General features: G+C 48.9%; 2 protein-coding genes across 2 annotated transcripts; both read right to left on the bottom strand.

The window, feature by feature from the left end:
* Nucleotides 1–46,228: 46,228 nt before the first annotated feature.
* Nucleotides 46,229–46,669, bottom strand: LOC121754603. The gene has a single exon (XM_042149954.1). The coding sequence runs from the start codon at nt 46,667–46,669 to the stop codon at nt 46,229–46,231; it is 441 nt and encodes a 146-aa protein (XP_042005888.1).
* A 14,320-nt stretch (nt 46,670–60,989) lies between these two features.
* Nucleotides 60,990–64,889, bottom strand: LOC121754533. The gene is made up of 3 exons (XM_042149894.1): nt 62,792–64,889; nt 61,785–62,659; nt 60,990–61,640 (listed from the first exon to the last, which is right to left on the bottom strand). Exons 1-3 carry the CDS (start codon nt 64,887–64,889, stop codon nt 60,990–60,992), a joined length of 3,624 nt encoding a protein of 1,207 aa, XP_042005828.1.
* Between the last annotated feature and the right edge of the window lie 7,200 nt (nt 64,890–72,089).

The raw sequence follows: 72,089 nt of genomic DNA, 5'->3' as shown, positions 1-72,089 counted from the left end.
AGCTGCGGGGGAGGAAAGCCCCACCAAAAAATTGCCTAACCGCTTCCACCACGTCTGGCCCCACAATGCCCCAACAAGCTTGGAAGAACAATGCCGAGAAGCCATCCGGGTCGGGCGCGCTATTGGCCGAGATATCAAGACAGCTCGTTTCACCTCATCCGCATCCGGGGGTTTGGGGAGGCCCGCCAACTGCTCCGAGGGAGGGAGTGGATGTAAGAGGCTGAGGTCCGGATCCACAAGCTCCGGGTAGCTTGGGGCTAGGAGGTTTTGAAAGAACTCAACCGCCGATTCTTTGATGGCCGTGTCATCCGTAAGTTCACGCCCATTAGCGTTAATCTTGTGGATACGTAGCCGAATCCTCTTCTGCTTCACCCAACTTTGGTAAAATCTAGTGTTTTTATCCCCTTCTTCCAACCAACGGAGGGCCGCCTTCTGACGCCAAAAATCTTCCTCCATCTTAAGGAGAAGGATGTACTCAGCAATTTGTTTGTTGACCCCTGTTCTATTCCGGGCCGAGGGGTCACCTTCAAACTCCGATTGAGCCAGCGCAATGTTCTCTTCACAAGTTTTGAGGCTGGCGTGTATATTCCCAAAAACCTCCTTGTTCCATCTTTTAAGCGTTTGTTTGATCCTAGCCAGCTTGATCTTCAAATTGAGGAGGCCCACAGCCTCCGTGGGAGCCATCCAATCATCTTGCACCAACTCACCAAAACCCTCATGCCGGACCCACATGTTTTGGAACCGGAAGGCTCTACCACCCCCGTGGGCATTAGGTAGCCTGCATCTGACGAGGAGAGGCCCGTGGTCCGAAGCAATACGGGGTAGGTTAGTGACTCTTATTGCATCAAACAATTGGGGCGTCATCTCACTAATCAACACCCTATCCAGCCTTTCCATGAGGCCGTTCTTTGCCCATGTGAATTCAGCCCCATCATAGCCTGGGTCCATTAGTCTGCAATCCTCAATGGCCTCGGCGAAATCCACCATTTCGGCCTGACGATTTGTGTCGCTTCCCGTCCTATCTCGAAACTTGGGCAATATCTCTCATCTTTTCCCAAAGGGCATGCCGCTCTCCTCTCGTGCATTTAGCATACACGGCCGAGATCATAATAGGGGTTGAGATCCGAGGACAAGTGAGCCTCCCATGTAGCAGCTGGTCCGTGTCATCCATCACAACAAAATCCATCCCTTCCTCCACAAAAATCCAAATTTTCCCATTGGTGTTCGTCCCCTTGTAGGACAGCCCCAACACTTTCGAGAATTTGTCCGGATTAGGGGAGGTAAGCGGCTCCATTATTGCAAGAAAACAAATATTATGAGATTTAATTAGTCTTTTTAGGACGTTTTGGGTTGACGCATTCGCGATTCCCCTAACGTTCCAAAATAGAAAATTTAACGACATGATTAACAAGAGGAGTTCGTACCCGGCGGGATTGACCCCCCTCCTTGGAATTCAATGATTTGAAGGTCCTTCTCCCCATGAGATGCCGCGGCCTCCAAAAAGGCGGGATTGGCGCCCTCATCGATTTCATTATGGGAGATGGTATCATCCCAATTTTCCTCGTCTTCCATATCATTCTCCACGAAGTTCTCTTGAGCCATGAGGGTGAAATATCGGTTAGTACTCAAGTGACTTGATGGCCCTTGTGCCTCGGTTTTCTCTAGGTCGAAGGGTTTAAAGAAGCCTTTCGGTTGCACAAGGGCCCCCGAAGTCGGGTTCACTTCTCGCCGCGCCGTATCCGCTCCTCTTGGCGTACCCCCGCGCCCATTTCCAAAAGAGGGGAATTTAGCGAGCACCCCTTTAGGTGAAGAGGTGGTATGCTCATCATGGATGATGATCATGTCCTTACTCCCGGCACCTTGCATATCACCCAAAAAGTCCGGCCCCGACCACTCCGCCCCCGAGTACATATTGGCTCTCGGGTTCATCCGGATGTTGCCTTCCTTTCCCTTGTGTTTCCCTTGTTGTTTCCATTCCATGTTATTATCGGTGTGCCTCGGATCAGTATTGTTCTTCTTAGCTCCTATTCCTCCGTGTTGTGGTTGTTTTGGTGTTGCTAAGTTGTAATTTCGTTTTGGAGGTCGATCCGCCTTCCCGGAAGCGTAACAAACTTCACTCTTGTGACCGACATGTTTGCATTCTCCACAGTAGGACGGGATCTTATCCCACTTTACTTGCTGCACCAAAGGACGCCCACAAATGTCAAGGATGATCTCGTCGGGTGGCGGCTTTGTAATGTCAATCTCAATGCATAGCCGCGCAAAGGAGAGTCTTGATTTGTTGGCCGTCGCTCTATCTACTTGGATCGGGTTACCAAGGAGTTTCCCAATGGCATAGAGGGCCGATTGATCAAATAGGTGGATCGGGAGTCCAATTAGGTTGCACCATATAGCCGCAATTGGAGATTCACAATAGGCGTCAAATTCCGGAGACCATTTGAAAACTCTCATCGGATGCCGATCAATGAACCACACCAGTGTCCCTTTGGGTCCACTTAGGAGCCGAGCATAGTCCGTCATGTCCTCAAATTGAACAAGAATATGTTTGGCGTTAATATATTTCCAAGTATAGCCACGGCAAAACTTAATGTTGTCTAGAGCCTTTTGGATTTGATAGGAAGCCGGGATTGAGTGCGAGAACTTACCTACAATAGCATGGCCGAGGGACGAGGCCAACCTTTGGATTTCTGACCCGGAGAAGTAAATGGATGGCACTCCGTTTGACGTGGAAGCAAAGCCGATATTTTGGATGTTCTCCGGGACAAAGACTTGCGGAATTTCAACCGCCGATGGCCCCCGCACCATGTCAGCCATGGATTTTGGCTTGGTGGGGTTCCTCACGCCCGGCTCGGTATTGCCTCCTAAAGGGTTGTTTGTCGGCTTATCTTTTGATTTAGCCACACCGTTTGGGTCGGTTCGCGGATCATCACACGAGTCCCTCTCGACCCTGGGTGCGTAAGGAGGCCGCGGCATTTCTATGTCCATCTCGGTCGGCGTCGGGTCCATCGCATGCGTGTCCGAGGCCGAAGGCGCGGACGTGTCTCGAGGGGGGTTACGGATTGCATTGGTCCTCGGCCATCCCGTACTCACTAACGCCGAGCCGGCTTCGAATGATGCTCGGATTTTCCGGGTCCTTCCCTTTTCGAGAGGTGGGAAATCTTCAAGGGAAGGGCCATGCTCAATGAGAGGCGCGCATGGTTCAATATCTTTGTCTCTCCGGTCTGGGAGAAGGGTGACCTTCGCCGTGTAGTCCGTGGCCGGTGAGGGTTCGGCGAGGAGGGGCTGCGCCGCCGCCGCATCAAGCATCTCCGCCGCGGCCAGGTGAATGATTTGGAGGATATCACTCTTTTTTGTATTCATTTGCTGCATTGGTAGGGGTGAGCAAGGCTCCACATGTGACTTCCGGTTTTGGTAAGGGGCAAAAGCACTTTCCGAAAGGTGATTTGTTCCCATGCCCAATTCGGGCAAGTTGACTATCTCACTCCCCAATGTACTTTTTGGCACACATGCTACGGTCAAATCCTCTTGGGATACGTTTAGGGGTCCGACATCATCCCCTCCAACGGTCATCTCGCTCATGACGGGTCCATGGTCGAAGGGTGGCTCCACCTCCGCCGCCGGTGCATCTCCGTGAACCACCACTTCCATTTGGACCCCATCCTCGGATGTGGAGGCTTTAGGAAGGGCTCCTAGGCCAAGTGCTTCCTTGCTATCAATGGAGCAAGCCGGAAAAAGATTTACCTTGGATTTAAGGCTATCAAGGTCGGGGCTCGGGACGGATGACTCGGGCTCGGAGGTCTCCTCTTCTCCAAAGTCGAGCTTCTTCCTAAGTTGTTTGTCCTCCGGGAGTGGAGAAGGTACGAACCTTTTCCGGCCATGACCTTTTGTGAGAGGTGCCGGCGTGCTCTTCCTAGCCATCATCCTATTCTTCTTGCTTTGCATTTTCAAATCTTTGGCCGAGACCTTTGGTGTTGGGTCATCGCATGAGTGAAAAATCATAAATTGGTCCGGGATGGACCTAGCCTCCTCGGGGTCTGGTGGGGCCGGGGTTGGGTTCGTGGGGGGGTCCGGCATGGCCAGCCGAGGGTGTGACCGCAGCGCCGAACCAAGGTGGGGAGACGGTGGAGTTGAGGAGGGATGGTGACACGACCGGCGTGGAAAAGGTCTCGGCGGGTTGTGGGGGGGTGAGGTGTGGTGGTCGGCGTGAGGGAGTCGCGGCGGGTCGTGGGTGTGAGTGGGTGGACGGCGAAAAGGATCAAGGTGGGGGAATTGCTAGAGAGAAGGGGGAGCGTCTCTCTCTAGAAAAGGATTTTCTTTACCTCCTTCAGGCCTTTTATCCAAACACCTTCATGGTGGAGGGTTCGTGGGTCCCTCATCCCTATATTTCAAAAAGTGACGATTACAATACGTGGCCACACCCAAAAGTGGTGTGTCCTCACATACTTAGGAGTAGTATGCGGTCCCAAGCCATAAACCCGGACCTCCGGGAGAAAATTGCTAGAAGGGTCTCGGGGTGGGCACATCGACATCTTTCCTTTGGTGGGAGGCTCACCCTTATCCCATATCTTCCAGGCAATTGAACCTACGGGCGAGGCACTAAAGCAATTGAACCTACGGGCGAGGCACTAAAGCACCCTAGAGGCGGTTCCTCTTCATATCTTCCAGGCAATTGAACCTACGGGCGAGGCACTAAAGCAATTGGACCAGCAACTTGCCCGATTCTTTTGGGGGGCATCGAATGATAAAAGGAAGACTCATTGGATCAGCTGGGATCAGATTTGCCTTCCCTTCGCCGAAGGCGGCCTTGGCATCCGGAAAACAAAAGAATTGTTACGCGCGTTTAATATCAAACTATGGTGGCGATTCCACGAGCAAAACTCTCTATGGGCTAAGTACTTGATGGCTAAGTATTGCTATAATGCCTCTCCCATTACAGCTAGACCCTCTGGGAGGAATAGTCAAATTTGGAAAAGGCTCCTAAAAGCCCGGCCCCAGGCGCAACCACATATACGTTGGATGGTGGGGCAAGGGAGAGTATATTTCTGGGATGATGTCTGGATCAAGGATTCCCCCCTTCGGGACCATTGCATTGATGATAGGGGGGACCCCAAAGCACTTGTTGCGGATTTCATTAGGGATGGGGCTTGGGACGTTTCTAGACTGCAGATGCTCCAAGATCAGGCTGGGTTATCTCAGCAGGTTATTAATCATATCCTTGGCATTCCGATCATGATGGGGGTAGAAGATGTTCCGAGATGGTCCCTCTCGTAACTGGGAGACTTCTCCCTCTCCACAACATGGGAAACCATCCGGTCGCATAGACCGATCGTCCAAGGCATGGACAATATTTGGAAGGCCGGCCTCACTAACTCTATTGCCATTTTCAACTGGCGCCTCTTATCGAACCGAATCCCAGTTGACTCAAAGCTCCAATGGCGGAGAATTAAGATAGCGTCCAAGTGCCAATGCTATCCACATCGTCCGAACACGGAGTCACTTCAACATCTCTTCATCCAAGGAAGTGGGGCGGTTAGTGTGTGGAGGGAGTTCGATGGCTGGTTCGAGGATGCATCCCCATCCCTCCGGATCAACGATACAATCCCGGAGAGGCTTGTGGTGTGGTCCCGGCGGACACAACAACAAAACAAAAGACATTTGTGCTATGCCATTCCATATCTCATCCTCTGGTTCCTGTGGTCCGAGAGAAATAGAAGCCGACACCAACAGGTACAATTCAAACCTTACAATGTAGTGTGGCAAGTCCAAACGTATATCCGGAATAGCATGACAAACGGGTGCCTAAAACCGAAGCATTGGAACAGTGTTCGGGTCACTTTTGAAATCCCTAACCGATCCGACGCAAGAAGGGAGAGGCCGCTAGCCATGGCGATCAAGTGGAACCCACCGGACCGATCGTGGATCAAAGTTAACACGGATGGGGCTTTTAATGTTGAAACAGGTAAGGCCGGGGGGGCGGGGTGGTACGGGATGCCGAGGGCAAGCTGCTTGTGGCCTTTGCAACACCCCTCGAAGCTCACTCGCCCTCGAGGCTGAACTCATGGCCCTACAACTTGGATTGGAACTCGCTAAGGAGTTTAAGCGACCTATCTGGATTGAATCGGATGCAGAACAGGCAATCAATCTTCTGAAAGGCTCGAAATGGGGCCCGGCTCACTCTTGCCGAGCCATGGCGCGCCTTACGATCACCAAGAGACAAATCACTTTCCGGGCCACTTTCGTCCACCGAGAGGGTAATAAGCCGGCGGATCTCCTAGCCAAAATGGGGTTGTCGTTGGAGAACATTAGCCGCTTGACGAGACACACAGCCCCAAGATTACTTACTGCCATGATCATAATGGACGAGATGGGAATCCCTAATGTTCGGATTCGGGAGGAAGAATAGCCGCTTTTTGAGGGTTGTGTTGTATGAGGCAAAAGTTTTTGTTTTGTAGTATCCATTTTGATCACTTTTGTAAGGAGTAGGGTAAGGTCCGACACACTTGGAATCGGACCACATACTACTCTTGATTGGTGTAGGCACACCACTTTTGGGTGTGGCCTTGTTTTGTAACCTTTTAAATGAAATATAGGGATGAGGGACCCACGAATCCTCCACCATGAGGGTGTTTTTAAAAAAAAAAAAAAAAGACGTCCACAGCTTGATCGACTGAGGGAACTTGCTAGATTAGGTCGAGGTCCGGTTCATCTAGAGCCGGGTTTCTAGGCGCAAGAAGTTGTTGGTAGAAATCCACTGCTGACTTTTTTATGTCAGCTTCCTCGGTTAGCTCTTGTCCATTGGCATGGATCGAGTGAATGCTAAGGCGGACCCTTTTATGTTTTACCCAGCTTTGGTAGAACCGGGTGTTCTTGTCACCCTCGGCTAACCATCTCAGAGCTGCCTATTGCAGCCAAAAGTCCTCTTCCATTTTCAACAAAAGGATGTACTCGGCAATGTGTTTGTTGATCGCTGTCCTATTCACGGGTGTAGGCATTACCTCGAAATTGGATTAGGCCAAGGCAATAGCTTCCTCCTTGTTAGAGAGATTAGAGTGGATGTTCCCGAAAACCTCTTTGTTCCACTTCTTTAAAGCTCTTTTAACTCTAGAGTGTTTGATTTGGATGTTTAGGAGACCGCCCACCCCCGTGGGCTACTCCCATGCATTTTGTACTACAGCCATAAAGCCCTTATGTCGGATCCACATGTTCTGGAACCTGAATGTCTTGCCCCCGTTGGCGGTGTTCGGCATCTTGCATCGTGCTAGAACTGGGCCGTGGTCCGAGGCGATCCGTGGGAGGTTCGTTACCTGAGTAGCCTCCAAGACCCTAGTCCAAGCCTTATTAACTAGCACTCTATCCAACCTTTCAAAGAGGCCGTTTTTGGCCCAAGTAAATTCCGCCCCATCGAACCCCCCAAGGAGCCGACCGTCTTCAATTGCCTCCGCGAAGTCGACCATCTCGGCCTGCCGGTTGGTGTCGCTCCCAATTCTGTCCCGGTGTGGTGTTAAAGTCACGACCGATAATCCATGGTGTTCCTTCGACGGGCCCAACAATCTCTCTCATCCTATCCCACAGAAGGCATCTCAGAAGGCATCTCTCAGATCTTGTGCATTTAGCATACACGGCCGAGATGGCTAGAGGGCTAGCGATGCGATGGGACTTGAGCCGCCCATGTAGGATTTGTTCCGAATCACAATCAATATCAAAAGTAGCTCCCTCTTCCACAAACAACCAGATCTTGCCCGTCGTGTTCGATCCAATGAAGGACAGCCCCAAGGCCTTGGAGAACCGGTCCGGGTTAGGGGTTGTGAGCGGTTCCATTATTGCAAGGAATAAAACATTATGGCATTTAATCAGTCTTTTCATAACGTGTTGGGTTGACGCATTAGTGATTCCCCTCACTTTCCAAAACATGATATTGTAAGACATCATTAACAAGTGGGAGACTTACCCGAAGGGGATGAATGCCCTCCTTGATATTGAATGATTTGTTGCTCTTTGTACTTTGTGTGATCCTCGACATCACCTAGTGGAAGGTGGCCTCCACCCGTCTCGTTCCCCACTTGCACGTCCATAGCCGAGCCTACCGCATCCCCACAATTTTCCACATCAAATTCTTCATTCGCCATGAGGGGGTAGTATTAGTTGGTGCTCATGTGATTCTTCACCGAGAAAGAGCCACGCCCCCTCGTCGTTGCATGACGCGCACCCCCTCTCGAACTCCCACGTGAAGGCAGAGAAGTCTAGCGTCTCACAATGGGGCATCCCCACCCAGCATCCGAATCTCCGTGTATTGGCGTTGGTGGCTCGGTGGCCGGATGTGTTGGTTTCCTTCGATCCCCATTCCCGAGCTTAAATCCCACACTATGTGTTCCGGGGCGCATTCCACACCCCTCTTGAGTTTCGCCCATAATGTCCGGTCCCTCCCAAATTGTTTCGTCGGCATCCTCTCCATTTGAATTGTTGCTCGTTCGATCGGCCGCCTTTCCTTTTTTCTTTCCTTGGCGTTTCCATTCATTAGAGGTGGGGACGTTTTTCACCGTGTCTTGCTTTCCTTTCGATCCTTGGTCCGCGGGGTGTGGCTGTTTTGGTGGGCGGTGTTGTAGCTTCTCTTTGGTGGCCTTTCCTTCTTACCTGTCGCGTAGCACACATCGCTCGCGTGGCCAACATGCTTACATTCTCGGCAATAAGATGGTATCTTGTCCCACCGGACTTGCTGCACCGTTTCGCGTCCACAAATATCAAGAATTATTTCTTCGGGGGCGGTTTTGTGATGTCTATCTCAACGCAAATCCAAGCAAAAGAGAGTCTAGACTTGTTGGCCGTGGCTCGATCAACTTGAATGGGGGTACCAAGTAGCTTGCCGATGGCGAATAAGGTGGATTGGTCGAAAAGGTGGATTGGAAGCCCAATTAGGTTACACCAAATTGCTGCAATCGGGGACTCACAATATGCGTCGAAGTCCGGGGACCAATGTGAACACCCTCATTGGATGGCGATCAATGAACCATACGGGTGTACCCTTTGGTCCTCCAAGAAGCCGTGCATAGTCCGCCAAATCCTCGCATTGGATAAGGATATGAGTTAGCGTTAATGTATTTCCAATTGAAACCACACCGGAATTTAAGGTTATCAAGGGCTTTTTGAATTTGGAGGCCAGTTGGGATAGAGTGAGAAAACTTACCCACGATGGCGTGCCTCATGCTTTCGGCAAGTTTTTGTGTGTCGGCCCTGGCGAAGTAGATGGTCGGGATCCCATTGGACACGGAGGCAAAGCCAATGTTGAGGAGCTTTTTCGGCTCGAAGGCTTGAGGCCCATTGGGGTCGGGAGAGCCTTTAAGAAGGTCCGCCATCGATTTCGGCTTATCGGGGTGACCCGAGGATGTCACACCCCCCCCCCCCTTGTTGGGTGCCAATAGTCGGACCCCGTGGTACAGCTGTTCGTGTTGGGTTAACGGAGGGACGTCGCTTGTGTTGGCGCTTTGTTGCGGTCAGTCTCCCCACATCGGCCATGCCCCGGGTCGGTAATCCCTCGGTTGTGGCTTTCTGGTTTCAAAGGTATCTCGGATTTTAAGTGTTCTCTACCTTTTCCAAGAGGGGGAAAGTCCTCGTAAGATTTTTTTTTCCAAACACCATCATGGTGGACGGTTCGTGGGTCCCTCATCCCTATATTTCAAATCAAAATAAGTACAGTTCGAGGCCACACCCACATGTGCCGACCTCATCATACTCCAACAAGAACAAAAACACGATCACCTGTTCTAGGGAGGCTCTTCCCCTCGGATCATGGCCTTCAAGAGCCGTGGAGCCGTGGATGTGGTCATGCGTTGGAATTCATCAATCTCGGATCTCATTTTAGCAAGGAAATCGGCCGCCTTATTTCCTTCGCGGTGTATGAAGGTAGTGCGGAGGGTAAGGCACCGCTTGTGTAGGGTGATATGTACATGGCCTGTCGGATATTTGCGTGCCCCCAACCTTTTCCTTCCACCAATTGAATTGCTTGCTCGGAATCCGCTTTGAGCCATATAGGTTTCGCAAATTCCTTAGCCATTGTCAAGCCATGGTGCATGGCTAATAACTCGGCCTCAAGAGCTGAGTGTGCGGTGAGCGGGAACGCAAAGGCTACTAGCAACCTTCCCGAGTGGTCCCGGATGAGGCCTCCGCCCTCGGCTTTCCCGGTTGCTTCGCAAAACGCACCATCCGTGTTAAGTTTCAGCCACGGTTGGTCCGGGGGGTTCCATTTGACCATCATGGCTAGTGGCTGCGGACTTCTTGGGGCGGCGTGACTCGAGATGTTGACTCCAAGCCGAACGCCCTTCCAATGCTTCAGCTTGAGGCTGCCGTTCGCCATGCTATTCCGGATGAAAGTGAGAGTCTGCCAAACCACATTGTTCGCCTTGAATTGGACTTCTTGGTGCTTGCTTCTATTCCTTTCTGCCCAGACAAACCAGAATATAAGGTAAGGCATGAGGCGACTGAGATGTTTCCTACCCGGTTGCTGTAATCTTGTCCCCCAGACTTCGAGCCTAGTTGGTATGGTATCGTTGATCCGAAGTGGAGGGGAGGAGCCTTCAAACCACCCATCAAATTCCCTCCACACCTTCGAAGCGCCCACTCCTTGGATGAAGAGGTGTTGTAGGGTCTCGGTGTGTGGTCTATGGGGGCAGCATTGACACTTGGACGCCAGCTTGATCTTCCGCCATTGGAGCTTCGAGTCGACTGGAATACGGTTAGACAAGAGTCTCCAAATAAAGATGGCAATGGTTGTAGTGAGGCCTGCCTTCCAAATATCTTCGAGTCCTTGGATGATGGGCCTTGTCACCCGGAGTGCTTCCCAGGTTGAGGCTAGCGAAAACTCACCACGCCGGGATAAGGTCCATCTCGGTACGTTCGGCTTCCCGGAGAGAATCGGGGTGTTGAGGATATCGGTAACAATCTGTTGTGGGAGGCCAGCCTGGTCATGGAGTAACTGCAATTTAGGTTCATCCCAAGTGATGGAGGTACACCCAAGCTGATCAACAAGGACAAGAAGATGGATCCATTAATCATTCAAAGTGGACCAATTACAAGAGCTAGAGCTAAGAAGATAAAGGAGTCCATGATGCTTTTAGTTGATGAAATAAAAGCCCAATTCCAAGACCATTCAACATTGGGCCAAATGGTGAATATTATTCAAGTTAGTGGACAGCCCAATGCATGAAGTTTTGAGTCAATATATATCACATTTTGGAGGCCCAAATTGAAGATAAATGATGCATTTTCGTCCAAGTTGGAGCAGCAAAAATGAAGAGTCATTTTTAAGTTACTTTTTGAGTTAAATAAGTGACTTTAGATGTCCTAAAGTCACACCAATAGTTAGGAGTTACTTTTCACTTATTATGAGTCATTCTAAAGGTCTTAAGTTGTACTAATGATATGAGACTTTCAAGAGTCCATTCTAGCCTATAAATAGGCTTGTAAGCATGTCATTTGAGGACATCATTGATCAAATACGAAAATAGAGTTTGTCTTGTGAGTTGAATTCTCTTTGTAGAGTTTTTCACTTGTTTGGAACTTATCAAGATACTTTGAGCAAGTTCTTGTGGCGTTCAACCATACCGAGGTTCTTGGCTGATTACATAGCCAACGGGTCGAGGTTTTCCAAGCTCTAGAAGTGGATCAAACCAGATTATCAATCAAGGAAATCCGCTGCCAATCATTATACGTGGGGTTCTTGGATCAATATATCCAACGGGTCCTTCGTCGTATCCCAATCCATATCATTTGGTATCACGAGCCAACTGGTATTGATCTATCCATAGCTTTATCTTACATTGTTTATCTTTCATATCCTTGAAAAAAAAATCCAAAAAAAAAAAAATCCAAAAAAAAATCCGAAAAAAAAATCAGAAAAAAAATTCGAAAAAAAAAATCCAAAAAAAAAAATCCGAAAAAAAAAACCCCAATACGTATTTCACCTCATATTTTCTTGACCATTTCCTTTCATCCTTCATTCAAGGGCTGAAGTTTGGTTGGTCGTTGATGGGATACGAACTAAACAACTAAACAATAATTGCGAGCTCAATAGCAGTGACTGCCCATCAGCCCAAAACCCAAGAAAGAGTATCAGTTCGGCACAACCAAAGAGTTCGGTCACAGCCTATAGCTCGGTAAAAGCCGACCAATCGAGCTCAACTCTCAGATCGGCACAACCAAAGAGTTCGGTCACAGCCCATAGCTCGGTAAAAGCCGACCAATCGAGCTCAACTCTCAGATCGGCAAAAGCTGATCGGCAAAGTTCAGCAGTTCGGTCTCAGTATTCGACCGAACAAGGAGATAGTGGACCCATGCAGGATCTCCACGACCTCCACTACACCCACGATCTATTTAGTGGTATTAAGCAGTTATCAACCCCACTACCAGGGCTGCAAACCACGATCTTAGTTCGAATGTATAAATAGAACATAGATCAGATAGACGAGGGTTAAGCTCTCTAGATCCTGAATCTTATAGCGAATCAGTATTGTAATCTGTAAGCGAGACCAAGCAATACAAATTTGCCCTCTCTTCTTCCCGTGGACGTAGATTTACCTCAGTAAATCGAACCACGTAATTTCCCGTGTTGTGATCATTAATTACTTGCATTTATTCCCATAAAAAATTCGCCACATCATCACTGGCGCCGTCTGTGGGAAACAGAGAACCAAAACTGTGATAAAAGCGAGTTTTTGATCCTTTTCTACCAAAAAAAAAAAAAAATGCGTACCAGATCACATAATACCCATACTTCCGTCCGTGATGAAGGTGAGGAAGCTAGTCCAGCCCATAGGTCTGGAAAACAGCCTCAGGAGAAATCTGCCTCCAGTTCTCACGGTGAAGGAACAAACCACTCAAAAAGTCATCGCACCGAGCCTCCCCAGCAGCTCGCTTTGAATGAGGCTGTCAAGTTGTTCTTGGCTGAGAAGCATGATGAGTTCTTAACATTCCTGCAAAAGAGCCAGGAGCCGGAGAAGAAAACGGCGGATTCTCCCTCCCCCTCCAGACATGAAAGTCACTACCGCAGTAGTGTCGCACCTTCCAGGAGAAAGAATCCTCACCACCGACATGTTCCTGTTCCTCCTCGGTACCGAAATCACAGGAGAACTCCATCTCCACCATACCGAAGAGATGTCGGACTCGCCATGTATGGAGCGCTGAAGACTCCATTTTCGGATGATATCACCCGAACTCCATTGCCACAGAATTACCGAACTCCGTCAATGACTTATGACGGGTTAGTGGATCCTCATGATTTCCTGGGACGCTATCAGTATAATATGGCGAACCGAGGTCTCAATGAGGTTCACATGTATAAGCTGTTTCCCGAGCTGCTTATCGGGAACGCAAGAAGGTGGTTTGACAGCCTCCCTCAAGGGAGCATTAGATCTTACAGAGATCTAATGGATGCTTTTCACAGGAGATTCTTCCAGAAAGCGGAAGCCCGAATCACTTCGGCTCAGCTGCTTTCTATACGTCAAGGTCGCGATGAAAAAATTAGCGACTTCATGACGAGATTCCACAAGGAATGCCTACAAGTAGATGATCTCAATGATCTACTTGTCATTTCGGCATTCCAAAATGGAATTCTGCCCGGAGCTCTCTACAGAAAGCTCGTTGAGTGCAGTCCGCAAACAGCTCAAGAGATGTGGGACATTGCGGACCAGTTTTCTCGTGCCGATGAGGCAGACCGTCGAAAACGGTCTTTAGACAGCTCATCCAGAGGAGACAAAAAGAAGCCCGATCATAGCGATCAGGGGCTTCCTCGCCGAACTCCTTTTGAAAGAATTCAAAGGGCACCGGTACAAGGCAGATTGGGACCACGTCTCGATCTTGAGAAACCGCCTGCTCAGTTCGTACCATTGAACAAGTCGAGAGCGGAAATTTTCGAACTGCATTCTGATATGTTCGAAAAACCAAAGCGGATGACGAAATCAGCCACGCGCCGAAGTCAGGATACGTACTGCTCCTACCATCAAGACCACGGTCACGATACCGAGGAGTGCCGAAATTTGGCAGCAGGTATTGATGTTCTTGTGAAAGCAGGAACGTTAAAAAAATACCAAAGCAAGCTGCCGAAGAAGAATAAGAAACAGAGAGGTGCGAACTGCGCTCCTCAGGATCCTAAAAGGCAACAGGATCCCGAAGACGATGACGAGCCGCAATATGACGGAGTAATCCAGACTATTGACGCTCTCCCAGCCGGGAAGACTAAGTCGTCTCTAAAAGCAGAACGCAGAGGCGTCGATCGAGAGGAGCCTATGCATAAAAGGCTGAAGAAGGAAGAAGTAATCACGTTTTCAGATGCAGATCCCGTCCCGGCCATTTCTCCTCATCAAGACGCGATTGTCATTCAAGCCGGAGTGGCAAACAAACTGATCCACAGAGTGTTTGTGGATACAGGAGCGTCGGTTAGCATTCTTTTTAAAGAATGTTTTGATAAACTGGAAGTGGATCCAGCTCGGCTCAGTCCGGCCCCACTTCCTCTGAAAAGTTTCACCCAGGAAGACACCCGCCCTGAAGGTACTATCAGCCTTCCGATTACGGTGGGAAGAGCGCCTACTAGCTCCAGTACGATGATCGAGTTTTTTGTGGTAAAAGCTCGGTCCTCGTATAACATCATCCTGGGAAGAGACTGGCTCAACACAGTTCGGGCCATTTGCTCTACTTATCACCTCACAATCAAGATCCCCACTAAAGGAGGGATTGCAGTCATCCGAGGTGATCAAAAGAGAGCAAAAGAATGTTTGCAGATTGCGCTTAAAAGTGCCGAGCAATCAGATCGGCACCATCAAGCATAGCAATCACAGCAGCCGGAGTCAGAGGCAGGCGAAATGACCGAAGTCACACCGGAGCCGAACTCGATGACAGTTCAGTTATACGAAGATGATCCATCCAGAACGGTCAAGATCGGTTTCGCGGGAACACCTCTGCTCCGGGAAAAGACCATCCAGCTCCTCAAAGAGTACAAAGATGTCTTTGCGTGGTCTCCGTTGCACATGACCGGAGTGTCTTCCGAGGTAATTACACATCGGTTAAATATTGATCCTTCAGTCCGGCCTATAAAACAGAAGCAAAGACTCTTTGCGGCAGAAAGAAATCAAGTCATCCATGACGAAGTCCGCCAATTACTGAAAGAGGATGTATTATTCGAAGTAAAATATCCTTCTTGGGTGGCCAATCCTGTGATGATCAAGAAAAAAGAAGGAGGATGGCGGATGTGCATAGATTTTACCGATCTAAATAAGCACTGTCCTAAAGATTGCTACCCCCTTCCGAACATAGATAAAAAAGTAGAAGCTTTGATAGGCTTCGAAATTTCTGTTTTCTTGATTTGTATAAAGGATACCACCAAGTTTTAATGGATGAGAATGATGCTTCAAAAACGGCTTTCATTACTGACTTCGGCATTTTTGCTTATAAAAAGATGCCATTCGGTTTAAAGAATGCCGGAGCCACATATCAAAGGATGGTAGACAAGCTATTTCGGCACCTGATCGGAAAAGAGGTTGAAGTCTATGTTGACGACATAGTTGTTAAAAGTAGAAGCACTTCGGATTACGAAGACAATCTCAAATCAACTCTCGACGTGCTCAAAAAAGCCAACCTCAAACTCAATCCCCAAAAATGTACCTTTTTGGTAGATTCGGGAAAGTTTCTGGGTTGTTGGGTTTCAAAGGACGGACTCAAGGCAAATCCCCTAAAGGTTCAAGTTGTTCAGAACATGGCAATGCCGAAGTCCATACATGATGTGCAAAGGCTAACTGGATGTCTAGCCGCACTGAATAGATTCCTTTCCCAAGCAGCCGAAAAGCAACTGCCGTTCTTCAATGTTTTGAAGAAGGCACCAAAGTTTGAGTGGGGAGCCGAACAGAAAAAGGCTTTTGACGAACTCAAAAGTTATTTAGCCGAACTCCCTATTCTCTCTGCTCCAACAGATGCCGAAGTGATATTCTTATATTTAGCGGCATCAGATCAAACCATTAGCGCGGTACTTGTACGAGAAGAAGGCCTAAAGCAGCGTCCTATCTACTTTACAAGCCGAGCATTAAGAGGTCCCGAAACAAGGTATCAACCTCTGGAAAAAATTGCTCTGGCATTAGTAAATGCAGCAAGGAGACTGCGGCCATATTTCCATGCTCACAAGGTATGCGTCTTAACCGATCTTCCACTTCGGCAAGTTTTGACTAAGCCTGAAGCATCAGGCAGAATTGCCAAGTGGGCCATAGAGTTGGGAGAACATTCAATAGAATATCTACCTCGGAAAGCCATCAAGGGACAAGCCTTGGCAGATTTTCTGGTAGAGGCAAAGTTCGATCAAGCAATCCCTATTATTGCCGAACAGAAAAGCCCTACCAATGATGAACCAACACAGCCCCAGGAACCCGAAGTAGAGCCGCCGGACTGTTGGATTGGATTCGTAGATGGAGCTTCGAATAAGACGGGAAGTGGAGCTGGTATTCTACTTATCGCTCCCGACGGACACGAGGTAACTTATTCACTTCGGTTCTTATTCCCAACCACTAATAACGAAGCCGAATACGAAGCCCTTCTTGCCGGACTTCGGTTAGCGCAAAGTCTATTTATCAAATCTCTCAAAATCCATTGTGATTCACAAGTCATAGTGAATCACATGTTGGGTACAAGTGAAGCCCGAGATGAAAGGATGAAAAAATACTTGGACAAAGCGCAAAGCATTAGCCGAAGTTTCTCTTATTTTCGGATAATCCGCATTCCCAGAGCGGAAAATGGCCGAGCAGATACTTTAAGCAAGTTGGCCTCATATCCGAGCTCAAAAGTGGAGGAATTACCGCACAGAAGCATTGATGATGCTGAGGTACTTTCAGTAACCAGCTCGCCGAACTGGACGACGCCAATATCAAAGTATCTAGATCAAGGTCAACTGCCCGAGGATAAGAGAAAAGCTCGGAAAATCACATGCCGAGCACTTCGGTATGAACTTCATGAAGGAGTCCTATATAGAAAGTCCTACCTTCAACCGTTATTGCGATGTGTAGGACCAGAAGAGACGGACTACATCCTTAGAGAAGTTCATGAAGGATCGTGCGGCAGCCACATCGGAGCTAGAGCTTTAGCTAAAAAAGTTCTGAGATGGGGATATTATTGGCCAACTATGGTACAAGAAGCAGTACAGCTCGTTAAGAAATGTACGAAGTGCCAAATCCATGCAAATATCCCAAGGAGGCCGCAGACCGATCTATGTGCTATGCAAAGCCCTTGGCCTTTTATGCAATGGGGCATAGACATAGTAGGACCACTACCACAAGCCCCTCGGCAAATGAAATTCTTGATCGTTGCCGTGGACTACTTCACAAAGTGGGTGGAGGCTGAACCATTAGCTACGATAACGAGCTCGAAGGCATTGGATTTTGTTTGGAAGAACATAGTTTGCCGATTTGGCATACCCCATATCCTCATTTCGGATAATGGGACTCAGTTCACCGACAAGACATTCAAGAATTGGTGCCAAGAGTTGAATATTCAACAGCGGTTCACTTCGGTCTCTCACCCACAAGCAAACGGACAAACGGAAGTAACAAACCGTATTTCGGTGAAAGGATTAAAAGCTCGGTTAGAACAAGCCAAAGGACAATGGGTAGAAAATCTTCCTCAAGTCCTATGGTCTTACCGAACTACACCAAAAACCTCCAACGGTGAAACTCCGTACAGTCTAGTGTACGGCACTGAAGCCGTAATTCCGGTTGAGGTCGGCATACCCAGCCCCCGAACACTCAATTTCTCAACAGAACTGAATGATGACGGACTGAGAGCCGAACTAGATCTTGCCGAAGAAAGAAGAGAACTGGCCTGCATAAAAGCAGCCAAGTACAAGGAGCAAGTAACCCGGTATTATAACCAAAGGGTGAAAAAGCTGCAGTTTCAAGTGGGAGATCTCGTATTGAGAAACAATGAAGTAAGCCGAGCAGAAAAGCTGGGCAAACTTGAACCCACATGGGAAGGTCCGTATCGGGTGTCAGAAGTCCTGGGAAAAGGGTCTTATAAATTGACTCACATGTCAGGAGAACAAGTACCCCGAACATGGCATATTTCCAACCTCAAGAAGTTCCATTTGTAAGAGACAAGGTCCGGTCAGTCTTGTATCTAGTTCGGTCGTAGGGATATGTGCTTTCATGTTTCTATTTGTCCTTTATGCTGGTCGTTTTATAAAAGTTTAAAATCTTTTTCGTCTTTTTTATTTGTCTTTATGTGCGTTTAGTCTCTATGTGCGTTTTGTCTCTTACAAATATTACTGAGGTATATTGATCTTTAAAGGCTGATCCCCTTTTTAGATCATGTATCAAAGACAATTGTGAGTCCAAGCTTCTAAGGAAGATACAAGACCACAATTCAGCTTAAGAAACAAGCAGTTCGTCTGAAACGGACTGCAATAAGCCGAAAACCACTTCGGTCAACCAGGGAAAGTCCAATCCAAGCGATAAAACTCGCCAAATTAGGACACAAAGGGAAAGTCCAATCCAAGCGATAAAACTCGCCAAATTAGGACACAAAGGGAAAGTCCAATCCAAGCGATAAAACTCGCCAAATTAGGACACAAAGGGAAAGTCCAATCCAAGCGATAAAACTCGCCAAATTAGGACACAAAGGGAAAGTCCAATCCAAGCGATAAAACTCGCCAAATTAGGACACAAAAGGAAAGTCCAATCCAAGCGATAAAACTCGCCAAATTAGGACACAAAGGGAAAGTCCAATCCAAGCGATAAAACTCGCCAAATAAGGACACAAACTAAGTCCGGTCAAAGAAGAGTTTACTTCATAAGACCAAGGACGAGTCCGGTCAAAGAAGAGTTTACTTCATAAGACCAAGGACGAGTCCGGTCAAAGAAGAATTTACTTCATAAGACCGAAGACGAGTCCGGTCAAAGAAGAGTTTTCTTCATAAGACCGAAGACGAGTCCGGTCAAAGAAGAGTTTTCTTCATAAGACTGAGGACGAGTCCGGCCAAAGAAGAGTTTTCTTCATAAGACCGCGGACGAGTACAATAAATGAAATAAAAAATCGCTGAACTGTAAATACGCAGTGATAGAAGCGAAATGAAAAAATTTCATTTATTAAGTCTTGTTCGGCATACAATTTTGCTGCCCTACGAGAAGGCGTTACACCATTACAAAGGACTATTCTACTGTCCACGGTTGCTAAAGTTGAGCCACCTATCCAAAAAATCCTCATGATGCTGAGTTCGGGTGTTCCGAACAGTTGAAGAATAAGTAGGTCGACGAGATGCTCTGATCGACCTACCGCCCCTTCCCTGAGTCCGGGAAGTTCTAGCACCTCGGCGGCGAAGAGTCTCTTCACGAAGCATCCGCTGATCTTGCTCACTCATAATCACAACTCCTCTACGAACTTCAGGGCGTTCTCGTCTTGACATTTCCGGTTGCTCCGGAGTCCGTTGCTAACTTGGAGTACGTTCTCGTCTTGACGTTTCCGGTTCATCCTGAGTCCGTTGTTGGTTTGGAGTAGAATCTTGAGCAAGTGGATTAGATGTTTGAGTTGGAGTGTGAGCATCTGTTGGCGGGAAACGCCTAAGGAATCTCTCGATTGAGGGACGCCGGGAAAGAATGATGTCGTACCGAGAAGCCAAGCGCCGCAATGACTTCACAACTTGTTGGCAAGCCGAGCTCTCCAGCGCATTGTTCTTCCGGAGTACATGAAGCTCCTCCCACAGTTCATCAACTTGATTCTGAACTTCAGATATGGTCATTCCCCCGCGCCCGCAGATGAAAACACCCACCCATCCCTCACGTCGCCACCCGCCCCTCCACCCTCACCACCCTGTCGGCCACCTCCCAATCCCACTCCGCCTGTCACCCCCGGCCCATCCCCGACGAAAGCCACTTCAACGTCGGACTTGGCTCGCGGCTCCCGTCAACCTCTACTCCACGTCTTGGCTATACCTTGCCGAAGCCCGCCCGGCTGGCCGAAACAATGGGGCAACCGCCGGACCCCGACGAAAAGAGAGACACTCCGGCCCTAAATCCGGATCATTTGCCTGACATTGTTCCCGGGGATGAGGAAGCTCGGGTCCTCTCCGATCAGCAAATGGTCTTCCGAGCTGGTGAGGCCGCTTCCCTTCAACGTCCGACCAAATCCATGGAACTAAAAAAGGCTAAAGCAAAGCTCAAAGCCCGGAAAAGTACGCCGGCGCCTCCTACCAAAGGCAATGGTCGTAAGAGATTTGTCCCGTCTCCGATGCCCGAGGACAAGCAACTAAGGAAGAAGATAGACTTCGGTGAGGAGGAAGGACCTTCGGCCGGTAGTTCCAAATGCAAAGGATCCCTGTTCCCGGCGACTCCGTCCCTCGACTTGGGGGTCTCTCTCAGGTTGGAGGACCCCGACTTGCCTCATAAGAAGGAAGAGGAAGTGGAGCATTGGAATGAATGTGAAGAAGAGTTCGATGCCCCCAACGGTAGAACCGTGCCGGAAGGAGGCGGCTCGCCGGAAACTGCTACTCCCGCCGTCGAGCTTATGACCGTTTCCGGCGAAGTCCCCTCCCTCCACAATCCCCAGCCAAGACTTGCTAGGTCACGTGAAGCACAAGCTGCCCCATGTGCTGTCCTTGCCCCAATGGAAAGTGGAAAAGCAAACCTACCTAATCTGGAGGCTGGGACAAAAGTTGACTTTGAAAGCACTAATCCACCTTTCCTACCTAAGCCATCAGGTACAAAAGCAAACTTGCCTAAAATGATAGCAAGTACAAAAGCCCCCCTTGAAAGTGCCCCCCCCCCCTTTCCCCCCTAACATGGCACGAGTTGCATCGTTTGGATCCCCACCAAGGAACCCAAAACTAGATGAGATCCTTCATCTTGCAGCGTTGGACTCGGTGGAAACGCTCGATGCAGCGGCGGCGCAGCCTCTCCGTGCCGGAAACCTACCGACGGCCAGTCACAAACCACCGGAGTTCCCCCAAAACTCTTCGGGATGCATGCAAAGTGTCACACACACACCTTGGAATGGGAGTGGGGCATCTCTTGAGGACTTTCCCCCTCTCGAACGAGGACGAACTAGCAAGATCCGAGCTACGTTTGAGGCCAGCCCGGAACATTATTGTGTGGAGCTCGGCCAGCCGCGACCTAAGGCGAACCCTAACGCCAACCGAGAAAAGCTTATTATCGAGACAACGAACAAGGCCACGCCTAGTGCCGAGATGGGCGTATTGACAAGAGAAACACCAACACCCAACGATACGCTAATGGATGATGCCGAGAAGATCCACACCGAGAATGAAGAGGCCGAGAAGGTCCACACCGAGAAAGGAAAAGCCGAACTGCCGAGAATGGAAAAGCCGAGAAGGGTACACAACGACAACGATGGTGCCGAGAAGATCCACACCGAGAATGGAAAAGCCGAACACAACAACCCGAAGAGAAAAGGAAATACACCTAAGCCCTCGGCGAATGCCGCAACACAAGGGCCAAATGAAGTTACTCAACATGGGGGGGTAGAAGCTACCCCGGGGACCTCGGCGTGGCCGAAATCGATGGCGGACTTGCTTAAGGGTACTCCGTCGGGCTCGGCGAGTAACACGCTACATGGCGGGGGTGATGGCTCCTCATGCCACCCCGGCCGGCCGAAAACGATGGCGGACATGCTTAAAGGCTCGACTGACCTTAACGGCCCTCAAGCCTTTGAGCCGGATAAGCTTCAGAACATTGGATTCGCCTCAGTGTCCGACGGCATCCCGTCCATCTACTTCTCCGGAGCGGAAACTCAAAAGCTTGCTGAGAGCATGGGACACGCCATTGTGGGTAAGTTTTCTCACTCTATCCCTACCGGACTGCAAATCCAAAAGACGCTCGATAATATTAAACTCCGGTGTGGATTCAGTTGGAAGTACATTAATGCTAAACATATTCTCATTCAATGCGAGGACTTGGCGGACTATGCCCGAATCCTTGGAGGCCCAAGGGGTACGCCCGTATGGCTCATTGACCGTCACCCGATGAGGGTCTTCAAATGGTCCCCGGACTTTGATGCATACTGCGAGTCCCCCATTGCGGCAATTTGGTGCAACCTAATTGGCCTCCCCATTCATCTTTTCGACCAATCCGCCTTATTCGCCATCGGCAAGCTTCTCGGCACACCAATACAGATTGATCGAGCCACGGCAAACAAGACTCGGCTTTCATTTGCCCGAATTTGCGTCGAGATAGACATCACAAAACCGCCTACCGAAGAGATAATCCTTGACCTTGGTGGGCGAGAAACAGTGCAGCGGGTCCGATGGGACAAGATACCATCATATTGTCAAGAATGTAAACACGTCGGCCATGCAAGTGAGGTGTGCTATGCGACGGGCAAGAAGGAACGGCCGCCAAAGAGAAACTACCATAACGGGCCGCCTAAACAGTCACAACCCGAGAGACAAACCGAGAAGGGGAAGCAAGATACGGGGAAGAATGCCCCCAGCTCCAATGAATGGAAACGTTATGGGAAGAAGCAAGGCAAGGCCGGTGATCGACCAAACAATTACAAAACAAATGGGGAGGATATCGGTGGTACTTCCTGGGAGGGACCGAACTCGAAAATGCCGGGCTCAAGACCGGACTCTAGAATGCCGGACTCTGCTTTGGGGAGCGGACCGAGCTCCGGAACTCAAAATGCCGGGCTCAAGGCCGGGACCGAGGTTGGGATGTCCCCACCGAACCGGGGGAACCCACTGCATCCCACCTCCGAACCACCATCACCACGTGGGAACATGGACGTGGAGTGGGGCTCCCCTAATGCGAGACGCTCGGTCTCACCAGCTCGGCGAGGGAATCCGAGAGGAGGCGCGCGCCATGCCATGACAAGGGGGCGTGGGTTCTTCTCGGCAAAGAACCACATGAGTACTAACCGATATTACTCTCTCATGGCGAACGGAGAATTTGATGTTGAGAATTGTGGGGATGCGGACGAAGACCCCATGGAGTTGCACATGGGGGTCGAGAGGTTAGGAGGCAACAGTTCGGCCGACGATGCCGAGGAGGTCGCCCCGAACAAAGAGCAACACCGCACTGACTACCAAGGAGGGCCTTCAGCCTCTTTGGGTACGCACCCTTCCTGTTAATGATGTCGTACAATTTCATGTTTTGGAACGTGAGGGGGATTGCGAATGCGCCCACTCAAAACGTTCTAAAAAGACTTATTGATTGTCATAATGTTTTATTTCTTGCAATAATGGAACCGCTCACACACCCGGACCCGGACCGATTCTCTAAGGCCTTGGGGCTGCCCTTCATTGGTTCGAACACGAACGGGAAGATTTGGATGTTCGCGGAAGAGGGGTCCACTTTTGATATTGAGAATGACTCGGAACAAATCCTTCACGGTTACCTCAAGTCCCACCGCCTTGCTAGGCCGGTGGCCATTTCAGCCGTGTACGCCAAATGCACAAGGGCTGAACGACATCAATTATGGGACAAGATGAGAGAGATTGCCGGGCCTCTCGAGGGAACACCTTGGATCATCGGTGGCGACTTCAACACCATCCTATCACACCAAGACAGAGTCGGAAGTGATACTAACCGGCAAGCCGAGATGGTTGATTTTGCGGAGGCAACGGAAGACTGTAGGCTGCTTGATCCTGGTTTTGATGGAGCGGCATTCACTTGGGCCAAGAATGGCCTCTTTGAAAGGTTGGATAGAGTGCTTGTCAGTGAGGATTGGACTAAGACCTTCGAGGCTACTCGGGTTACGAATCTCCCCCGGGTTGCCTCGGACCATGGACCAATTCTTGTCAGGTGCACGAAGATGAACACATCCGCTGGAGCCAAGGCATTCAGGTTCCAGAACATGTGGATCCGACATGAAGGATTCATGGCCGTAGTGCAAAAAGCATGGGAGGAACCCACGGGGGCGGGTGGAATCCTAAACATTCAAATCAAGCAGGCCAGAGTTAAAAAGGCCCTTAAGGAATGGAACAAAGAGGTCTTTGGGAACATCCATGCTAATCTAAAGGAAAAGGAGGAAGAAATTGCTCTGGCCCAATCTAGTTTCGAGGCAAGGCCGACTCCGGAGCACAGGACAGCGATCAACAAACACATTGCCGAGTACATCCTTTTGCTGAGAATGGAAGAAGATTTTTGGCGACAGAAGGCAGCTTTGAGGTGGCTTGCCGAGGGAGACAAAAATACCCGGTTCTATCAAAGCTGGGTGAAACAAAAGAGGGTCCGTCTCCGCATCCATTCAATTCGTGTCAATGGGCAGGAGCTCACCGAGGAAGCCGAGATTAAAAAGTCCGCAGTGGAGTTCTTCCAACAACTCCTTGCCCCCAACAATCCGACACTTGAAGATCCAGACCTCGACCTAATCCAGCAGGTCCACTCAGCCGAGCAGTTCGTTGACATCGCAGATGCTCCAAGTGCGGACGAGGTCAGGAGTGCCGCCTTTTGCATTTCCGGAGATAGTGCACCCGGACCTGATGGCTTCTCGGCCACCTTCTATCAAGCCTGCTGGTCCATTGTGGGGCCGGAGGTAGTGGAAGCAATCAGACAGTTCTTCAGAGGGGCCTTCCTGCCAAGGAGCATCACGGCCACAAGCATTGTCCTTATCCCAAAGAAGGCATCGCCGGAGTCATGGACCGACTACCGACCCATCAGTCTCTGCAATGTTTTAAACAAGATCATTACCAAGGTACTCACCTCTCGACTCTCTCCTTTCCTCCCACAGGTCATCTCCCCAAACCAAAGTGGTTTTGTCAAAGGTCGGCTCCTTAACGACAACGCACTTCTGGCTCAAGAAATGTTCCATGAGCTTGCTAGATGCTCCCCAGCGCCTAATGTGGCAGTAAAGATTGACATGGCTAAAGCCTATGATAGGGTCCAATGGCCCTTCCTCTTCAAAGTTCTACGCCGTATGGGATTCCCGGATTCATGGATTTCACTTATGGAGAGGTGTATTGGGTATTGCTGGTTCTCGGTCCTTGTTAACGGGGCACCCGCGGGCTTCTTTAGATCAACTCGTGGACTTCGGCAAGGAGATCCGATCTCCCCCGCTCTGTTCGTGCTCGCTGCGGAATACCTGTCCCGAGCATTAGATAAGCTCATCCTCGGCCAAAAGGACATGACGTACAAAGCCTCCCGGAGATGCATGGAGATCAGCCATCTAGCCTATGCGGACGACATTATCATCTTCACCCAAGCGGCGGCAAATCCTATGCGCCGGCTAAGAGCTTGTCTTGAAAAGTATGAAAGAGTCTCCGGCCAACAAGTCAGCCTTGCTAAGAGTAATTTCTATATTGCCGAGGCCCATGAGCATTGGGCAAACTCGATCCAGGCGGAAGGGGGCTTCACTAGAGGGGTTTTCCCCTTCCTCTACCTCGGAGTACCTATCTATCGTGGTGTCAAACGCACGGACATGTTCCTCTTTTTACGAGAAAAGATTGCAAGAAGGATCTCAGGATGGGCACACCGTCACCTATCCTTTGGAGGAAGGCTTACGTTGATTAAGAGCACCCTGGAAGCGATCCCCTTACACATCTTCCAAGCCGTCGAGCCCACGGCCGGTACCCTTAAGCAACTTGATCAACAAATGGCCCGATTCTTTTGGGGGTCTACGAATGAGAAGAAGCGGACCCATTGGATTGGCTGGGAACAAATGTGTCGGCCCACTGATGAAGGAGGCCTTGGGATCCGGAAAACTATGGAGGTCCTCCGCGCCTTCAATATCAAACTTTGGTGGCGCTTTCGGGAGCAAAACTCCCTTTGGGCAAGATACATGATGGCAAAATATTGCACCAACTCCACACCGCTCACCTTGAGACTGCCGAGCAGGAGTAGCCCTACGTGGAGAAGGCTCTCAAGAGCATGGCCCCTCGCACAACCGCACATGAGATGGCTAGTGGGACAAGGGGACATCTACTTCTGGGATGACATTTGGCTTGGCAATAGCCCTCTGAGGGAATTTAGTCTTGATGATAGGGGAAGACCAACCACCCGGGTTTCGGAGTTCATTACTAATGGGGGTTGGGATGTGCCCAAGCTTCAGCTTCTTCACAATCAGGCCGGCCTCCCTCAGCATGTTATCGATGGCATCATTAATACACCGATCCTCCATGATGAACAGGATATCCTGAGGTGGAACCTCTCTAAACATGGGGAATTCACGGTGGCTTCGACATGGGACACACTTCGAGGGCGATACCCGATCATCCAAGGTTTGGGGGACGTTTGGAAGGCAGGCCTCACCAACTCAATAGCCATCTTTATCTGGAGGCTTCTCTCCAATCGGGTGCCGGTTGACACGAAGCTTCAGTGGCGGGAGATTGAGCTAGCCTCTAAGTGCCAATGCTGCCCCCACCGACCGAATACCGAGTCCCTCCAACACCTCTTCATCCAGGGACATGGAGCTCGCAGAGTATGGAGTGAGTTTGACGGTTGGTTCACAGGCCCGTTCCCCCGCATCCATATCAATGATACAATCCCTACGAGAATCGAAGTGTGGGCGCGAAGGTACCAACAGCCGAACATGAAACATCTTAGCCGAGCCACTCCATACCTCATTCTGTGGTTTATCTGGTCGGAGAGAAACAGGAGTCGCCACCAAGGCACACAGTTTAAACCACAAAACGTGGTATGGCAGGTCCACATGTTCATTCGGAATGCTATGTCCAATGGAAGTCTGAAGCCGAAACATTGGAAGGGAGTTAAACTTGGAATCAACATTCCTCAAGCGGCGGCAATCAGGGCGCTACCCCTAGCCATGGCAATCAAATGGAACCCCCCGGACCAGCCGTGGATAAAGCTCAACACAGATGGCTCCTACAATGAAGCGAACGGTAGAACAGGGGCCGGAGGGATTATTCGAGACCACTTGGGTAAGATGCTCGTCGCCTTCAGCACACCCCTAGAAGCACACTCGGCGTTAGAGGCGGAGCTGTTGGCCATGCTCCACGGGCTAAATATAGCCAAAGAACTCGCCCTACCAATCTGGATTGAGTCCGATGCAGAGCAAGCAATCAAATTGGTCAATGGGACAGGATGGGGCCCGGCACTCGCCCGGCATGCGGTGGCGCAACTAACCCTTCATAAACGCCAACTCAAATTCCGAGCCACCTTCATACACAGGGAGGGGAACAAAGCGGCGGATTTCCTTGCGAAAATGGGGCTAGTCCAAGACAGTGGTCTACGAATGCACTACAATTCAGCTCCGAGAGAACTGTTGGACTTGGTTAGATTGGACGAGATGGGAGTGTCGCACATCCGATACCTTGACGGGAACGGGCATTAAAGTTGATAATGAGACGATGGGAGACAATAGTGACTAGCTTTTTGGTTAATTGTATTTTGGAAAAGAGTATGATGAGGTCCGAACCTTGTGGGATTGGACCGCATACTACTCTTGATTTGTTACGGCACACCACTTTTGGGTGTGGCCACGCCTTGTAATTACCGCCTTTGGAATTATAGGGATGAGGGACCCACGAACCCTCCACCGTAGAGGTGTTTGATAAAAAAAAAAAAAAAAAAAAAAAAAAAAAAAAAAAAAAGCGATGACAGTGTTCAGCTCGGCCTCCAGATCTTTCTTTATGGACTTTAAGTCCTTATTGTTGGACTCCAGCTCCACTAACCGAGCCAAGAGTTCGTCATACTTCACCTGGTCATCTATGGCTTTTTTCTCAGCTTCGTTTAAAGCCGAAGAGTATAGCCGCTTCCAGTGAAGTACCTCCAGCTCCTTAGAGTTAAGAATACAAAGCAGCTATGTCAGTTCGGCATTTCAGTTTACCGAGCAGGCAGTAAACCACAACAGGAGTAAAAGAGATTATGAAAAGCTATAAAGAAGACACGAGTGTAGAAAGAAGAATTTTTTCATTCGCAAGAAAAATTTTTTACACAAGGAGGGCTTCAAGGCCATTTTACAAGGAGAGAAAGAAACTAAACTAAGAGAAGGGAGACGAAATCATACTCCGCCAGTTTCGTCTCCGGCTCCTCTGTGGGTTTCAGCCTCCTTCTCCTTGTCTACTTCGGCTTCAGCCTCGGCCTCCCTACTCCCTCCAGCCTGCTCGGTGCCCCCATCGCCGATCTGCTGCACCTCCTGCTCGGCATGCCCGTCGCCGGCCTGCTGATCCGTCTGCTCGGTCTCCTTGCCGGCCTCGTTTTCCTGCCCACCCTCTTCGTTAAAGATTGGAGCGGGTGAAACAGGTCCCAAGGAGGCAAAGATGGCCTCCATGTTCTCGTCCCGGTCAGCGCGGCAGTTACAGACTCTTTCAGCAGAGAGCAGGACCGAGGAAGAAGCAAGCTCCTCAAGGAGCGGCAGACTCTGGAGACGAGCTGAAATCTCTCGGCCATACAGCGGCAGGACGACTTCGGGTCCCTGCTCAGCGTTATCGGTCATCAATTTCAGCAGATCACCGATAAAGGCCGAAAATTGATTGCTCAAAAAGAGTTTCTCCGCGAAAACACGGAGAGCCTCCCCCTGAGCAACCACGGCGGCAGCCTCCCTCTGTTTAGATTGCTCTCTCTGGATGATGAGCTGGTTTTTGGCACGCTGAGCTTCATCCTGAGCCGAGATCCTAGCGGCCCTTGCCTTCTCAAAGTCTGCCCGAGCCTGTTCGGCCTGGTGACGAGCAGCATTCAACTCCCTCTGCATCTCAGCATAATCGTTGGACGCTTTGGAGAGTTCAACGGCGACGAGCTTGGAGAGCATATTGTTCCTCTGAAAATGGAAAAAGGAAAAAGTCAACAGAGGGGCCACAAAAAATATAGGAAAAAAGCAAGGCCAGAAAATCAAGAAGAGAATTCACCTCTACAAAGTCCGTTGGCCATGCAAAAGGCTCACAGACATGTTCCGAAGGGGCCGCCAAGACAATGTCTTTCTCCGGCGCTCTTGGGGGCTTCTGAATCTTCCCCTTCCCCTTTGCCGAAGTCGACTCCGGCTTTTTTGGATCCGAAGAAGAGGTCTTCTGCCTTTTCGGATTCTTCTCGGCATCAGACGCCGAGCCGGTGGCTTTCTGTCTCTCCGGCTCATTAGATTCGGAGGATTTGCGACCGAGCTTGTTTAGCATGTTCACTGCCAAAAAGCAAGAAAACAAGGTTAGTCTTCGTCGTTAAAGCAGTAAAGCATAAAAAAGAAATCCTCACCCTCAGTCTCTTCGTCCGAAGACGAGATATCGAACACGAAGTCACCCTTGACGAGCTCGGATTCCGAGTACTGTTTCCTAATCATAGGAATCTTATTGAGCTCGCCCTCGAGCTCGTTCAACGGTTCTAACCGAGGATGAGGAATTACGGACTTCGGCCCTCTCCAGGGAAAGCCCGGAGCCGCTGTCCTATTGTAAAAAAAGAAACGATTTTGCCATTTCGGCCATTTGGTTTTACAAAAGGCTCTAAAGGGCTGTAAAGGGATCAAGTAAAACCAGGATCCCTTCCTCTTAAACTGAAAGAAATTAAGGATTGCCCTCAGAGACAGATCCTTGCCTAATCTACGCAGTTCGGCAGCAAAGGCCGATAAGTGCCTCCAAGAATTCGGAGTCACTTGACCTAAAGGGAGTTGAAAAAAATCAAGCAGCTCTACAAAGGCAGGGGGAAGAGGGAAACGAAGCCCGCATTCTAAGCAGGCTTCGTAAACGGTGGCATAACCCTCCGGCGGCGAGTTAGCCCTATGAATGTCGTCGGGAATCACCAATAACCCCCCAGGAAGAAAATATTTTCCGTGTAAGGATATCACAGTATCCTTACTCAAAATGCTGTGAAAATATTCTACCGTCTTCTCCCCGGACCTTTTCCGGCCAGAAGACCCCTCACCCCCCTTCCTACCACTACCTGATTCAGAAACAGATTCAGAAGAAGAAGACATGATTCTTACTCTTTGATGGTCGAAAGTCTGAAGAAATTCTTGAAGAAGCGGAAGAAAATTTTACGAAAAAGAGAGAGAATACAGAAGAAATAATCGCAAAAGTATTCCAATGATGAAGAGAGGAAATATTTATCAGACTCGCAAAGGCATTTCAAATTCGTCGCACCGTTTCAAATCCCACTTTTTCTGGATTCTCTGGCCGGATTTGCTGTCACATTTAATGCAGACACGTGCGAAGCACGTCCCCTGACGTCAGCCTCCCCCTTACACTTATCCGAAATGCCGAAGTGATTCACTTCGCTTTTCGGGGGGGGGTGGTGATGGGATACGAACTAAACAACTAAACAATAATTGCGAGCCCAATAGCAGTGACGGCCCATCAGCCCAAAACCCAAGAAAGAGTATCAGTTCGGCACAACCAAAGAGTTCGGTCACAGCCTATAGCTCGGTAAAAGCCGACCAATCGAGCTCAACTCTCAGATCGGCACAACCAAAGAGTTCGGTCACAGCCTATAGCTCGGTAAAAGCCGACCAATCGAGCTCAACTCTCAGATCGGCAAAAGCTGATCGGCAAAGTTCAGCAGTTCGGTCTCAGTATTCGACCGAACAAGGAGATAGTTGACCCATGCAGGATCTCCACGACCTCCACTACACCCACGATCTATTTAGTGGTATTAAGCAGTTATCAACCCCACTACCAGGGCTGCAAACCACGATCTTAGTTCGAATGTATAAATAGAACATAGATCAGATAGACGAGGGTTAAGCTCTCTAGATCCTGAATCTTATAGCGAATCAGTATTGTAATCTGTAAGCGAGACCAAGCAATACAAATTTGCCCTCTCTTCTTCCCGTGGACGTAGATTTACCTCAGTAAATCGAACCACGTAATTTCCCGTGTTGTGATCATTTATTACTTGCATTTATTCCCATAAAAAATTCGCCACATCATCAGTCGTTATTAGTTCTTGTTTTGTTTTTGATTTGTTTTTTTACTTGTGTTATCTTTGCAAAAGAGAAAGAGTGGTAAAAGGCTTGAGTGGTGAGGTTATTTGAGGGGAGGTAAAAGCCAACGAGTGATATACACGAGTGTTTTGTGAGGTTTAATTTTGTGTGATACACGAGTGAACTGTGAGGATGGATTCTACTGACGATCATATTCCAGTTGATCCTACGTTGAAAGCCATGCAACAACAATTTGCAAGGTTTGCACGGATTCTGAAAAGTGTTTCAGGGGCGGTTGGAGAGGCTAGAAGTTCAGGCAACAAATGAAAATAATAACGAGGAGGAAGAGAGTGGAGGAGAAGATGATGCTTCATATAGGCATCGAAATGAGAGACGTGGAAACGGTAGAAGAGGGCGTACAAATGAAGTGGATGGTGATTTGAGAAGCATCAAACTGAAGATCCCAATATTCCAAGGAAGGAGTGACTCCGAAGCTTATTTGGAGTGGGAGAGAAAGGTGGATCTCATCTTTGAATGTCACAACTATTCCGAGGAGAAAAAGGTTAGACTTGCTGCTATTGAATTCACTGACTATGCTATAGTTTGGTGGGATCAATTGACAACCAGTACAAGGCGATACGGAGGAAGACCAGTTTCGACTTGGGAAGAAATGAAAAGCATAATGCGTAAGAGATTTGTACCTTCTCATTATTTTCGTGAATTGTATCAAAAATTACAATCTATGAAACAAGGTACTAAATCTGTTGATGAGTACTACAAAGACATGGAGATTGCCATGATTAGGGCAAATGTTGAAGAAGATAGAGAAGCAACTATGGCTCGATTCACCTTTGTATCTAGAGAGAGACGCTCCCCCTTCTCTCTAGGAATTCCCCCACCTTGATCCTTTTCGCCGTCCACCCACTCACACCCACGACCCGCCGCGACTCCCTCACGCCGACCACCACACCTCACCCCCTCACAACCCGCCGAGACCTTTTCCACGCCGGTCGTGTCACCATCCCTCCTCAACTCCACCGTCTCCCCACCTTGGTTCGGCGCTGCGGTCACACCCTCGGCTGGCCATGCCGGACCCCCCCACGAACCCAACCCCGGCCCCACCAGACCCCGAGGAGGCTAGGTCTATCCCGGACCAATTTATGGTTTTTCACTCATGCGATGACCCAACACCAAAGGTCTCGGCCAAAGATTTGAAAATGCAAAGCAAGAAGAATAGGATGATGGCTAGGAAGAGCACGCCGGCACCTCTCACAAAAGGTCATGGCCGGAAAAGGTTCGTACCTTCTCCACTCTCGGAGGACAAACAACTTAGGAAGAAGCTCGACTTTGGAGAAGAGGAGACCTCCGAGCCCGAGTCATCCGTCCCGAGCCCCGACCTTGATAGCCTTAAATCCAAGGTAAATCTTTTTCCGGCTTGCTCCATTGATAGCAAGGAAGCACTTGGCCTAGGAGCCCTTCCTAAAGCCCCCACATCCGAGGATGGGGTCCAAATGGAAGTGGTGGTTCACGGAGATGCACCGGCGGCGGAGGTGGCGCCACCCTTCGACCATGGACCCGTCATGAGCAAGATGACCGTTGGAGGGGATGATGTCGGACCCCTAAACGTATCCCAAGAGGATTTGACCGTAGCATGTGTGCCAAAAAGTACATTGGGGAGTGAAATAGTCAACTTGCCCGAATTGGGCATGGGAACAAATCACCTTTCGGAAAGTGCTTTTGCCCCTTACCAAAACCGGAAGTCACATGTGGAGCCTTGCTCACCCCTACCAATGCAGCAAATGAATACAAAAAAGAGTGATATCCTCCAAATCATTCACCTGGCCGCGGCGGAGATGCTTGATGCGGCGGCGGCGCAGCCCCTCCTCGCCGAACCCTCACCGGCCACGGACTACACGGCGAAGGTCACCCTTCTCCCAGATCGGAGAGACAAAGATATTGAACCATGCGCGCCTCTCATTGAGCATGGCCCTTCCCTTGAAGATTTCCCACCTCTCGAAAAGGGAAGGACCCGGAAAATCCGAGCATCATTCGAAGCCGGCTCGGCGTTAGTGAGTACGGGATGGCCGAGGACCAATGCAATCCGCAACACCCCTCGAGACACGTCTGCGCCTTCGGCCTCGGACACGCATGCGATGGACCCGACACCGACCGAGATGGACATAGAAATGCCGCGGCCTCCTTACGCACCCAGGGTCGAGAGGGACTCGTGTGATGAACCGCGAACCGACCCAAACGGTGTGGCTAAATCAAAAGATAAGCCGACAAACAACCCTTTAGGAGGCAATACCGAGCCGGGCGTGAGGAACCCCACCAAGCCAAAATCCATGGCCGACATGGTGCGGGGGCCATCGGCGGTTGAAGGCCCGCAAGTCTTTGTCCCGGAGAACATCCAAAATATCGGCTTTGCTTCCACGTCAAATGGAGTGCCATCCATTTACTTCTCCGGGTCAGAAATCCAAAGGTTGGCCTCGTCCCTCGGCCATGCTATTGTAGGTAAGTTCTCGCACTCAATCCCGGCTTCCTATCAAATCCAAAAGGCTCTAGACAACATTAAGTTTTGCCGTGGCTATACTTGGAAATATATTAACGCCAAACATATTCTTGTTCAATTTGAGGACATGACGGATTATGCTCGGCTCCTAAGTGGACCCAAAGGGACACCGGTGTGGTTCATTGATCGGCATCCGATGAGAGTTTTCAAATGGTCTCCGGAATTTGACGCCTATTGTGAATCTCCAATTGCGGCTATATGGTGCAACCTAATTGGACTCCCGATCCACCTATTTGATCAATCGGCCCTCTATGCCATTGGGAAACTCCTTGGTAACCCGATCCAAGTAGATAGAGCGACGGCCAACAAATCAAGACTCTCCTTTGCGCGGCTATGCATTGAGATCGACATTACAAAGCCGCCACCCGACGAGATCATCCTTGACATTTGTGGGCGTCCTTTGGTGCAGCAAGTAAAGTGGGATAAGATCCCGTCCTACTGTGGAGAATGCAAACATGTCGGTCACAAGAGTGAAGTTTGTTACGCTTCCGGGAAGGCGGATCGACCTCCAAAACGAAATTACAACTTAGCAACACCAAAACAACCACAACACGGAGGAATAGGAGCTAAGAAGAACAATACTGATCCGAGGCACACCGATAATAACATGGAATGGAAACAACAAGGGAAACACAAGGGAAAGGAAGGCAACATCCGGATGAACCCGAGAGCCAATATGTACTCGGGGGCGGAGTGGTCGGGGCCGGACTTTTTGGGTGATATGCAAGGTGCCGGGAGTAAGGACATGATCATCATCCATGATGAGCATACCACCACTTCACCTAAAGGGGTGCTCGCTAAATTCCCCTCTTTTGGAAATGGGCGCGGGGGTACGCCAAGAGGAGCGGATATGGCGCGGCGAGAAGTGAACCCGACTTCGGGGGCCCTTGTGCACCCGAAAGGCTTCTTTAAACCCTTCGACCTAGAGAAAACAGAGGCACAAGGGCCATCAAGTCACTTGAGTACTAACCGATATTTCACCCTCATGGCTCAAGAGAACTTCGTGGAGAATGATATGGAAGACGAGGAAAATTGGGATGATACCATCTCCCATAATGAAATCGATGAGGGCGCTAATCCCGCCTTTTTGGAGGCCGCGGCATCTCATGGGGAGAAGGACCTTCAAATCATTGAATTCCAAGGAGGGGGGTCAATCCCGCCGGGTACGAACTCCTCTTGTTAATCATGTCGTTAAATTTTCTATTTTGGAACGTTAGGGGAATCGCGAATGCGTCAACCCAAAACGTCCTAAAAAGACTAATTAAATCTCATAATATTTGTTTTCTTGCAATAATGGAGCCGCTTACCTCCCCTAATCCGGACAAATTCTCGAAAGTGTTGGGGCTGTCCTACAAGGGGACGAACACCAATGGGAAAATTTGGATTTTTGTGGAGGAAGGGATGGATTTTGTTGTGATGGATGACACGGACCAGCTGCTACATGGGAGGCTCACTTGTCCTCGGATTTCAACCCCTATTATGATCTCGGCCGTGTATGCTAAATGCACGAGAGGAGAGCGGCATGCCCTTTGGGAAAAGATGAGAGATATTGCCCAAGTTTCGGAGGGAATATCGTGGTTCATTGGAGGGGACTTCAACACAATCCTCTCCACTCGAGATAGGACGGGAAGCGACACAAATCGTCAGGCCGAAATGGTGGATTTCGCCGAGGCCATTGAGGATTGCAGACTAATGGACCCAGGCTATGATGGGGCTGAATTCACCTGGGCAAAGAACGGCCTCATGGAAAGGCTGGATAGGGTGTTGATTAGTGAGATGACGCCCCAATTGTTTGATGCAATAAGAGTCACTAACCTACCCCGTATTGCTTCGGACCACGGGCCTCTCCTCGTCAGATGCAGGCTACCTAATGCCCACGGGGGTGGTAGAGCCTTCCGGTTCCAAAACATGTGGGTCCGGCATGAGGGTTTTGGTGAGTTGGTGCAAGAAGATTGGATGGCCCCCACGGAGGCTGTGGGCCTCCTCAATTTGAAGATCAAGCTGGCTAGGATCAAACAAACGCTTAAAAGATGGAACAAGGAGGTTTTTGGGAATATACACGCCAGCCTCAAAACTTGTGAAGAGAACATTGCGCTGGCTCAATCGGAGTTTGAAGGTCACCCCTCGGCCCGGAATAGAACAGGGGTCAACAAACAAATTGCTGAGTACATCCTTCTCCTTAAGATGGAGGAAGATTTTTGGCGTCAGAAGGCGGCCCTCCGTTGGTTGGAAGAAGGGGATAAAAACACTAGATTTTACCAAAGTTGGGTGAAGCAGAAGAGGATTCGGCTACGTATCCACAAGATTAACGCTAATGGGCGTGAACTTACGGATGACACGGCCATCAAAGAATCGGCGGTTGAGTTCTTTCAAAACCTCCTAGCCCCAAGCTTCCCGGAGCTTGTGGATCCGGACCTCAGCCTCTTACATCCACTCCCTCCCTCGGAGCAGTTGGCGGGCCTTCCCAAACCCCCGGATGCGGATGAGGTGAAACGAGCTGTCTTCGATATCTCGGCCAATAGCGCGCCCGGCCCGGATGGCTTCTCGGCATTGTTCTTCCAAGCTTGTTGGGGCATTGTGGGGCCAGACGTGGTGGAAGCGGTTAGGCAATTTTTTGGTGGGGCTTTCCTCCCCCGCAGCTTCACGGCCACAAGTATCGTACTCATCCCCAAGAAGCCTTTACCCGAGACTTGGGGAGACTATAGGCCCATTAGCTTGTGTAACGTGATCAACAAGGTGATTACTAAAGTCCTCACGAGGCGCCTTGCCCCATTCCTTCCAAGTGTTGTTGCACCGAATCAAAGCGGGTTTGTCAAAGGGATTCTCCTCAATGACAATGTACTCCTTGCACAGGAGATGTTCCATGAGCTCCATAGAAGTACACCAGCCCCTAATGTTGCTATCAAGATTGACATGGCTAAGGCCTATGATAGGGTTCAATGGCCGTTCCTCCTAAAAGTCCTCAAGCAAATGGGCTTCCCCGAACCTTGGGTGGCGCTCATAGAAAGGTGCATCGGGACATGCTGGTTCTCGATCCTTATCAACGGGGCCCCGACGGGCTTTTTCAAATCCACTCGTGGCCTTAGACAAGGGGACCCCATTTCCCCCGCCCTCTTCGTCCTTGCTGCGGACTATCTCTCGAGATCACTCGATAAACTTATCCTCGGAGACAAAGAGATGACATACAAAGCAACCCGAGGCAGCATGGAGATCAGCCACCTCGCCTATGCGGACGACATCATCATCTTCACGCAAGCGGCCGTAAACCCCCTCCGGAGGCTACGTGCATGTCTTGAGCATTATGCCGAGGTGTCCGGACAACAAATCAACCTCGGCAAGAGCAATTTCTACATCTCCGAGGCGCATGAAGGCTGGTCAAACATAATTCAAAGTGAAGGAGGTTTCTCACGAGGTACGTTCCCCTTCCTTTACCTTGGTGTCCCTATTTACCGGGGGGTGAAGCGCACGGATATGTTCATGTTTCTTCGAGAGAAAATCTCGGCTAGGATATCTGGATGGGCTCACCGACACCTTTCCTTTGGGGGGAGACTAACCTTGATAAAAAGCACACTTGAGGCGATTCCCTTACATATTTTTCAAGCGATCGAGCCAACCGGCGGAGCCCTCAAGCAATTAGATCAACAAGTGGCTCGCTTCTTTTGGGGGTCGAGTAATGAGAAGAAAAGGACGCACTGGATAGGATGGGATCAGGTTTGCCTACCCACGGCCGAAGGGGGCTTGGGCATTCGGAAGATCAAGGAGGTCTTACGTGCCTTTAATATTAAATTATGGTGGAGATTCCGGGAACAAAACTCCCTTTGGGCTACGTACATGATGACTAAATATTGCCTTAAGGCGTCCCCACTCACAGCTAGAGCCTCGGGGAGGTGTAGCCCTACTTGGAAGAGGCTTTTGAAGGCTCGGGCACAGGCGCAACCGTACATTCGTTGGGTGGTGCGAGAAGGTAAGATATCATTTTGGGATGACCTATGGCTAGGAGAGGTTCCTTTGAGGGAACTTTGTCTTGATGATAGGGGAGGCCCTCTTGTCCATGTTGCTGATTACATTATCAATGGATCTTGGAATGAAGCCAAGTTGCGGATTCTACAAGCGCAAGCCGGCCTTACACAACACATCGTCCGGAAGATCCTTGACACGCCAATCATCCCGGAGGGGCCGGATGTGCCGAGATGGAGGCTTTCACACAATGGGGAGTTCTCACTAGCATCAACTTGGGAGACCATCCGAACTCAAAGACCTATCATCCAAGGCCTTGATGACTTATGGAAAGCAGGCCTCACGTCTTCTATTGCTATCTTCATTTGGAGACTCCTTTCCAACCGAATACCGGTGGATACGAAGCTACAGTGGAGAAGAATGGAAATGGCATCTAAGTGCCAATGCTGCCCTCATAGACCGGGCATCGAATCACTGCAGCATCTCTTCATCCAAGGGGCTGGCGCCCGAGGTGTGTGGAGGGAGTTTGACTCCTGGTTCGAGGGATCTTCACCACCTCTCCGGATCAATGACACCATCCCAGAGAGGCTCGAAGTTTGGGCACGGAGAGTCCAACAACCCGGTAAGAAACACCTCAGCCGGGCGATGCCGTACCTTATTCTTTGGTTCATCTGGGCTGAGCGAAACAGGAGTCGTCATCAATCGCTGCAATTTAAGCCTTTCAATGTGGTATGGCAAGTGCAAATGTTCCTTAGAAATAGCATGGCCAATGGATCCTACAAACCGAAGCATTGGAAAGGAGTCCGCCTCAAGATCAACGTCCCGAGTCAGGCCGAGCAACGAAGGACCAGGCCCCTCGCGATGGTGGTCAAATGGAACCCGCCGGATGAACCGTGGATCAAACTCAACACTGACGGAGCATACATGGAGGCAACGGATAAAGCCGGGGGGGGGAGGACTTGTTCGTGACCACGAGGGAAACATGCTTGCAGCCTTTACCTCCCCACTCGAGGCTCACTCAGCCCTCGAAGCGGAGCTTCTGGCCATCCAACTCGGGTTGACGCTCGCCGCAGAATTCAGAAGGCCTATATGGGTTGAGTCGGATGCACAACAAGCGGTTAAGCTCCTAAATGGCACGCACTGGGGACCGGCCCATATTAGTCGGGTGATGGCGCGACTAGCAATCCTCAAGCGCCAACAAGACACCCGTATCACCTTCATCCACCGGGAAGGGAATAGAGCAGGAGATCTCCTCGCCAAAATGGGATTAGAAAGAAATGACTACTGGCGTATGAATGCCCTCACGGCACCAAGGCACCTCACAGCGATGATTAGGATGGATGCAATGGGTATCCCGAACATTCGGGTCCATAATGAAGAGGAAGAATAGGCTCGAGTTTTGGTGGAAAGGGATATAGTCTTTCTTTTTTGTTGAATTGTATTTTACCTTTTGAAAGGGAGTATGATGAGGTCCGGGCTTGTGGAACCGGACCGCATGCTACTCCTAATTTTCGTGTAGGCACACCACTTTCGGGTGTGGCCACGTTTTGTATTCAACCACTTTGAAATTTAGGGATGAGGGACCCACGAACCCTCCACCGTGAAGGTGTTTGATTAAAAAAAAAAAAAAAAAAACTATGGCTCGATTCTTATGTGGGCTGAATAGGGAGATTGCAAACATTGTGGAGCTTCAACACTATGTGGAGTTGGAGGACATGGTTCATATGGCCATGAAGGTGGAGGGACAATTGAAGAAGAAGGGAACAATCCAAAAGAATTTTTCAACAAGTTCTCATTCTTCAAGGACAAAAGAGTGGACTTCAACCAAACCCAATTTTGGGGCAGGTTCTAAACCCCAAAATGAGGCGTCGACATCCAAGTCCAAAGAATTTGAGAAGGGTAAAGGTATTTCTACTTCTACTTCTACTCGAAATAGAGATATCAAATGTTTTCGTTGTCAAGGTGTTGGACACATTGCATCTCAATGTCCAAACAAAAGGGTGATGATTTTGAAGCCAAATGGAGAGATAGAATCTGAAAGTGAACGTGAAGATGATGATGAGGAGGAGGAGGATAAACAATTGAAGGAGATTGAACCAGAACATGGAGAACTTTTGGTGGTTCGAAGGACTCTAAACATGCAAAACAGAAACGATGATCAGCAAAGGGAGAACATCTTCCACACAAGGTGTTTGGTCCAAGGTAAACTTTGCATAATGATTATTGATGGTGGTAGTTGTGCAAACGTTGCAAGTTCTGAAATGGTGGAAAAGTTGAGCTTAACAACGGAAAAACATCCTAATCCGTACAAGCTACAATGGCTTAATGAATGTGGAGAAATTCGAGTGACTAAACGAGTTCTAATTTCGTTTTCAATTGGCAATTATAAAGATGATGTTCTTTGCGATGTTGTGCCAATGCATGCTAGTCACATTCTTTTGGGGAGGCCATGGCAGTTTGATCGTAGAGTGACTTATGATGGATTTCACAACCACTACACCTTCAAGCACAACAACAAGTCTATTATGCTTGTGTCTTTAACACCTCAACAAGTTCAAGAGGACCAACAGAAATTGTCACAAGCAAGGAGAGCTCGTGAGGTTGAGAGGAAAAGAAGTGAGAGCATTGAAAAAGAGTCGAGTGAAAAAAAGAGTCGAGAGAAAAGTAAGAATGAGAGGAAAAAAGGTGAGGGCATTGAAAAAGAGTCAAGTGAAAAGAGTCCGAATGAAAAAAAGAACTTTTATGTGGGTGCAAGAGAAATAAAGAGTGCAATAGTTGAAAAAAAGAGTGTTTTCATCTTAGTGTACAAACAGTCTTTGTTTACCACTAACGAATTAACCACTTCTTTGCCAAGTGCTTTTGTGTCTCTTTTACAAGAATTCGAAGATGTTTTTCCCGTGGAAGAATCAAGTGGATTACCGCCATTAAGAGGTATTGAACACCAAATTGACCTTATTCCCGGGGCAGTTCTACCAAATCGACCAGCCTATAGAGCCAATCCCGAAGAGACTAAGGAAATTCAAAGGCAAGTGCAAGAGTTGTTGGACAATGGAAAAATCCGTGAGAGCATGAGTCCATGTGCTGTTCCGGTAATTGTTGTTTCTAAGAAAGATGGATCATGGAGGATGTGCATCGACTGCCGAGCAATCAACAAAATCACGGTAAAGTATCGCTATCCTATTCCTAGGCTAGATGATATGCTTGATGAATTGCATGGTTCTGTTGTGTTTAGTAAGATCGATTTGAAAAGTGGTTATCATCAAATTCGAATTAGAGAAGGAGACGAATAGAAAACAGCCTTTAAAACAAAATTTGGTCTATATGAGTGGTTAGTAATGCCTTTTGGTTTAACTAATGCGCCGGCTAAGAGCTTGTCTCGAGAAGTATGAAAGAGTCTCCGGCCAACAAGTCAGCCTTGCCAAGAGTAATTTCTATATCGCCGAAAACCATGAGCATTGGGCAAACTTGATCCAGGCGGAAGGAGGCTTCTCTAGAGGGGCCTTTCCTTTTCTCTACCTCGGTGTCCCTATCTACCGTGGAGTCAAGCGCACGGACATGTTCCTCTTCCTACGGGAAAAGATTGCAAGAAGGATTTCAGGATGGGCACACCGTCATCTCTCTTTTGGAGGAAGGCTCACGTTGATTAAGAGCACTCTTGAAGCGATCCCCTTGCACATCTTCCAAGCTGTCGAGCCCACGACCGGTACCCTAAAGCAACTTGATCAACAAATGGCCCGATTCTTTTGGGGGTCTTCGAATGAGAAGAAGCGGACCCATTGGATTGGATGGGAACAAATGTGCCGCCCCACTGAAGAAGGAGGCCTTGGGATCCGAAAAACTAAGGAGGTCCTCCGCGCCTTCAATATCAAACTTTGGTGGCGCTTTCGGGAGCAAAACTCCCTTTGGGCAAGATACATGATGGCAAAATATTGCACCAACTCCACACCGCTCACCTTGAGACTGCCGAGCAGGAGTAGCCCTACGTGGAGAAGGCTCTCAAAAGCCTGGCCCCTCGCGCAACCGCACATGAGATGGCTAGTGGGACAAGGGGACATCTACTTCTGGGATGACATTTGGTTTGGTAATAGTCCTCTGAGGGAAATTAGCCTAGATGATAGGGGAAGACCAACCACCCGGGTGTCGGAGTTCATTACAAATGGTGTTTGGGATGTGCCCAAGCTCCAACTCCTTCACAATCAGGCCGGCCTTCCTCAGCATGTTATCGATGGCATCATTAATACACCGATCCTCCATGACGAACAGGATATCCTTAGGTGGAATCTCTCTAAGCATGGGGAATTCACGGTGGCTTCGACATGGGACACACTCCGAGGGCGAAACCCGATCATCCAAGGTTTGGGGGATGTTTGGAAGGCGGGACTCACCAACTCAATAGCCATCTTTATCTGGAGGCTTCTCTCCAATCGGGTGCCGGTTGACACAAAACTTCAATGGCGGGAGATTGAGCTAGCCTCTAAGTGCCAATGCTGCCCAATTCGACCGAACATTGAGTCCCTCCAGCACCTCTTCATTCAGGGATTCGGAGCCCGTAGAGTATGGAGAGAATTTGATGAATGGTTTGAAGGTACATCCCCCCGCCTTTCAATCAATGACACAATCCCAACGAGAATTGAAGTTTGGATGCAAAGATGCAATCAGCCGAATAGGAAGCACCTTAGCCGAGCCATGCCCTACCTCATCCTATGGTTCATCTGGTCGGAGAGGAATAGGAGCCGACACCAAGACACAAGATTTAAACCCCACAATGTAATATGGCAGGTCCACATGTACATCCGGAATTCTATGGTAAACGGGTGCCTGAAGCCGAAGCACTGGCGAGGAGTTAAACTTGGAATTAACATCCCTCAACAAGCGGAAGCCATTCGGGCGTTGCCTCTCGCCATGGCGATCAAATGGGAGCCACCGGACCCCCCGTGGATTAAAGTGAATACGGATGGTTCCTTCAATGAAGCGATCAACAAAGCAGGAGGGGGAGGAGTCATTCGCGATTTCTCGGGTAAAATGCTTGTGGCCTTTTGCATCCCTTTTGAAGCACAATCGGCTCTGGAGGCGGAATTGTTGGCAATGATCCACGGGCTGAACATCGCCAAGGAATTTGGCCTCCCTATTTGGATCGAATCAGACGCTGAACAAGCTATCAAATTGATTAATGGGGCAGGATGGGGACCGGCGCTAGCCCGGGAAGCCATGGCGCATCTGATCCTTCTTAAGCGCCAACTTAAATTCCGTGCCACCTTCATTCACCGGGAGGGAAACAAGGCGGCGGATTTCCTTGCGAGAATGGGACTAGGGAGAGATAGAGGCCAACAAATGCAACAAGACTCGGTGCCGAGAGAGCTTGCGGACCTCGTCCGCATGGATCAAATGGGCCTTTCACATGTTCGTACCCTAGGAAGGGACGGGGACTAGAATTGTTTTCACTTGCTTCTTGTAATTTTGTCGGGAGTATGATGAGGTCCGACCCTTGTGGGATCGGACCGCATACTACTCTTGGTTTTTGTCTTGGCACACCACCTTCGGGTGTGGCCGCGCTTTGTAATTACCTCATTTTGAAATTTAGGGATGAGGGACCCACGAACCCTCCACCGTAAAGGTGTTTGATTAAAAAAAAAAAAAAAAAAAAAAAAAGTACTTTCATGAGGTTGATGCACCATGTTTTGAGAAAATTCATTGGAAAATTTGTGGTTGTTTATTTTGATGATATTCTTGTCTATAGCAAAAATGTGAATGAACATCTTAACCATGTGCGTGCAGTTTTGGATACCTTACGAAAAGAATCATTGTATGCAAATCTCAAAAAGTGTTCTTTTTGCATGGATAAAGTTGTTTTTCTGGGTTTTGTTATAAGTGCTAATGGGATTGAAATGGAAAAAGAGAAGGTGAAAGCTATTTTAGAATGGCCAATTCCTCAAAATGTAGCACAAGTTAGAAGTTTTCATGGTCTTGCTAGTTTTTATAGGAGGTTTGTCAAGGATTTTAGTACAATTGCTGCACCTTTGAATGAAATTGTGAAAAAGGATGTTTGTTTTTATTGGGGAGAAAAACAAGAACATGCTTTTAATCTCCTTAAAGAAAAACTTACAACTGCACCAATTCTTTCTTTGCCTAACTTTGATAACATGTTTGAGCTTGAATGTGATGCATCTGGGGTAGGCATAGGAGCTGTTTTGTTGCAGGATAGGAAGCCAATCGCGTACTTTAGCGAAAAGTTGAAAGGAGCTCAATTGAACTATCCAACGTATGACAAGGAGTTATATGCTTTGGTTAGAGCTTTGGAAACATGGCAGCATTACTTGTGGCCTAGAGAGTTTGTAATTCACACGGATCATGAATCTCTCAAGTACTTGAAAGGTCAAGGTAAGCTTAGCAAGAGACATGTTAAGTGGGTGGAATTCATTGAATCATTTCCCTATGTAATCAAATACAAAAAGGGAAAAGAAAATATTGTGGCTGATGCATTATCTCGGAGGTACATTTTGATCACTACTTTGAGTTCTAAGTTGCTTGGTTTTGAGTTGATTAAGGAAATGTATGATAATGACCCGGACTTTTCTTCTATCTATTTAGCTTGTGAGCATGCTGCATTTGACAAGTTCTATAGGCATGATGGCTATTTGTTTAGAGAAAACAAATTATGCATTCCTAAAGGTTCTATGCGTGAATTGCTTGTGCGTGAAGCTCATGGTGGTGGTTTAATGGGTCATTTTGGAGTCCATAAGACAATGAATGTTTTGCTTGAACATTTCTTTTGGCCTAAAATGCGTGTGGATGTTGAAAGAATTTGTAAAAGATGCATAACTTGCATGCAAGCCAAGTCTAAATCACACCCACATGGTTTGTACAAACCGTTACCAATTCCTAGTGCACCTTGGGAGGATATTTCAATGGACTTTGTTGTTGGTTTGCCAAGAACAAAAAGAGGTAGAGATTCAGTTTTTGTGGTTGTTGATAGGTTTTCAAAAATGGCACATTTTATTCCATGTCACAAAACTGATGATGCATCTCATATCGCTGATTTGTTCTTTAAAGAAATTGTCCGTTTGCATGGTGTTCCTAGATCAATTGTGAGTGATCGAGATGCTAAACTCTTGTTTTCTACTACTTGTCATCCACAAACTGATGGACAAACTGAAGTAGTTAATAGGACTTTGTCTCAATTACTACAAACTTTAGTTAAAAAGAACTTGAAAAGTTGGGAGGAATGCTTACCTTTTGCTGAGTTTGCTTATAATCGAAGTGTCCATTCTGCTACTAACTTTTCCCCATTTGAAGTTGTGTATGGTTTCAATCCATTGAGTCCACTAGATTTGATTCCAATACCTATTGAAGATCGTGCAAGTCTTGATGGAAAAGCTAAGGCTGAAATGGTGAAAAGATTGCATGAAAGGGTAAGACTCAACATTGAAAAGAGGACAGAACAATATGCAAAGCAAGCCAACAAGGGTCGGAAACAAGTCATCTTTGAGCCGGGAGATTGGGTTTGGTTGCATATGTGAAAGGAGAGATTTCCTTCGAAAAGAAAGTCCAAGTTGCAGCCAAGAGGAGATGGACCATTCCAAGTGATTGGAAAAGTCAATGATAATGCTTACAAACTTGACTTACCTGGTGAGTTTAATGTAAGTGCTACTTTCAATGTTTCTGATTTATCTCCTTATGTTGGTGAATTAGATTCGAGGACGAATCCTCTTGAAGAAGAAGGGAATGATGGAGGTACACCCAAGCTGATCAACAAGGACAAGAAGATGGATCCATTAATCATTCAAAGTGGACCAATTACAAGAGCTAGAGCTAAGAAGATAAAGGAGTCCATGATGCTTTTAGTTGATGAAATAAAAGCCCAATTCCAAGACCATTCAACATTGGGCCAAATGGTGAATATTATTCAAGTTAGTGGGCAGCCCAATGCATGAAGTTTTGAGTCAATATATATCACATTTTGGAGGCCCAAATTGAAGATAAATGATGCATTTTCGTCCAAGTTGGAGCAGCAAAAATGAAGAGTCATTTTTAAGTTACTTTTTGAGTTAAATAAGTGACTTTAGATGTCCTAAAGTCACACCAATAGTTAGGAGTTACTTTTCACTTATTATGAGTCATTCTAAAGGTCTTAAGTTGTACTAATGATATGAGACTTTCAAGAGTCCATTCTAGCCTATAAATAGGCTTGTAAGCATGTCATTTGAGGACATCATTGATCAAATACGAAAATAGAGTTTGTCTTGTGAGTTGAATTCTCTTTGTAGAGTTTTTCACTTGTTTGGAACTTATAAAGATACTTTGAGCAAGTTCTTGTGGCGTTCAACCATACCGAGGTTCTTGGCTGATTACATAGCCAACGGGTCGAGGTTTTCCAAGCTCTGGAATTGGATCAAACCAGATTATCAATCAAGGAAATCCGCTGCCAATCATTATACGTGGGGTTCTTGGATCAATATATCCAACGGGTCCTTCGTCGTATCCCAATCCATATCACCAAGCACCTTCCGTGATGAACTCCGAGACTGTCGTACCAGGGCTGCCCCTATCGTCAATGCAAAGCCCCCTGAGTGGTTCGTTGCCCATCCAAATGTCATCCAAAAAATAGATCCTTCCAGCCCCAACAATCCATCGTATGTGCGGGTGCGCATGGCCCCAAGCTCTGGCCAGCCTCTTCCACGTTGGGCTACTCCTTCCCGAGGTTCTCGTGGTGAGAGGCGATGATGTTGAACAATACTTACACATCATGTAGCGTGCCCATAGAGATTTCTGTTCTCGGAATCGCCACCATAGTTTAATGTTGAAGGCTCGCAGCACCTCCTTGAACTTACGAATTCCAAGCCCTCCTTCATTGGTGGGGAGGCACATCTGGTCCCAACTAATCCAATGGGTTCGTTTCCTTTCATTTGTCGAGCCCCAAAAGAAACGCGCCAACTATTGGTCAAGGAGCTTAAGGGAGCCGATTGTTGGCTCAATAGCCTGAAAAATATGGATAGGGATCGCCTCCAGGGTACTCTTGATGAGAGTTAGCCTCCCTCCAAAGGATAGATGTCTATGCGCCCAACCGGAAATCCTTCTTGCATCCTTTTCCCGGATAAACATGAACATATCCGTGCGCTTGACTCCACGATATATGGGGACTCCCAAGTAGAGGAAGGGGAAGGTCCCCCGAGCAAAGCCACCTTCAGATTGGATTGAATGTGCCCATTGTTCATGAACTTCTGCGATGTAAAAGTTGCTTTTGGCGAGGTTGATCTCTTGCCCGGAGACTCCCTCATACCCATTAAGACATGCTCTAAGTTGGCGAAGAGGGGTCTCAGCCGCTTGTGTGAAGATAATGATATCATCGGCATAGGCTAATTGGCTTATTTCCATACTTCACCTCGAGGCTTTAAATGTCATCTCCCTCCGTCCGAGAATTAGCTTGTCAAGGGCCCTCGACAAGTAATCCGCCGCCATTACAAACAAGGCAAGTGAGATGGGGTGTCCTTGTCGTAAACCTCGGGTTGATCTGAAAAAGCCAGCGGGGGCACCATTAATAAGAACAGAAAACCAACAGGAACCAACGCACCTTTCAATAAGGCTGATCCATGGCTCCGGCAAAAACCCATGCGTCGGAGTACTTTTATAAGGAAGCCCCACTGGACCCTGTCATAGGCCTTGGCCATGTCAATCTTGATCGCCACGTTTGGGGCCGGGGAGCACCTATCAATCTCATGGAACATTTCTTGGGCTAGGAGAACATTGTCGTTCAGGAGCCGACCCTTCACAAAACCAGATTGGTTGGGAGATATGACCTGTTGCAAGAAAGGTGCGAGTCTGGCCGTTAGGACTTTGGTAATGATTTTATTGAGGACATTGCATAGGCTAATAGGGCGGTAATCAGCCCATGTCTCGGGCGACGCCTTCTTTTGAATAAGAACTATGTTTGTGGCCGTGACACTTTGGGGGAGGTAAGCCCCTTTGAAAAACTGAGAGATCGCTTCCACAACGTCCCTTCCAACAATCGACCAACATGCTTGATAAAACGTGGCCGAGAATCCATCCGGTCCAGATGCACTATCCTCGGATATCTCAAAAACTGCTCTCTTCACCTCGTCCGGATCCGGGGCCTTATGAAGGTTCATAAGGTCGTCCGAAGGCGGTATTTGGTGGATCAAGTCTAGGTCCGGCTCCTCGAGCGCTGGAATGTCCGGAGCAAGAAGACCCTGGAAAAACCCAACTGCCGAATTGCGAATCTCAGCATCATCCGAAATCTCCCGGCCATTTGTCCGAATGGAGTGGATTCGCAACCTGACCCTCTTCTGTTTCATCCGAAATCTCCCAGCCATGTATAGGGATGAGGGATCCACGAACCCTCCACCGTGAAGGTGTTCAAAAAAAATTTGTCCGGCTGCCAAGATAGAGTGTGAGAATTTACCTACAATGTCGTGCCCTACGGTTTCGGCAAGCTTTCGGTTTTCCAGCCCCGAGAAGTAGATTGGCAGTATTCCATTTGAAACTGATGCAAGTCCAATGTGTTGGATCTTGTCGGGCACAAACACTTGTGGTCCATTCGGGTCGGGAGCCCCCTTGATCATGTCCGCCATTGAGCGCCACGCGTTTGAAGTTTCCTGCCCGGCCTCGGCACCGTTGATTGACGTGTTGCCAATCGACCCAACCCCGGCTCCCTCATCTCTACGGATTTGTGGCCCATTCGTTGTGGCTGCTGGAGTGACCTTAAAAAGGTCAGCCATTACCCCGGACTTGGATGTTAATGACGGGTTCTCCCCATTTTTTGGGGACTCGGGCATACTATCCGGGACCGTGTTGTCTTCGCCCGCGCCCGGCATGTTGTGCGTGTTAGGAGGTGCGTGCTGAGCCGAGAGCGAGCTCGGCACCGTCCCCGCACCTTCCGGCCAGCCGCGCTCAAAGGAATCCCGGATCTTCAAGGTCCAAACCTTTCTCCAAGGGTGGGAACTCCACTTGATAGGCTTTGAAAGCGGACGGGGGTGATATCAAGGGAGATTTTGTACCGGATTGGGGTGCATGATTTGGCTCGCCCGCCGGTCGACCGCACTCCGCCGCGCCGGCGTTGAGAAGAGGTTGCACCGCCAAGACATCTAGCATGTCCGCCGATTCCAAGGAGGCAACTTGGAGAAGAATGGTAGGCGTAGGCTGCAAGGAGGCTCCAACGGCTAGCGAATCATGTGACTCTCCATTGTGGCAAGACACCAAACTACTTTCCAAAAGCATTTTTGTTCCCATACCCAAATCGGGTAAGTTGACTCTCTCTTCATCCAAGGTGTCTTTTGAATTTGCAGCACCAAGTGCCTTACTTTTGTCATGACACAGCTGGGTGTACATCATGCCGGGGCCCGCCGACTCCTCTCCGGCAACATTGTCGGGGTTATAGCCGGAAAATGGTAGGATGGCGGGGGGTTTGTCAAACACACGGCCTCGTCATTTCAAGCCCCTTGTAGATTCCATCTTGCTCTTGCTCCTCCGGTGGAGTGGTGGTCCCCGTACCATGGCTCGAGTTCACCGGAAAGATAGAGCCCTTGCACTTGGGACTTCCGGCCGGGGAGCCACCTTCCTCCCCAAAGTCGATCCTCTTTCGTAGTTGCTTGTCTTCGGGAAGTGGAGAGGGAACAAATCTCTTCCGGCCATTCCCTTTAGTAGGTGGCGCTGGGGTGCTCCGACGAGTCTTGACCTTTGCTCTCTTGACCTTCTTAGCCAATTTCTTGGATAGTTGTTTCGGAGATGACTTCTCCTCTGACAAGAATACCATATGTTGATCCGATATGACTAAGGCTTCCCCAGGATCCGGTGGGTGACCCATTGCTTCCGGCCAGCCGAGAGAGAGCCTTCGGCACGGACTGGGGTCCAGTGGGTAGGCGTCTAGGTCGGCGGAGGGGGTGTTGTGAGACGAAGTGAGTGTCGTATTGTCGGGGGTGATGGGCAGGTTGTGTGAACGACCGGTGGGGGGGAAACCGTGGAGTTGAAGGGGGGAAACCGGCGGAGGTGGTGAACTGCGGGGTTGTAACAACGTGAGACAATAGGGGAAATCTTGAGGGAAGGAGGAGCGTCTCTCTCTACCTTTTTTTGCAGTTCCTCATACACCATCCCTCTCCTTTTCCGACTTAGAAACGGATTACCTCTCGGAGAAACTAGGGCTAGCCGTCGTTGGAAAATTCTCCCATTCGCTCCCAACTACTTACCAAATACAAAAGAGCCTCGACTTAGCAAGAAACACTTATTTATTATTCATGGAATAATTAAATTCCAACTGGCCAGTTTCCGAATAATAAAACCTTGTTCAAGCTCCTGTTGAGGACATTATCAAACGAGACTCACCTCGTGCACGATTCAACATAATAGCAATCCTAGCACCGCTAGATAATGATCACCACTACCCAATATACCTGAATCGTTGGGTGACGAAAAACCCGCACCTTTGGTAAGTCAAAGTAGTAGATACTTAATGTCGTATGCCCAATGCTAACGTATGTAGATTAATAAATTAATTATCAAGACCTCGTCTTGTAGTAGATAGCATAAAGACTCGTCTTGCTGTTAGATCCATTCAGTGCTATACCACACCAACGTCATCTTATTTCAATAAGGCTTAGAAATAATTGGACTGACATTGCAACCTTTCACGATAGGTAGCCAAAGCCTATCTAGGTTGTGAAATTATTCTTTTCTTTTGCAAAGCATTGCTTATAACCGACTGTAGTACCTTAAAGTGAGCGCAGCCCTCGACCAGTCTACTAAGCAAAAGACTTAGGCTTTGTTTACTTCTTATGTATTTAAATGTTTATAAAACATCTTATAAACGCACAAGCAAACACAATGTAATAATATATTGATTCTATTCGTGCAAACTGCTCGAATGATACTGAATCGGGTCAAAAGTGGATTGTAGAGTTTTTCCGTACACAAGCAAGATTCTATTCGTGCGAACTCGATTCTATTCGTGCGAACTCGCTCGAAACATGCTTTTCAATATACTAAACCTAACAATCTCCCACTTATACTCAAAACATGCTTTCGAGTATACCCTCTGCCAATAACTCTCCCACTTATACACAAAGCAGGTCTTGGAGCTTGATATATCGAACTACCATTCATATCACATCATGTTTGAAACATGTTGCCACAAAGGCATTTTCTGTGAAAAATCTGCTTGGTTGTTCTCTGATAATATCTTTTCCACTACTATGTCTTTGCTGCGTACTAGATCTTTAATTAATTTCATCTCTCTATGTGAATTCTTAGCTTATGATCTTGTTTGTCCCTTGAGTTAGCCTTTGCTAGAGGAATTTTTTTTTTTCAAACACCTTTACGGTGGAGGGTTCGTGGGTCCCTCATCCCTATATTTCAGAATATCCGAATTACAAGCGAGGCCCCACCCAATAGTGGTGTACCTAGACCAAGGCATAGGAGTAGTAGGCGGTCCGATCCAAAGTTGTTCGGACCTCATCTACTCCCTTTCGTATTACAAAAGACAAAAAAAATTACAAGTCATAATCTAGCTCTGTTACACATTTCCATCCTCTAGTCTTCATCCCCATCCCGGTGCCGAATATTAGGAACTCCCATCGAGTCAGGTGCGCCATAGCTTGGAGGAGCCTTGGGGCCGTGAGAGCATTCATACGTCTATATTCCGATTCCTCCACTCCCATCTTGGCAAGGAGATCCGCGGCTTTGTTCCCCTCCCGAGGAATGAAAGAAAACCGCATCATTTGTTGTCGTTTATGAATAGCAAGGCGAGCCATGACACGACTTAAATTGGTCGGCCCCCATCTCGAACCATTCAGATAATGAACCGCTTGTTCAGAATCCAATTCAATCCAAATGGGTCGGCCAAATTCATGAGCAAGAACTAGACCGTGGTGTATGGCAAGTAGTTCCGCCTCGAGGGCCGAGTGCGCGACAACCGAGCATGCAAAGGCCGCGAGGATGTGTCCCATCTGGTCTCGGATAATGCCGCCTCCTCCAGCTTTTCCGGTTGATTCAATGTAGGCACAATCAGAATTGAGTTTGATCCAGGGCCAATCTGGGGGGATCCATTTGATTTAGGGCTGGCAATTTTTGACACGACACGATAACACAACACGAACCGGCATGAAAATAATGGGTTTGGGTCAGAGCTTATTGGGTTCGTGTCCTTATCGGGTCGACCCCGTTAATGACATGAAAATTTCGTGTCGTGTTCGTGTCGTGTTCGTGTCGGGTTCATGTTATCCGTTAACAATACGTGTCTGTGTCGTGTTCGTGTCGTGTTCGTGTTATCCGTTAACAAATAATATTTTAATATTATTAATTCTTATTATTTTCATTTTTAATAGGTTTAACCGTTATCAGGTCGTGTTGTTATAGAGTCGTTATCGTGTCATCTCGTGTACGTGTTATTATCATGTCGTGTTGACCAGAATTGGTTCGTGTCGTTAATGGGTTCGTGTCGTGTTCGTGTCGTGTTCGTGTCTGAGGGTTTCGTGTCGTGTTCGTGTCGTGTTCGTGTTTGAGGTTTTCTTAACGGGTTGTGTTCGTGTTTGTTGTTATCGTGTTCGTGTCGTTATCGTGTCGACACGATAACAACCCGACACGCACGATTTGCCACCCCTAATTTGATTACCATCGCATGGGTTCTCGGGTGCCGGGGCATAGGGCCAGCGGGGACGCCAAAGTTGAGCCTCACTCCCTTCCAATGCTTCATTCGAAAATTCCTGGTGACCATGCTATTCCGGACGAACATGTGGACTTGCCAAACTACGTTATAAGCCTTAAACACCACCGATTGGTGACGACTACTATTCCGCTCCGCCCAGAGAAACCAAAGAATAAGAAAAGGGATAGCACGGCAAAGGTGTTTCTTACCTGGGCACCCGAGCCTATTAGACCAGACCTCAAGTCTTTCCGGAATGGTGTCATTGATCCGGATCCTTGGGGAGGCGCCTTCAAACCATGTGTCGAATTCTCTCCAAACGCTTCTAGCCCCGGCCCCTTGAATAAAAAGGTGCTGGAGAGATTCAATTGCCGGCTTATGTGGGAAACATTGGCATTTAGAAGCCATTTCCATCCTCCTCCATTGCAGCTTCGTATCTACCAGAATTCAGTTTGATAGCAATCTCCTGGCGAAGATAGCGATATATCTTGTAAGCCCCGTCTTCCAAATATCCTCAAGGCCCGGAATAATAGGGCCGTGTGCTCGGGTAGCTTCCCATGTAGATGCCATTGTAAACTCTCCTGTATGGGGTAGCTTCCAACGAGGGACATCCGGTTTGCCCTGAGAATAGATGTATCCAGAATCATCAAAATGGTCCATTGGGGAAGGCCCGCCTGTTCATGAAGGAGTTGGAGCTTAGGAAAATTACTAGAGGAAAATTACTCATAGGCATACTCAAACTTACGAGAAGATCCCAACATTCCAAGGAAGGAGTGACCCGAAGCTTATTTGGAATGGGAGCAAAAGGCGGATCTCATCTTTGAATGTCACAACTATTCCGAGGAGAAAAAGGTTAGACTTGCTGCTATTGAATTCACTGACTATGCTAAAATGGTAAGTTAGAGAGAGACGCTCTCCCTTCTCTCTAGAATCCCCCACCACGTTTTGAGTTCCCACATCGCCGCCCACCCCATTCTTGCTCGGCTCACCACTGTCGACGGTCCTCCTCACGCCCCCGCTCCACCAGCCACCCACCATCCTCCCGACCTCGGATTCTCACCAACCAACCACTCCCTTGGCTAAGGCACGAACAAAGCTCCGGAGCGGCTGGTGACTCGACTCATTCTCTCGATCATGCCGGAGCGCCTGCCGGATCCCCCCCCGGAGTCAGAAGAACCGCGCACCATCTCGGACCAGCTAATGGTCCTCCGGCCGGCCGAGGACCCTCTCTCGGACCAGCCAATGAATTTCACGTCGGAGGAGTCTCCCTCCATAATTTTTCCCTGCAGGAAAGTGGCGAGGAAAACTTTGAAAATGAAGGTGAAGGCACGGAAAAGTACACCAGCCCCTCCCATCAAAGGCACTGGTCGGAAAAGGTTCGTACCCTCACCGATGCCGGAGGACAAGCAACTTAGGAAGAAGATTGATTTCGGGGCCGAAGGGAGCTCGCCGGTCGGAAGCCCAAAATGCAAAGGCCCCATCTTCCCGACGTCGATGGAGCCCTCCCCTAATCTCAACGGTGAAGATGAAGCTAAGATTAATGAAGAACTTGCCGGCGCCAGAACTGTTGACAACGCTCCGGCCGATGACCTTGCGGCCGGCGCAAACGCGGGGACTGGTGACGGAGGAGAGCACAACCCCCCACATGATGGCTGCTCGGAGAGAGATGGCTCTAGCATGGGTCAAAAGGCCTGGGTGGACGCGCTAGTCAACTTGCCCGAAATGGGCACAACAACAAAATCACTTTCCGAAAGTTCCTTGGCGCCTTGCCACTTCGGAACACCACGTGATGCTGGCCCCAATGCATCCGTTGAGCCCCCAAAACAACAAAAATCTAGCTCCTTTTTGCAGCAACCCAACTTTCCCGAATTGGCTTGGAGACCAAAACCTCCTTCCGAAAGTGGGCTAACTCCTTTCCGTCCCAAGAGCTCACGTGAGACGATTGTCGTGGAGGCCCCAACGCAACCAACAAAGGCCGAAATCATCCACTTAGCCGCCTTGGACTCGGCGGAGATGCTAGACACATTGGTTGCGCAACCTCTCATTACGGCCGGCCACAATCCACTGGAGTTCCCCCTAAACCCTTCGGGATGCATGCAAAGTGTCACACACACACCTCGGGATGGAAATGGACCCTCTCTTGAGGACTTTCCCCCTCTCGAACGAGGACGAACTAGCAAGCTCCGAGCTACGTTTGAGGCTAGTTCGGAACATCATAGTGCGGAGTTCGGCCAGCCGCGACCGAAGTCGAACCCTAACGTCTACCGAGAAAAGCCTTTTATCGAGACGATGAACAAGGCCACGCCTAGTGCCGAGATGGTTGCAGTGACAAGAGACACACCAACACCCAACGATACGCCTATGGATGATGCCGAACAGACCCTCACCGAGAAGGAAAAAGTCGAGAAGATCCACACCGAGATAGAAAAAGCCGAAAAGCCGAGAATGGAAAAGCCGAGAAGGGCACACAACGGCAACGTAGGGGCCGAGAAGATCCACACCGAGAATGGAGAAGCCGAACTCAACAATCCGAAGAGAAATGGAAACACATCTAAGTCCGCGACGGATGCCGCAACACAAGGGCTGAATGTAGTTAATCAACTTGGGGGGGTAGAAGCTACACTGGGGCCCTCGCCGTGGCCGAAATCGATGGCGGACTTGCTTAGGGGTACCCCGTCGGGCTCGGCGAGTAACACTCTACAAGGCCGGGGTGAAGGCGCCGCAAACCACCCCGGTCGGCCGAAAACGATGGCGGACATGCTCAAAGGCTCGACTGACCCTACCGGCCCCCAAGCCTTTGAACCGGATAAGCTCCAGAACATTGGATTTGCTTCAGTGTCAGACGGCATCCCGGCCATTTACTTCTCCGGAGCGGAAACTCAAAAGCTTGCTGAGAGCATGGGACACGCCATTGTGGGTAAGTTTTCTCACTCTATCCCTACGGGACTGCAAATCCAAAAGACCCTCGACAATATTAAACTTCGGTGTGGATTTAGTTGGAAGTACATTAATGCTAAACATATTCTCATTCAATGCGAGGACTTGGCGGACTATGCCCGAATCCTTGGAGGCCCAAGGGGTACGCCCGTTTGGCTCATTGACCGACACCCGATGAGGGTCTTCAAATGGTCCCCGGACTTTGATGCTTACTGCGAGTCCCCCATTGCGGCAATCTGGTGCAACCTAATTGGCCTCCCCATTCACCTTTTCGACCAATCCGCCTTATTCGCCATCGGCAAGCTTCTCGGCAATCCAATACAAATTGATCGAGCCACGGCAAACAAGACTCGGCTTTCATTTGCCCGAATCTGCGTCGAGATAGACATCACAAAACCACCTACCGAAGAGATAATCCTCGATCTTGGTGGGCGAGAAACGGTGCAGCGAGTCCGATGGGACAAGATACCATCATATTGCCGAGAATGCAAACATGTCGGCCATGCAAGTGAGGTGTGCTATGCGACGGGCAAGAAGGAACGGCCGTCAAAGAGAAACTACCACAACGGCCCGCCAAAACAGCCACAACCCGAGAGACAGACCGAGAAGGGGAAGCAAGATATGGGGAAGAATGCCTCCAGCTCCAACGAATGGAAACATCAGGGGAAGAAGCAAGGCAAGGCCGGTGATCGACCAAACAATAACAAAACAAATGGGGAGGACTCCGGTGATACTTCCTGGGAGGGACCGAACTCCAAGGGTGACTCTACTTTGGGGAGCGGACCGAGCTCCGGAACTCAAAATGCCGGGCTTATTGCCGGGATCGAGATTGGGAAGTCCCCACCGAACCGGGGGAATCCATTGCATCCCACCACCGAACCACCATCACCACGTGGGAACATGGACGTGGAGTGGGGCTCCCCCATTGCGAGGAGCTCGGTCTCACCAGTTCGGCGAGGGAATCCGAGAGGAGGCGCGCGCCATGCTTTGACAAGGGGGCGTGGGTTCTTCTCGGCAAAGAACCACATGAGCACTAACCAATATTATACTCTCATGGAGAACGGAGAATTTGATGTTGAGAATTGTGGGGATGCGGACGAAGACCTTATGGAATTGCATGTGGGGGCCGAGAAGTTAGGAGGCAACAGTTCGGCCGAGGACGCCGAGGAGGTCGCTCCGAACAAAGAGCAACACCGTACTGATTATCAAGGAGGGCCTTCAACCTCTTTGGGTACGCACCCTTCTTGTTAATAATGTCGTACAATCTCATGTTTTGGAACGTGAGGGGGATCGCGAACGCGCCCACTCAAAACGTTCTGAAAAGACTAATTGGTTGTCATAATGTTTTTTTTCTTGCAATAATGGAACCGCTCACACAACCGGACCCGGACCGTTTCTCTAAGGCCTTGGGGCTGTCCTTCATTGGTTCGAACATGAACGAGAAGATCTGGATGTTTGCGGAAGAGGGGTCCACTTTTGATATTGAGGTTGACTCGGAACAAATTCTCCACGGGTACCTCAAATCCCACCGCCTTGCTAGGCCGGTGGCCATCTCAGCCGTGTACGCCAAATGTACAAGGGCTGAAAGACATCACCTATGGGACAAGATGAGAGAGATTGCCGGGCCTCTTGAGGGAACACCTTGGATCATCGGTGGCGATTTCAACACCATGCTATCTCATCAAGACAGAGTTGGAAGTGATACCAACCGGCAAGCCGAGATGGTCGATTTTGCGGAGGCAACGGAAGATTGTAGGCTGCTTGACCCTGGTTTTGATGGAGCGGCATTCACTTGGGCCAAGAATGGCCTTTTTGAAAGGTTGGATAGAGTGTTTGTCAGCGAGGATTGGACTAAGACCTTCGAGGCTACTCGGGTTACGAACCTCCCCCGGATTGCCTCGGACCATGGACCAATTCTTGTCAGGTGCACGAAGATGAACACATCCGCTGGAGCCAAGGCTTTCAGGTTCCAGAACATGTGGATCCGTCATGAAGGATTCATGGCCGTAGTGCAAAAAGCATGGGAGGAGCCCACGGGGGCGGGTGGAATCCTAAACATTCAAATCAAGCAGGCCAGAGTTAAAAAGGCCCTTAAGGAGTGGAACAAAGAGGTTTTTGGAAACATTCATGCTAATCTAAAAGAAAAGGAGGAAGAAATTGCTTTGGCCCAATCTTGTTTCGAAGCAAGGCCGACCCCGGATCACAGGACAGCGATCAACAAACACATTGCCGAGTACATCCTTTTGCTGAAAATGGAAGAAGATTTTTGGCGACAGAAGGCAGCTCTGAGGTGGCTTGCCGAGGGAGACAAAAATACCCGGTTCTACCAAAGCTGGGTGAAACAAAAGAGGGTTCGTCTCCGCATCCATTCAATACGTGTCAATGGGCAGGAGCTCACCGAGGAAGCCGAGATTAAAAAGTCCGCAGTGGAGTTCTTCCAACAACTCCTTGCCCCCAACAATCCGACACTTGAAGATCCAGACCTCGACCTAATCCAGCAGGTCCACTCAGCCGAGCAGTTCGCTGACATCGCAGATGCTCCAAGTGCGGACGAGGTCAGGAGTGCCACCTTTTGCATTTCCGGAGATAGTGCACCCGGACCCGACGGCTTCTCGGCCACCTTCTATCAAGCCTGCTGGCCTATTGTGGGACCGGAGGTAGTGGACGCAATCAGACAGTTCTTCAGAGGGGCCTTCCTGCCGAGGAGCATCACGGCCACAAGCATTGTCCTTATCCCAAAGAAGGCTTCGCCGGAATCATGGACCGACTACCGACCCATCAGTCTCTGCAATGTTTTAAACAAGATCATTACCAAGGTACTCACCTCTCGACTCTCTCCTTTCCTCCCACGGGTCATCTCCCCAAACCAAAGTGGATTTGTCAAAGGTCGGCTCCTTAACGACAACGCACTTCTGGCTCAAGAGATGTTCCATGAGCTTGCTAGATGCTCCCCAGCGCCTAATGTGGCAGTAAAGATTGACATGGCTAAAGCCTATGATAGGGTCCAATGGCCATTCCTCTTCAAAGTTTTACGCTGTATGGGTTTCCCGGATTCATGGATTTCACTTATGGAGAGGTGTATTGGGTGTTGCTGGTTCTCGGTCCTTGTTAACGGGGCACCCTCGGGCTTCTTTAGATCAACTCGAGGACTTCGGCAAGGAGACCCGATCTCCCCTGCTCTGTTCGTAATCGCGGCGGACTACCTGTCCCGAGCATTAGATAAGCTCATCCTCGGCCAAAAGGACATGACGTTCAAAGCCTCCCGGAGATGCATGGAGATCAGCCATCTAGCCTATGCGGACGACTTTATCATCTTCACTCAAGCGGCGGCAAATCCTATGCGCCGGCTAAGAGCCTGTCTCGAAAAATATGAAAGAGTCTCCGGCCAACAAGTCAGCCTCGCCAAGAGTAATTTCTATATTGCCGAGGCCCATGAACACTGGGCAAACTCGATCCAGGCGGAAGGAGGCTTCTCTAGAGGGGCCTTTCCTTTTCTCTATCTCGGTGTCCCTATCTACCGTGGTGTCAAGCGCACGGACATGTTCCTCTTTCTACGGGAAAAGATTGCAAGAAGGATCTCAGGATGGGCACACCGCCACCTATCCTTTGGAGGAAGGCTTACGTTGATTAAGAGCACTCTTGAAGCGATCCCCTTGCACATCTTTCAAGCCGTCGAGCCCACGGCCGGTACCCTCAAGCAACTTGACCAACAAATGGCCCGATTCTTTTGGGGGTCTACGAATGAAAAGAAGCGGACCCATTGGATTGGATGGGAACAAATGTGCCGGCCCACTGATGAAGGAGGCCTTGGGATCCGAAAAACTATGGAGGTCCTCCACGCTTTCAATATCAAACTGTGGTGGCGATTTCGGGAGCAAAACTCCCTTTGGGCAAGATACATGATGGCAAAATATTGCTCCAACTCCACACCGCTCACCTTGAGATTGCCGAGCAGGAGTAGCCCTACGTGGAGAAGGCTCTCAAGAGCATGGCCCCTCGCGCAACCGCACATGAGATGGCTAGTGGGACAAGGGGACATCTACTTCTGGGATGACATTTGGCTTGGCAATAGCCCTCTGAGGGAACTTAGCCTTGATGATAGGGGAAGACCAACCACCCGGGTCTCGGAGTTCATTACAAATGGTGGTTGGGATGTGCCCAAGCTTCAACTCCTTCACAATCAGGCCGGCCTCCCTCAGCATGTTATCGATGGCATCATTAATACACCGATCCTCCATGACGAGCAGGATATCCCGAGGTGGAACCTCTCTAAGCATGGGGAATTCACGGTGGCTTCGACATGGGACACATTTCGAGGACGAAACCCGATCATCCATGGTTTGGGGGACGTTTGGAAGGTAGGCCTCACCAACTCAATAGCCATCTTTATCTGGAGGCTTCTCTCCAATCGGGTGCCGGTTGACACGAAACTTCAGTGGCGGGAGATTGAGCTAGCTTCTAAGTGCCAATGCTGCCCCCACAGACCGAACACTGAGTCACTCCAACACCTCTTCATCCAGGGATATGGAGCTCGCAGAGTATGGAGTGAGTTCGACGGCTGGTTCACAGGCCCGTTCCCACGCATCCATATCAATGACACAATCCCCACGAGAATCGAAGTGTGGGCGCGAAGGTGCCAACAGCCGAGCAAGAAACATCTTAGCCGAGCCACTCCATACCTCATCCTTTGGTTTATTTGGTCGGAGAGAAACAGGAGCCGCCACCAAGGCACACAGTTTAAACCACAAAACGTGGTATGGCAGGTCCACATGTTCATTCGGAATGCTATGTCTAATGGAAGCTTGAAGCCGAAACATTGGAAGGGAGTTAAACTTGGAATCAATATTCCTCAACAAGCGGCGGCAATCAGGGCGCTACCCCTAGCCATGGCAATCAAATGGAACCCCCCGGATCAGCCGTGGATAAAGCTCAACACGGATGGCTCCTATAATGAAGCGAACGGCAGTACAGGGGCTGGCGGGATTATTCGAGACCACTCGGGTAAGATGCTCGTCGCCGTCAGCACACCCCTTGAAGCCCACTCGGCGTTAGAAGCGGAGCTGTTGGCCATGATCCACGGGCTAAATATAGCCAAGGAATACGGCCTACCAATCTGGATTGAGTCAGATGCAGAGCAAGCAATCAAATTGGTCAATGGGACGGGATGGGGGCCGGCACTCGCTCGGCAAGCGGTGGCGCAACTAACCATTCTCAAACGCCAACTCAAATTCCGAGCCACCTTCATACACAGGGAGGGGAACAAAGCGGCGGACTTCCTTGCGAAAATGGGGCTAGTCCAAGACAGTGGCCTACGAATGCACTACAACTCAGCACCGAGAGAACTATTGGACTTGGTTAGATTGGACGAGATGGGAGTGTCGCACATCCGAAACCTAGACGGGGACGGGCATCAAAGTTGATCATGAGACGACGGGAGATAATAGTGACTAGCGTTGTGGTTAATTGTTTTTTGGAAAGGAGTATGATGAGGTCCGAACCTTGTGGGATCGGACCGCATACTACTCTTGATTTTGTTACGGCACACCACTTTTGGGTGTGGCCACGCCTTGTAATTATCTCTTGTGGAAATATAGGGATGAGGGACCCACGAACCCTCCACCGTAGAGGTGTTTGAAAAAAAAAAAAAAAAAAAAAAAAAAAAAAAAAAAAAAAAAAACTTACGATCAAAGCTACTAGGAGTATACTCCTAATGTAAACACATATAATGAGGATGACTTACTCGATCACTGATTAGTCATGAGACTTAGTCAGTGTAACCCCAAGGACATTACATGAATGACTGGTAAACTAGAATTTTTTTTTTTTTTTTTTTTTTTTTAATCAAACACCTTTATGGTGGAGGGTTCGTGGGTCCCTCATCCCTATATATCAACAACGAAAGGTAACAGAACATGGCCACACCCAAAAGTGATGTGCCAGATCAAACTCAGGAGTAGTGTGCGGTCTGGTTCCACATACCCGGACCTGGACCTCATCCTACTCCCTTTCAAAACCAAAATACAATTGAACACATACAAAAGCCCATTACTTCTACCTCTACGACATCCGGTACGAATCAGGATCGATGGCCACTTTTCGGGCCTCGTGCTACTCTCGCTCATCATCTCTCACCCGAAGATTGGGGACTCCCATTTCGTCCATCCGGATGATGGCTCTAATTGTTGCTGGAACATTTTGTGAGGACATTTGTTGGAAATGATCTTGTTCCGCTCCCATTTTGGCGAGCAAATCGGCCGCCTTGTTGCCCTCCCTAGGGATGAAAGTGGCCCTGACGGTATGTCTACGCTTAAAGCCATGTAGCCGGGCCATTACGCGGCGAACTTGTGCCGGGCCCCAAGCCGAGCCATTGAGCAACTTAATGGCTTGTTCCGCATCTGCTTCAACCCAAATGGGTAGGTTGAACCCCTTTGCTACCTCCAACCCATGGTGAATGGCCATAAGCTCGGCCTCAAGAGCCGAGTGAGCGGCGAGTGGGGTTGCAAAAGCTACAAGCAGCTTCCCATTGTGGTCCCGAACCAGACCCCCTCCGCCGCCCATGTTTGTTGCCTCAGAGAACGCCCCATCCGTGTTAAGCTTTATCCATGTGCGTTCCGGGGGATGCCACTTAACCGGCATAACTAACGGTCTCGGCCCCCTTGTCTCGGGGTGGTTCGGAAGGCTCATTCCGATTTTTACTCCCTTCCAATGTTTCGGCTTGATGTGTCCGTTGGCCATGTTGTTGTAGATGAACATGTGAACCTGCCAAACAACATTGTACGGTTTGAACTGAATTTGCTCATGTCGACTCCTATTTCTCTCCGCCCAAAGGAACCACAAAATGAGGTAAGGAATGACTCGGCTAAGATGTCTTCTATCCTGTTGTTGGGTCCTAGCGGACCATACTTGCAACCTGTCCGGGATGGTGTCGTTCACCCTAAGGGGTGGGGCCGAGCCTTCGAACCAGCCGTTGAACTCCTTCCAAACACATGTTGCTCCCCACCCCCGAATGAAGAGATGTTGGAGGGACTCGGTATTAGGCCTCCGTGAGCAGCATTGGCATTTCGACGCAAGCTCAATTTTCCTCCACTGGAGCTTGGAATCAACCGGTATCCTGTTTGACAAAAGTCGCCAGTTGAAGATCGCAATAGATTTTGTAAGTCCAGCCTTCCAAATGTCATCGAGGCCTTGAATGCTTGGTCTTTGTGAGCGTATTGTCTCCCAAGTCGTCGCGAGCGAGAACTCCCTGAGCCGAGAAAGTTTCCATCGGGGGACATCCGGTTCTCCCGCAACTATTGGGGTATCAAGGATTTGTGTGATAATCTCTTGAGGCATTCCAGCCTGGTTGTGAAGTTGCCGTAGCTTAATCTCATCCCATGTTTCACCCCCAATGTATTCCGAAACCTTGGTCGAAGGGGTGCCTCTATCGTCAAGGCAGAGCTCGCGAAGGGGGTATTCCCCAAGCCAAATGTCATCCCAAAAGTAGGCATCGCCCTGGCCGATCACCCATCTAATATTCGGGTTCGCTTGATTTCTCACTTTCATTAGCCGCTTCCATGTCGGGCTGTTTCTCCCCGAAGGAGAGGCCGCAAGGGGAGAGTTTTTGTGGCAATACTTGGCCTTCATGTACCTAGCCCAAAGGGAATTTTGCTCCCGGAACCTCCACCAAAGTTTGATACTGAAGGCCCGGAGGACTTCTTTGGTCTTACGGATGCCGAGACCCCCTTCAGAGGTGGGGAGGCAGATCTGATCCCACCCAATCCAATGCGTCTTTTTTCTCTCTGTTGACGATCCCCAGAAGAAACGGGCCATCTGCTGATCCAATTGCTTAAGGGCCCCGGAGGTTGGTTCAATGGCCTGGAAGATGTGCAGCGGCACCGCTTCAAGGGTGCTTTGGAGTAGGGTAAGCCTACCTCCGAAGGAGAGATGTCGGTGGGCCCACCCCGAGATTCGGGCAGCAATCTTTTCCCGAAGAAACATAAACATATCTGTACGTTTGACACCACGGTAAATAGGAACCCCAAGGTAAAGGAACGGGAAAGTACCTCGTGTGAAGCCTCCTTCATTTTGAATAGTGATGGCGCATCCTTCATGTTGTTCGGCAATGTAAAAGTTGCTTTTTGCCAAGTTGATCTGCTGCCCGGAGACCCTGGCATAATTCTCCAGGCAAGTCCGCAAACGCCTAAGAGGGCCCTCCGCTGCTTGTGTAAAAATCACAATGTCGTCGGCGTAGGCAAGGTGGCTTATTTCCATGCAGTCATTGACCAGCACCGAGAACCAGCAGGATCCCACACATCTCTCAATCAGGGAGACCCACGGGGCCGGGAAACCCATCCGGTGTAACACTTTCAGGAGGAATGTCCATTGGACCCGGTCATAGGCCTTGGCCATATCGATTTTAACCGCGACATTAGGAGCTGTCCCACATCTCAAGAGCTCGTGGAACATCTCCTGTGCCAAAAGGACATTATCGTTAAGGAGCCGTCCCTTCACAAATCCACTCTGGTTTGGCGAGATAATCATAGGGAGGAGCCCAGTCATTCTCTTCGACATAATCTTTGTGATAATCTTGTTGACGACGTTGCACAAGCTAATAGGGCGGTAGTCGCTCCACGATTCCGGCACAGGCTTTTTTGGAATGAGAACAATGCTTGTGGCCGTGACGCTACGTGGGAGGTAGGCACCCCCGAAAACTTGGCCGATAGCCGCCACCACGTCCGGCCCAACCATCGCCCAACAAGCCTGGTAGAACAAGGCCGTGAAACCATCCGGCCCTGGGGCACTGTCCCCGTAGATATCAAAAACAGCATTTTTGACTTCCTCAGCGGATGGTGTCTCGGGTAGTGCCGCCACTTCAGCCAAGGGTGGGAGTTGATGAATCAAATCAAGGTCTGGCTCGGACAAAATGATAGGCCCCGGGGCCAGTAGATCTTGGAAGAACTCCACTGCCGAACTTCTAATCTCCATTTCGTCCGAGATCTCCCGGCCACCCACATTGATCTTGTGGATGCGCGTGCGGATCCTCTTTTGTTTCACCCAACTTTGGTAGAATTTCGTGTTCTTGTCGCCCTCCCCTAGCCATCTTAGAGTAGCCTTTTGGCGCCAGAAGTCCTCCTCCATTTTGAGCAGTCGAATGTACTCGGCGATGCATCTATTGATCACTGTCCTGTTCTCCGGGGTTGGCCTTTCCTCGAAATTGCTTTGGGCCGTTGCGATTTTCACTTCCATATCCCTGAGGTTTAGATGGATGTTCCCAAAGGTCTCCTTGTTCCATACCTTTAGGGTTCTCTTAAGCCGTGCAAGTTTGATTTGGAAATTGAGTAGGCCTCCGGATTCCGTCGGTTGCATCCAATCTCCCCGAACGAGATCCATGAATCCCTCGTGTCTAACCCACATGTTTTGGAACCTGAACGGCCTACCCCCGCTGTTATGATCTGTCCCTTTGCATCTTACCAACACAGGCCCATGGTCCGAGGCAATCCGGGGCAGGTTCGTCACCCGGGTAGTTTCCAAAATTTGTGCCCAACGTTCATTCACAAGAATTCTATCCAATCTTTCGAAGAGACCATTCTTGGCCCATGTGAACTCCGACCCATCATAGCCCGGGTCTAGTATCCTGCAATCCTCAATAGCCTCCGCAAAGTCCACCATTTCAGCTTGGCGGTTTGTTTCACTCCCTACTCTGTCTCGTGGATGGAGAATGGTGTTGAAGTCCCCTCCGATCAACCATGGTGAGCCCTCCCAAAGTATGGAGCACTCCCTCAATTCATCCCATAAATGAATCCGTTCGGTTCTTGTACATTTTGCATACACCGCCGAGACACACAAGTGACTAGCTAGGCGGGGGGATCCAAAGCGGCCGGATAGGGCCTGATCCGTGTCTCTCTCGACCAGGAAGCTGGCCCCTTCCTCAACAAACACCCAAATCTTCCCATTTCTATTCGATCCTTGGAAAACCAGCCCCAAAGCCTTTGAGAACTTCTCCGCGTTGGGGCTTGTGAGCGGCTCCATTATTGCAAGAAAATGAATATTATGAGTCTTAATTAGTCTTTTAAGAACATTTTGGGTAGGCGCGTTAGCAACTCCCCTAACGTTCCAAAACAAAAAGTTGACAGACATGATTAATGGGGAAGAGTCTTACCCGGTGACCGTGCGAGGTCCCCCTGATATTCCACCATTTGAAGCCGTTCCTCTCCAATGTATCCCTCCTCATGCATGATCATGGGATCATCCCCACCGGCATAAAGGATGGTTCGGGGGCTCCCCTCTTTATCCCCATCCCCCTCCACGTCATCATCATCTTCTAGGAAATCTTCCTTCTCCATGAGGGAAAAGTATTGGTTGGAGCTTAGGACATTTCGGGCTGCTTGGGACCCTCGGCCCTGTGCCGCTCCCCGTGTTCCCCCTCTCCAACTAGAAAACGCTCCTCGTTGGGAGGGCGTGTACCCATTCGTAGCCCCATGGGATTCACCTCCATGATGGGTAGAACTAGCCACCACTCCGACGGATTTGTCGAAGGTATCTCGGCCATAGGAGCTCTCGCCCCTTTCATGGACACTTGCCACCGGAGCCGCGTCAGAATTACCATGCATTTCGCCCATGATGTCCGGGCCTGACCACTCCCTCGGCTCGGGACCAATGGCCGAGGATCCGGCTTTTGGCAGCCCTTTCGGCCCTTTGTTTTTCTTTTGATGTTTCCATTCTTTAGAGCTAGCCATTTCCTTTGGTTGTTCCGTTTTGTCCCTTCCCCCTGACTCTCATGGTGTGGCTGTCTCGGCGTTACATTATTGTAGTTCCTCTTCGGGGGGCGTTCAACGTTACCCGCCGCATAACACACCTCACGTTTATGTCCAACATGCCTACATTCAATGCAATATGCCGGGATCTTGTCCCATTTCACTTTTAGCACCGTCTCACGGCCACAAATATCTAGAATGAACTCCTCGGGAGGTGGCGTCGTAATGTCAATTTCAATGAAAATGCGAGCAAACGAGAGTCTCGACTTGTTGGCCGTAGCGCGATCCACTTGTATCGGGTTTCCAAGCAATTTACCAATTGCAAAGAGGGCGGCGTGATCAAAGAGGTGGATTGGGAGGCCAATGATGTTACACCAAACTGCCGCGATCGGGGATTCACAATACGCATCAAAATCCGGGGACCACTTGAAAACCCTCATGGGGTGCCGATCAATAAACCACACCGGAGTCCCTTTCGGTCCACTTAGCAAACGGGCATAATCCGCCATATCCTCGAATTGAACAAATATATGCTTAGCAATAATATACTTCCATGTAAATCCTCTATTAAATTTGATATTATCTAGGGCCTTTTGTATTTGGTATGAAGTGGGTATAGAGTGGGAGAACTTACCCACAATGGCGTGCCCAATACTCGAGGCCAGCTTTTGAACTTCCGCTCCGGAGAAGTAGATTGCCGGAATGCCATTGGAAGTGGACGCAAAGCCTATATTTGGAATGTTATCCGGCTCGAACACTTTCGGCCTTTCGGTGTTCCGCGACATCCGAACCATATCCGCCATGCTCTTGGGAGCGCTTGTGTTCCGCGCGCCTTCTTCATTTCCTTCGGGTCGGGAGTTACTCAATGAGGCCTTGTGTCGCGCCGCCCACGCGTTGCCTAGTGGCTCTGATCCAGCCAAGGCTTGTGGTCCACGGTGCACGCACACGTCGGCCATCGTCGTGTCATCATTGGCCGACCTCCCGTCCGCATCCGAGGTCTTGTTCTCGGTTGGCTCAGCAGCCTTGTCGGGGGCCGAGGGCCCAGTCGTGGCTCGAAGTGGTGTGGCGTCCGGTTGTGGGGATTGGCTCGGGCGTAGCCGACCGCTCTCGAAGGCATCTCGGATTTTGCGAAACCGGCCTCGTTCAAGGGGGGGGAAATCCTCTAGTGATGGGCCATTTGCAACCAGGGGTGGTTCGGGGTTTGGTTCAGAGGACCATGGGAGGGCGAGGTCCGGTCCGGCCCTTTCAACAAGGTCCGCCGGCTACTTGTCTCTGAGGAGGGGCTGCACCACCATGGCGTCTAGCATCTCCGGCATGTCAAGGTTTGCTAGTTGCATGATGGAATCTTTCTTTGGCTGCACATGGGCTTCAACGGCTAGTAGTTCACGTGATGGCTCGGTTCGGCAAGCCACCAAACAACTTTCGGAAAGTAGGTTTGTTGTTGGCTCCATTTCGGGTAATTTGACTTTCACATCCACCAAGGACAATTGTACCTCCTTTGGACTATCTCTCATGCATCTTGGACCTAGTGGTTGGTTGGCCCTATCTTTACCAATGCACACCCCGTCGCCGGCCGTTTGCTGGTCGGAATCCGGCGCCGCCGTGGCCGCCGTGGCTGTTCCGTCATCGGTGGAATACCCATCCTCCAAGAGGCCTTCTTCATTAGTGTTGGAATTCATGGTGCCCTTAGGGGAGGAGTTCCCCACTTCATCCATGTGTTGGCTCGCCGGAAAGATGGGACCCTTGCATTTTGGAGACCCGATGGTGGGGCTATCTTCTTCACCGAAATCAATCTTCTTCCGGAGTTGCTTGTCTTCCGGCATAGGTGAGAGTACAAACCTTTTCCGACCATCGCCTTTGGTGGAAGGGGCCGGGGTACTTTTCCTCTCTTTCACGTTTGTTTTCAAGGATTTCCTCGCCATTTTCTTGGAGGGAAGGCTTGTGGAGGAAGCCTCTTCCGACGTGAACGTCATTTGTTGGACCAAGGGAGGGTCCTCGGCCGCCCGGAGGACCATTTGCTGATCCGAGATGGTGCGGGGTTCCTCGGACCCCGGTGGAGGATCCGGCGGGTGTTCCGGCATGGCTGAAGGAGAGTCAAGACACCAGCCGTACCGGGGAGTTGAGCGGGGGTTGGTGAGGTGTGGCTCGAGACTGGTGGAGCGAGCCGGGGTTGTGGTTGTGGCTTTGGACGAACAAGGATGGTGGTCGGAGATGGAAGGAAGGTCGGCGTGGGGGGGGGGGGGGTGGTCGAAAGGTGGATTATTGTTCAAAAGGGAGAATTGCTAGAGAGAAGGGAGAGCATCTCTCTCTAGAAGTAGAGTTGCGCCAGAAGTAGGATTTTCTTCCGGACAGCATGTTCTGGTAAACTAGAATATAGCGATTAGTCTTTCTCAAGTACTATGGTATATCCATTACCTCAATCAAAGTCCTTTGCCATGGTTAAAATGATATGTACTTGCTATGCAAAAGCACAACTAATATCAAACTTAGTACACATCATAGCATACATGAGACATCTATCTGCAGAACTAGTCTCATAATTCTTGTTCTCACTAAGTGTCAAACGACACTTGACTAGAGACAAGACAATTCCATCTTGAATGGTAACAACCTTTTCATGGAATTTCCAATGCTAAAATGTTCCAAACAATGTATAGATATAGGATTCCTAAGAGAATCTCAACATTCTTTCTAGCAATCTTAAAGAATTATATGCTTAGAATGTAATTAGTTTCTCTTAAATCCTTTATCTTAAACTGGGTAGACAACCAGTTTCCTATGCTAGATGTCAATCTTAGTTGTTTGTAACTTTTATAGATTTCATCATCGTAGAGTACCAATAATACCATATTCAACGCACTTTCAACTTCTTTGTGCTTACAACACGCTTAAGGGCACATGTCAAATTCCAAACATTTGACAATCTCGCTAAAACGCATACTCTGATTTAGATGCATGCCTAAAGACCATAAAGGTCTTCATTAGCTTTAAATCATGTGTTTCTTGCCCTTTATTATATACCCAGTAGGATGTTCCATGTAGATGATTTCCTCAAGACTTCTACTAATAGAAAGCTATCTTGCCAATCATAATACATACATTCTAATTTATGTAAGTTCTGATAGACAGTAGGATCGAACAAATCTTGGCACAATGACAGCGAGAAGATGATATTTCTCTTTGGGCATAACCCATTGTCACTGTCTAGTCATTTGAGATCCATATTTACACTTGCAATTATACTAGCTCCCACTGACTGACACAGCCTGTAGGTAGTATTGCAAGTCTTGTAAAACATGTTGTCTATCTAAGATTGTAGTTTGGAATCTATCACCTTTTCAAGGACGAATATCCAAATGAACCAATTCTACATTATAGTTAAAGGGATTATGTTCATGTTAATCTAAGACAGAGTCTTGCGACACTCTTAGACCCATGAACTTGTTATGTTCCTAGGAACGCTCCCACTACGACATGGTTCATACAATCTTAGGTGTTGAAGTTGATTTTACTAGCGCAAAAGTTTCTAATGGTAATTTGGAAAATTCGATATCTCTCTTTGTCCTGAGAGTTATCACGCTGTTAGGCTTTTAGTTCCTCTCTTGATCTTCAAACAAGAGTTCTATCTTTGAAGATTACAGAACTTATAATCTTATATCATTTGAGACAACCTTAAAACATGCCTGATCAATACTCAACTCCAATTACTTGGATACATTTCCAACATGCATTGGAACAACATTACACCTTGAGATGTGCTAGATAGACTAGGGTCGCTCTAGTCCACAACTCGTGTTTTGTAGAAGGTACTGATGATGGTAGTTTCTTTAAGGTGTATCTCGTTATATCTAACGCTTATCCCATCAATGATAAGATTTTCATGAGTACAACTCATCACTTAATCAAACTTGTCTTAGAAAGACTTCGATTCCTTCTTACATAACTATCCCATTCTTCAGATGAACGCTTGGATTCGTCAATGGTGGTTAGGCTCCCACTACTGATCATAACCCATTGCTTGTCTCCTTATGGTGTAAACCATTGAGACTTGCTAGTCTTTCTATGTTGCACTTCTGTAAGCGATCTGAATCGAATGATTCTCACTTATAATGCATCAAACAGATATTCTCGACTTTCAAGCTATTTAACAAACAAATCGTTAAAATCTTGATGGTCTAGATCAGTCTGAACAATAGCTAAGTATTTTCTTAGCCTTAAGACTAAGACCCATAAATACTTTATCATTCATTGTTTAAGAAGTTGATGTGTTGTTTCATACCCAATCTTGTTGCATTTTTATCGTTTCAATACTATGGTGCCTTAAACATTAACCATAAAACAATAATTGAGCAAAAATAGCTCCCACTACAACAAAAACCTAACTGGATCAAGATCTCTTACTTAGAAGTTGCATTTCCATGTAAGTCATTGTCCTTCTTTAAAAGAGGTCAATCCAACTTACAAAACATCTTTACTCGCTTCAGACAAACTTTGATGACAATTCAGGCTCTCCCATTTCCATATCTAGTCTTTTGTTCAAATGAACTAGGACTTAGGAAAAATGCAGCCTTCATGAATTCGTCATCTATCATGTTACTTTCCTCTAACAGTAATATAACGACTAATATTCTGAAGGTTTTCTACTTTTCAATTAAACCTTCTTGTAGTCATTTCTTATTACTTTAGGCGATGCCTTGAGTCAGAAAACTATTTGAGTGATCGAAAGATTCCTAAAAACATTCTGTCCCTCTAGGATATTCCAATCGAATCATCTTGACAAATTCTACTGACATCCATCTTTCATCGTCACTAACCAAGACTTGTCGTGCAACTCAAAAGAAAATAGCTTGACCTTATTCCTCAAAGAACTTGTCAAGTACATGCAAGATGCATTCTCGAACAATCTTCGTGGAATTATGTGGAGGAAATGGAGGACATGAATCAGTGAGTATTTACTCTAAGTTTTAGTGATGAGAATCTTATCCATTTACGTTTCCAGTCTACATAATTTTGGCATTCGAGTTTATTTCTTTAAGGATCGCAGACAAGATACAGAATGACATAATGAAGATTTGGTAAATAAACTTATTATCACATACTTATGCTCAATACATAATCGCAAATAACCACAAAACAATTATGTATCTTGCATCTGTAAAATTAAAATTTTGTATCCTCCAGAGGAGGTCAATACGCATTAAAATCTTACATTTTTACTGGTCACAATCATCGACGAATAGTCCAGAGACCACAAGTGTGGCATGGCCGCCTAATGTTGCCTAAGCAAGACCACCGAATTTAGCATTACAGAGTCTCATTTTTACAACACACTCCCATAACAATGCTCATGTGCTGCTAGCAAGATCAAGCTATCTCATAAATCCTGTGTGAACTTCTGAATCTCGCTATTTCTTAGGATTATTGTCCCCACAGAGCAGGTGGCGATAATATTAGAAAAAAAAACTTCATAAATTGCAGACCAATTGATGGAGACCATATACAACGCACTTGTGTAATTATCTCTTAGTTATTTTGTATGGTTTTTGCATAATTATCACATAAGCAGATAAGGCAGATAATCAAACTTGATCAAGTGGCAACGAAATTTGCTAACTGGTAAGAGATTTGATGAGAGAGAAGCTCTCCCTTCTCTCTAGAATTCGTCCTCTCTAAACCCTCTCAAAAATAACTCCCTATTGCATCGCCGGAAAACAACCACCCATCCCTCACGTCGCCACCCGCCCCTCCACCCTCACCACCCTGTCGGCCACCTCCCAATCCCACTCCGCCTGTCACCCCCGGCCCATCCCCGACGAAAGCCACTTCAACGTCGGACTTGGCTCGCGGCTCCCGTCAACCTCTACTCCACGTCTTGGCTATACCTTGCTGAAGCCCGCCCGGCTGGCCGAAACAATGGGGCAACCGCCGGACCCCGACGAAAAGAGAGACACTCCGGCCCTAAATCCGGATCATTTGCCTGACATTGTTCCCGGGGATGAGGAAGCTCGGGTCCTCTCCGATCAGCAAATGGTCTTCCGAGCTGGTGAGGCCGCTTCCCTTCAACGTCCGACCAAATCCATGGAACTAAAAAAGGCTAAAGCAAAGCTCAAAGCCCGGAAAAGTACGCCGGCGCCTCCTACCAAAGGCAATGGTCGTAAGAGATTTGTCCCGTCTCCGATGGCCGAGGACAAGCAACTAAGGAAGAAGATAGACTTCGGTGAGGAGGAAGGACCTTCGGCCGGTAGTTCCAAATGCAAAGGATCCCTGTTCCCGGCGACTCCGTCCCTCGACTTGGGGGTCTCTTTCAGGTTGGAGGACCCCGACTTGCCTCATAAGAAGGAAGAGGAAGTGGAGCATTGGAATGAATGTGAAGAAGAGTTCGATGCCCCCAACGGTAGAACCGTGCCGGAAGGAGGCGGCTCGCCGGAAACTGCTGCTCCCGCCGTCGAGCTTATGACCGTTTCCGGTGAAGCCC

The sequence above is a fragment of the Salvia splendens genome, chromosome 1 (genome assembly GCF_004379255.2).
Source record: "Salvia splendens isolate huo1 chromosome 1, SspV2, whole genome shotgun sequence".
Classification (NCBI taxonomy): domain Eukaryota; kingdom Viridiplantae; phylum Streptophyta; class Magnoliopsida; order Lamiales; family Lamiaceae; genus Salvia; species Salvia splendens.
The sequence above is the reverse complement of the archived record's forward strand: the minus strand, read 5'-3'. Positions and strand labels throughout refer to the sequence as shown.

What these genes read in the sequence shown, in the direction of transcription:
- LOC121754603 (XM_042149954.1), bottom strand. Translation starts at nt 46,669, where the DNA reads ATGGAAATAAGCCAATTAGCCTATGCCGATGATATCATTATCTTCACA.
- LOC121754533 (XM_042149894.1), bottom strand. Translation starts at nt 64,889, where the DNA reads ATGGAGCCGCTCACAAGCCCCAACGCGGAGAAGTTCTCAAAGGCTTTG. An exon ending in CCGACATCTCTCCTTCGGAG is followed by an intron (nt 62,660 to 62,791) that starts GTAGGCTTACCC and finishes GATCGTCAACAG; the next exon opens with AGAGAAAAAAGACGCATTGG. An exon ending in CCATCCCGGACAGGTTGCAA is followed by an intron (nt 61,641 to 61,784) that starts GTATGGTCCGCT and finishes GTTGTTTGGCAG; the next exon opens with GTTCACATGTTCATCTACAA.